The sequence below is a fragment of the Buteo buteo genome, chromosome 13, assembly GCF_964188355.1.
Source record: "Buteo buteo chromosome 13, bButBut1.hap1.1, whole genome shotgun sequence".
NCBI classification, from domain to species: domain Eukaryota; kingdom Metazoa; phylum Chordata; class Aves; order Accipitriformes; family Accipitridae; genus Buteo; species Buteo buteo.
In genome coordinates, this window is record NC_134183.1 from 15,564,322 (window position 1) to 15,635,077 (window position 70,756).

Sequence of the window (70,756 nt, forward strand, 5' to 3'; positions counted from 1 at the left end):
AGCGGCGGGACAGGGGCCGGATCCTGCCCAGGGAAGCGTCCCGGCTTCCTACAGCCTCGCACTCCGCTGTGGCAACCGCTCCGAGACAGACAGACAAGCAGGCACCCCCCCACCCAAAACCTCCCCGCTGCCCGGCCGTGCGTGTGTGTGTGTGTGTGCTGCTGGGGATGGAGACGGGGCCGGGAGGGACTCTCGGCTCGGGGGGGGCCGGGAGCGGGGCCCGGGCGCTGCCGCCTTTATAGGAGGAGCGGCCGGGCGCCGGCGCGGGGCCCTCCCCGTCCCGCAGACGCAAGCGGGGCGGTGGCCCCGGTTAAAGGGGAAACTTGACAGCGCCGCCGCCCGCTCCCGCCGCCCGCTCCGCTCCGCTCCCGCCGCCCGGCGCCCCTCGGCTCCGCCGCGACGTGAGTACGGGCCGGGCAGGGCCGCCAGCCCGGCTGGGGAGGGAGGGGGGCGGTGGGGGGCCGCCGCTGCTGAGCGCTCTCCCGGGGAGAGGAGCGGCCACCCCCAGGGGGAGAGGGGCCGGAGAGACCCTCCGGGGGTCCGCAGGGGAGAGGGATGGGGGGATACCCCCCCCCTCCCGCCACTACCACCGCTCCGGGGGTCCTCTAGGGAGAAGGGGGTCAGGGCAACCCCTCCCTCCTTCTCTGGGAGTCCCGAGGGGAGATGGGCTGGGGAAAGCAGCAGCAACCCCCCCCCCCCCGCCCTCCCCGGGGGAGAGGGTCCAAGAGAGACTTTGCTGGGGGTGCTGAGGGGAGATGGGTCGAGGAGACCCCCGGAGAAAAGGGGCCGAGGTAGCTCTGTCGGGTGAGCTGGGCCGAGTTAGACGCCCCCCACCCCCAATCGGGGGTCGCCAGGGGAGATGGGTCGGGGAAAGCTTCCATGGGGAGAGGGGCCGACAGAGTCATCCCCGGTGGTCCCATGGGTAGGTGGGCAGCGGAACCTCCCTGGCGGCGGAGAGGGGCCGGGGTAGCCCTTTTGGGTGAGATGTGCCGGGATAGACCCCTCCCCCGGGGGTGCCGAGGAGCGCACACTTCCCCCGGGGAGAAGGATCGGACCCCCCCCACCCCCCGGAGGAGACGGGCTGGGGGACCCCCTCGGGGAAGCCCCCCCCGGGGGTCCCCAGCGGAGGGGACCCGGGAGGCCCCCTCGATGAGAGGACTTGGGGGAGCAGGCTCGGGGAAGGGGCTCGGCGGACCCCCCCGGGGGTGTCCGGGAGTGGGTCCGGGCAGAAGGCAGGGACACCCCCCCCCCTCCGCTCCGTCGGTGGGGCCGGAGGGAAAAAGCCCCGGAGCTGGGCGCTGCCCAACCATCGCCCGGAGCCGGGTGCGCTCCTGCCGCCCCCGGAGCGCCTCCTGCTGCCCCCGGGGCTGGGCTTCACACAAGCACAGGCACACTCAGCAGCATCCCTCTCCCCCTCCAGTTTTGCCCTTCACCACCGCCAAGATGCTGCTTTTGCTGCTGGGGATCATCGTGCTCCACGTCACCGTTCTGGTGCTCCTCTTCGTCTCCACCATCGTTAGCGTAAGTACGGACTTTTCTCTGGCACCGGGGTACCGGCGAGGCAGGGAGCGGCCGGTGGTGTGGCATGGCATGACAAGACCAGAAGGTGTTATTTTTATTTGGGTTTTATTTTCCAGCCTAGCTTTTAGCAGGGAACCTTTACTTGCCGTTTGCAGGTCTTGCTAACACCAGGGGTTTGGAGCATTTTGCACAGAAAGCTCTCCCCGTATTTGTGCGGTCAGGTGTAACTGATGGGTCGCCGGGTTGTGTGCCGTAGCGGATGCTCAGGGCATCCCCGTTAGCACAGAGGAGAGCGTTGTTGAAGCCCGTCTCCTCATCGTCCCCATGCTGGTTCACATCAGGGAGCAGCCTCAGAGCACCCAAAACACCCTCCGTGGGGGTGACACTGCGCTCCCCTTTCCTAAAGGAGCTCCACCTGCTAACGGGCTTCAGCCCCCAGGACCAGTACAGCCAGTCTGAGCAAAACCCCTTGAAAAGGGGCTGGTTTGGGCACTGGCTCCTCAGCACCAGCAGTTTTGCTCTCCAGCTCTGCTCCTTTGAGGCTGTGAATTAGGCACAACCTCTGTCTCCTAACCTGGATGGGCAATTTTCAAGGCTTAAGCTTTGCAAGCAGGGGGAAGATTGAGGGCTGGATGCTGCACAGAGGGTTCCCAGCACTGTCCTTGGTCTAGAGCCCAGTTAACACGTCATCTACTTAGGAAGAGGTTTGACTTGGTTTCAAGGCAGCAGTTGTGTGGAGCTGGTGAGTTCCAGGCTTGCTTCACCAGGTTCTTCTTTCCTGTATTTTTTTTCTCTTCTTTTTTTGGCGTGGTAATAGTAGTAGAAGACGTTACAAAAATCTTCCGAGTCGTTAGAAATCACATGGAAGCATTCAAATAGCCCGGCCAGGCACCAGGCGAGGACGGCAGAGGGGAGGGAAGTGCGCGTCCCCCGTGGGACTTGGTCCATGCTTAAAGAGAATAAAGAGCTTCTGTTTTTCTGCCGTTGAGGTGAACGCAGCTAAAAGCAAATACCTGTATTTACTTTCCAAACCACTTTCTAAAGAAAAGCGTGTGCCTGGGAGCACCCGGCCGGGCACACGCGTGCCGGTACACACTGGGGCGTCTCGGTGCCGAATCCCTGGGGGAGGGCGCGCAGCTGCCTGCCATCTCCTGCTAGGGCCCTGCTCACAGGGCTGCGTCTCTTTGCAGCAATGGCTGGTGAACGGCGGGCACACGGCGGACCTCTGGCAGAACTGCACCTCCGGTAGCGTCTTCCACTGCCTGACATCATCCACGAATGGTGAGTGCTCCCCGGGAATCAGGGCTGCTGCTGCCTCATGCTTTTATTCTTCTCCCCAGACTTATCAAATCAAGGGAGATTTGCTTGTACAGGTTATTTGTGGTTCCCTCTTGCTTTTCCCTGCACTGCCCCCAAGTTGTTCCCTTCTACTCTTTCCCCTTGCCTCATCTGCTCCGTCCCCACATGGAGGGGCAGCACTCTGCCGCATTCCCGGTGTCCTGGCGGGGGGACACAGGGCTGGCCCAGCAGCGGGGGGATTCCCTTGGCAGTCCCCGAAGTTGTGATGCAGCTTTGCATGGGTACCAGACCCAATGCCCGTTGCTCTGCCCTGCCGCCCTCGAGCTGCGGGGCAGCTCCCCGTGGCACTGTGGCAGGGGGCTCGGCACACTCAGCTGCAGTGGAGCTGACCGCTTCAAGTGCTTTTTGGCAGTCTCCTGTTATTAGGCCATTTTGATTACACTTGGATGTACAAATGCAGGGCAGCCCTTGGAGCAGGATTTGCTGGGCAGCTGTTGCAGTGCTGGGAGTGGACGGGCCATTTTCAGCACACGTCCCTCTTGCTGTGGTTGTGAGAGTGTTTTAAAGATGCACATGGTGCCCCGAGGTTGGCGTGTCTCTGGAGGACACCCTGTCCCCTGTCTAGAGATCTGCCTTGCTTTTTGCTTCTGTGACAGGCTGAGTTTTTGGGCACACTGCTCGTCCTGTAGTGTGCTGCCGAGCACCGCATGTGGGATGTGCTGAGTGCTCGGGCCCTTCTTTGTCCTACTGCTGAAATGGCCCCCGTGGCACCTGCACATCTGGGGTGGCTGAACATCTACATCTGGACTAAGCTTGGTGAAGGCTGATGTCACACTGGGTGACATCACCCAGTGAGCTGTTTGCTGAGGTCAGCAGGGGAGGAGTGCTTGCTAAGAAGCAGTTACACAGAGTTTCCAGGGCACCTAGTGGGACCAGTAACATGAAATCTGTGCTCAAGGAGTCAGGCAAGCCTGTGCCTCAGTTTCCCCAGAAGATGGGGCTAATGCCAGCAGTGCTGTGTCCAGCGTTTGTTTTCCGTTAGCCTGGTTTTTGCTTTCCCGTGGAAACAGATTCTCCTGGTGTAACCCCCAGTGAAACCAGTTGTGAATCATAGCACAGTCATACTACCCTGGAAATGTGGTCCTGGAGTAGGAGCAAACTGATGCCACGTGGTCTTGGCAAGGCAGGAATGACTGCAGTGGAGAGCACTAAATACTATCAAAGGGTCTCATGGTGATGGGAGACTGTCAGAAGTTTTTGGAGGTTCAGGTCACCCTAGTCCCCAGCCCACTGGGTACAAAAATCTTATCTTGCCTGGGCTGAAATCAGTGGCGTGTTTCCCTGCAGGGGCCCAGGCTCTGGTTTCGGTGGGAGCGAAGCCACCGCTGTGGGTCTCTGCTGACGCCTGGTGGTGTCCGGGCCGGCCAGGAAGCGGTTGGATCCCATCCCAGCCGAGGAGCCTTCTGGAGCCATGTCCTTCATCAGCAGTTGGCCGGTGCTGGCTATCTGCAGCGTAGGCAGGCTGCTTCACGGCCATTCATGCATGCTCCAAAACTGCTGACCTTGCGCTTTGAAATGAAAGGCAGCGATTGCCCCCCCCAGAGTCCTAGAGCTGAGGGCTGTAAAGCCTCCCCAAATCTTTTGCTTTTCAAACCTGCACCGCTTTTTCTCGGTGTTTGCAGGATGCTGTATGTTGGGGAGTTGTCAGTGTCGAGAGGGGCTTGTCCGAAATGCGGCTGGGATGGTTTCCTCCGTGTCTGACTGTCCTGCTGGGTGTTGTGAGTCTATATTGCCCCGTTCCCAGAAGCTGCTCAAAGAGGGGCTTCCCTCTGGATCCCTTCCAGCGATGATTTTTTAACATTAAAGGGGCTGTAGTCAAGATGGCCCTGCTAAAAATGCAGTCGAGCAACTGAGTTTCGTTGATAAGGTGCCCTAGTGGGCTGCTCTTTGAGTAGAGGTGTGTTGTGCTCAAGTCTTAAAGAGCTCTGTGCCAGCTCTTATTTATATGAAGGCCTTGCTCTGGCATCAGGAGAAGAGGGTTTTGCTTGGGCAAAAGCTTCTGCCCCATCCACCCCGTGGCAGGGGTGTGGGAGCAGTGCTGCTGAGGACCAGTCTTCATCTGGTGGGATCCTGGATGCAGGATCCAGAGCTCACCGGTGCTGTAGGAACACAAAATCAAAAGATATTTCCTAGGCTTATGCAAGGCTTTTAAAATCTGTTTGTAAAAACAGAATAAAAATATCACGCAGCATCATTCCCAGTGGATCCTTGCACCCTCCCTCCCTGCTGCCCGTCTCCAAGGCCCTTGGTCCCACTGCCCCTGCGCTGCCAGGGGAGCTGCGGTCGGCCACTATTTGGAGCGATAGCGGGGACATGGGGAAAGGATGCTGTGGCAGGGCCAGCTCCAAGGCTTATGCTCGTCCCCTGCCTGGTCCTTGTTATTCTCCTCAAACTCTCTTTGCTAGGAATATGCTTACTTTCAAAAATATGAAAGATCCTATACCAAATACCACAAACCGTTCTCATTTAAATCTCTCTCAAAACACAGGCTGTGCATGCTACGCTGGGTTGTAGAAAGCCTTAAGAATTTGTTTCTCTGTGCCTGTGCCAAGGACGGTGCTTAACGGTTAATCACAGAGTGCCAAGGTCTGCTCTGGGCTAAGAGCAAGAAATCCTCATTCGGGAATTTTGGCAGAATTCAATCTTTACGTAGAGGCAGTTTTTCTTCTGGCCATCGCAGCAGCCGCTGTAGTGCAGTTATTTTTTCTTCTCTTTTTGAAAAGGAGTGGTACTCAGTACTCGGAATATGTGGAATCAGGTAGGGTTGGGTCTCGTGTTTTCAGCATGGGTGGGGGCTTTGCCATAGCACCAGAGCAGTGGGTTTGTTGTGCTGAGATGCTCCCCTTGGTCTCAGCATGGTGAAAATGGATGAACCTCCTCTTGCCTGCTGTCCTGCCACCCAGGGACCCTTTTGTTTACATGACCCATACGTGGATGCCCAGCAAGAAGCTGAACTTGCTACAACCAGGTGCCAGCAAGATTTGCTTGTGTTTAACGCTAGGGCAGGTTTGGGACCGTGCTCCTAACCTTATAGATTACCCCATGGGGGTGGAATAAGCAGCAAAACAACTCAAGGGTTGACCGCAGGAGGACTGTCGGACCATGGCTCCCTGGAACATTAGCAGACCTCGGGCACAGGATGGAGCTGGCCTCAGTGGAGGCTGAACGCACACCTCCCAAATGCCTCTTGGCACGGCTTGAACCCCTCACACCTCCCAAATGCCTCTTGGCACGGCTTGAACCCCCTGGGTATGTGAGGGCTGAGTGGTCCTGATGGGAGCAAGCGCTGGGAGGGAGGAGGAAACGCCAGGTCGGGGGCAGATGCCCACTTCTTTGCCTTTTACAACTGCCTGCTTGTTGCTTTGATTTCTGCATTTGCTTGTTAGATAATGACTTTTTTTTTTTCAAGAGGTCGACAACTATGGAAAAAATGTTGCAATCTTTGCTTCGTTTGCGCTGTCAGACATTCCTGGAAAAGACTTATCTCAAGAATTTAGCTCTGAATCCCAGAATTGTGTGTCGGCACGGCTGCGCGCCAGCCCCCAGCTGTGCGATCCCACTGCAGACACAGGGCACACGGCCGGACCTGAGCTGCTCAAGTGCTCTTGAGTAGATTCCACCCCAAATTTCCAGACAGCGATATTTTTTTTCCCAAAAAATGGCCTTTTCTCTCCACAACTGATTTTCTTGTGCAGGCAAGCAGATTTTTTTTCCGCTACTTTCTACTGTTCTTCCTCTGATTTTGGTGGGAATGCTGAATTCGGGGAAGCAGTGGGGACCTTCGTGGAGATCCCTACATCCTTCTGTAACGTCAGAAGACATTTTTCCTGTTGTCTTCCTACCGTTTCTCCTGTGGCTGCTCTGTGGCTTTTGCATGACTGGCTTGTTCACAGGCAGGCTGATGTTTTTTGGCTTTTTTAAAGGGAAAAGAAAACCCCAAACCTTGGGAAATGCGCAGGCTGCCAATCCGCATGATTACTAAGTGCCGTGAGCTGTATGATCCTGATGATTTGCTGATCTGGTGGCCACAAGCAAAGCCCAGGTGGGTCGTCCAGAGCAAAGATCTGCCCTGGACTGCCCGGGTGGGCAGGGATGGATCTCCCATCAATGGGGCAGGCACTGCCATGCAGTGGGGGATTGCTCTGCTCTTCTGCACACTGACCTTCCCTCTTCCAGAGCCCCTTTGCTCTGGCAGATGGGACCCTAAGCAGCACTGCTGGTCCTTGAAATGCATTTTCTTTGTGCTGGAGGAGGCAGGAAAAATCTTTGTCCCTGGCGCAAGGCAGGGGCATCTGTGCCCTGACCCATCAGCTGTTCCCAGGAGGAACTGCACTGCTTCTTCTCCACTTTAAAATGTATAACTGAAACATCTGAACCCATTGCTTTTCCTCTGTCAGTCCCCCCCGAGTGGCTTTGCTGCCCTTATTCTTTCAGACTCTTTCTTCCAGCAATGCTGGACTTGCATGACATAGAAAAGGTATGGAGAGATGGAGGTGCCATTTAACTTGCTGTAATCCTTTTTGTGGCTGAAAATCATGTTGCAAGGCTGCATTGAAGCCTTGCACTGAGGAAGATTATTTCTCGATGTCTAATTCCATTATTGATAGTGAGTATAGAGTACCTGAACAAAAAGAGATGGGGGCAAATTCCCCTCCAGCCCACTGGAAGAACCAAGACTGCACCAGTTCGGTCAAGACTTGGAGAATTTGTCACTGGTAAGGGGACACTTCCTAGCGCAGGTCCAGTCACCTCTGCAAATTACAAGTTCAAAGATTTAAAGATTCAAAGATTTAGAACATGGTGTCAGCCTTTTATTGAATGGAAAAGTTACCTTCTGCCCTTATGCTGTGGGTCTTGCTGAGTCTGCGGGCACAGCGCTGTTGCAGCTGTTTGCTTTATTTCTGCTGGGCAGCTGCAAATGAGCAAGAAATTATCCATATTTAAGGATGCTGAATCTGTTATAATGAAGCCACGCAGTAAATAACGCATAGCTTCTTTGTGTGATAGTGCATAGCCTTTGTATTTGAGGTTCTAGCCATCAGCTGGCCCCGTACAGCTTATGGACCACATGTACAGATATCCTGATTTGGGGACATCTCTGGTTTTTCAGGGTCTTTGCAGTTTGCAGCAGAGTAGCAAAGAGCCAGCTTTTAACCTCAGCGGTTTGTGGGTCTGTGGTACCCGCTTTGTCATTAATGACAGATAACATTGGCTTAACTCGGGCAGGGTTGAACCCCTCTCTGCCAGCTTGTGGGTGACTGTAGCTTGCACCTTAGTTGTCTAAAATAAACTGTGGGGTATTCCAGGAGAATATTTTGTATTTCAGATCAGTTTCTGCCATAACCATGTCCCCTGTGATACGAAAGGGATTTCCTCTGCTTAAAACCAGGTTTGTGTTGTTGCTTGTTCTTCTCACAAAGAGCATCTGATAAGGAGAGGTAGGGAACCAGTGCTGTTTTCCCTGCTCTCGGCTGCTCCAGAGCAATTTGGCTCCCCTATTTCTGCCTAAGGGGGGGGTCAGCCAACCTTCCCTGCAGGGTGGGGAGCTTTGGCCCATAGAAGAGGAGCAAAAGGGAGGAAGAATGCAACCCTGTGGGCAAACTATGACTGCAAAACCAGAAGAATGGGTGGGGAAGTCCACTGTAGAGTGCAGTGCTGGAAAACTCTTAATCCAACATTTTTTTTGGCCTTGATGAGACTCTTGGGTGTCCCCGTGGCCACAGGCTGAGTGTACTCCTGCGACATGCCTGCGGGTCAGGGCACCACTGCTCCCCATCCCTGCTCCTGGTGCCTGGACTTGAAATCAGTGGGAGGTGGTACCCAAGCCCTTTGGAGGACCTAAGTCTGAAATATCTCTACCATCTTAGCTCGCTCTGACACACAACCCAAAAGGTCAGAGCCACCATGCCGAGGGTCTTGCAGAGGAGCTGGCTTGGGCATTGTGGAGCTGTTGGAAGGTGTTTTTCATGGTGCCAGCAGCTTTCTGCTGCCTCAGCAGCAGCAGTTGCCTCTGCGTGACGTGAGCTTTGACGGTCTGATGGGACGTCTGAATGTGGCAGCTCTGGAGAGTTACGGACCTCCTGGCCTCAGGGACTTCTTGGATGCAGCTTCGAGGAGAAGGCAGAAGGGAGGACAGATGAGAGGAAAAGAGGACAAGAGGAGAAAAGGGGGCTTTGAGGGTTTCATCTCCTTCCGAAGGGAGCTACGGAAGACGACCAGGAAGTCTCAGGCAGGAATTGCAGCATCGTCTTCATTCACCGCCTCCCCACACCTCAGGTGTTTCCCACCTGCGCATCCCCTGGCCCTTACAAATACCTTGGCAGCTCTTTAAAATCCCCCTTTTCTGGTGGGATTTCCAGGAATACCTCGATCCAGCACCCTACGGCCTCTCCAGGGAGTAGACATAGGAGGACAGGAAAGGAACAACTGTTGGGTGAAAAACCTGCTTTTTCCCAGCTTGAGCATCCAGCAGCCCAGAGCGTGGTCTGGGAAGGTTTGACTTCAGGCTGGTGGGAGGTCTGGGACTGAAGCAGAAGAAAGTTGCAATGTCACGGAGCTCTTCTTTCCTTAGGAGAGCTTAGCGGGTCTGCTGCACGTGGCTGATGAACTGTGAGGCTGTTGTCTTCGACAGGAGATATGTTCACTTTGAGCGGTGGGGCTGTGGGTGGTCGCAGGAGAGGTTGTCTGTGCTGCTCAGGAATAGCTCTGCAGGTAGCTGAGCTTTTTTGCCTTTCTGGGTTGCTAGAGTGAGTTGCCAAGGGGCAGCAGGCTGAAGTTCAGGCCCAGAAGAATGATGCAATTGAGCTAATATTCCTGCATCTTCATTTCACCCTTTTCCAACCCTTTTAAGGGGTGTTTGAATATCAAGGTTTAAAACCATTGCAAGCCCCAGTGCTTGTGATGTGACCTGTCCGCTTCATAGGCGAGGATGCAAGCTGGGTTCAGGTTCTTGGTCAGGCCTTGAAGCCCGAGAGTCTGCTTTGGAAAAACTCTGCTCAGAAAATACATCTTTTCCTGGCAGACCTGGGCTGGTACCTTTCTGCCAGTAGATGCATATGCTGTTCCTGACCCTGCTGATATTTAGTTTGCAGCATTGAAGGAGCAGGTTTTACCATGCAGATGCGGTCATGAATTTCTCCTCCCTTTAGTTTTGTGTATATTATATGCTACAGTTACCTCCTTAGTGGATGTTTTCTTCCCCAGAAGTGGTTGCTTTTTAAGTGTACAGTGCATATGCACTTTGCAAAGGGAAAGCTCTATGCACAAAACATTACCATCAGCTGCAGGTCACAGCACACAGGTGTTTTTAATGCATAGCACTAATTAAGTGATGTCTTGCAGCGAGTGTATAAGCTGATTGCTCAGATAAGTTTCTTTTCAGTTTGCACTTTATTCTTTCTCCTTGGCTGGGTCAAAAGAGGATAGGGTGTCTGCAACAGAGCAGTGAATGAAACCCTGGGGAGCCAATGCCTGTCCTTTAAGGCCCTCTGCTTGTGTCCAAGGACATGTTTGTGCCTGCCCCATCAATCCTGCTCAGCTGCACCCATTGTCTGGGTATAAACCCCCCCTGCAAACAGGGCTGGGGCTTTGCTGGAAGGGGTTGGGTTAGCTACTGTCTTTCAGGGGGGTTGGGGGGGGGGGGTTCAGCTGCAATTCCTGCTCTAGGTTTCAATTTCTGCTCTGGGTTTCTTTCTTTCATGTTATCAGGGCAGTGAAAAGTGGTCTTCACCATCCCAGAGGTGAAGTCTTTTCCCTGTTGTTTTAAGTGGTAGCGTGAGCACATCAGGACTTGCAGAGCTTAGGGAAGTTTTCAAATTTGTTTTGTAAAAACTTCTTACTCTGTTTCTGACTGCCTGAAAGGGCTCTAAAAATGCTCCCAATGTGTCCGCTCCGGAAGCGGTATGCAGGGTGTTATCTGTCCTTTCCACTCTGTTTCCTTTTCTTCCTCCTCCTAAAGAACAAAGATATAAACACGGAGCTGAAGAGATGCAGCAGAAAAATGGAATAACTGACTTGCTGCCCAGGGGAAACCACAAATAACAGTCTGGGAGTAAACAGTGCTGACAGCCCTGCGATACAACTCGTAGGGCCCAGACTTCCCTGTGGGAAACGTGCTTTATTTTTAAAAGCCAGTAGGTAGGACACAGCACTAATAGCAAAGGACCTAAAAGCATATGGGATTGAGGAGGTAGCAATACTATCTGCAGTTATAGTGTGTTTTCAAATGAATTAAAGGCAATTAGGTATCCTAATACAGCTGAAGTCTGTGGGCAGCTGGGCTTGGACTTAATGGGAGTAAAGCAGCTTGCACTTGTGGGTCTCTGAGTCATGAGCTTCGGATCCTGCCCCTTGTTTTTACAAAGGAGGCTGATAAAAGTCAGCAAAGGGCTGGATGTGAGCACGCCCGGAGCTCTGGTCTGCGGGATCATCTCTTGATTTCCCTACTCACAAGTTCGTGCCACTGCTGCTCTCTGGCTGCAGCAGGGCAGTGCGGCTGGCTGCTGAAACCCCTCCGGTCACCGAGGGCTTTCCCCTCTCTCTCACTGCCTGCCTTTATATTCCTCTGACATGGCTTTTTATTACAATGGGATTTTGCAAAGCCTGTATAAATCATTTGGATTCAGAACCAAAAAAGAGGCACGGGGAGGCGGATGCAATTAGAAGCGCAGCTCAGCTCAGCTTTCCGTCTAGACAGCCTTCTCTTAAAATAACTGGCACTTGGAGCATCCACCTCCGAGCAGAAAGGGCTCCTCTCTGGGCCGGATTCCGTGGCCTTTGAAATTGCAAAAGACTTGGCTTCCTGGGTCCTGGACCAAACTGCAGGTCGTGGGGCCAGGCAGGCTTTGGCTCAGCCGGTGCACGGAGCTGGACGTGGCTTTGGGGCTTGGGAAGGCGTGAGCTGAAAGCTCAGCTTCCCAGACCTTTGATGGGAGGGAGCCCTTTGCGTGCTGAAGCATGGAAGGAGATTGCAGTTCAGCAGCTGGACATCTTCTAACCATACTTCTCTGACCCCACCTGAGCCATGATTTATGACTTGATTTTTAGCAGCACTTGAGCTGCCTTATCCCCTCTGTTGCCCGTTGGTCGAGCATGGCCAGAGCTGGAGGGTCAGGTGGGGTCGAGGCAGGGTGGTTTCCCTGCCTGGCTAGCTGAGATGGGTGAAACATAAGGGCGTTTTGTGTGCACATCAGTGTGAAAACCACACTGGGATTTCCTGGAAGTGACAGCAGTGATAGCTGCTCCTTCCTAAGGAACGGCAGCAACTGGTGCACATGGATGTAAACCTGGTGGTGCCGAAATGAGTGAAGCGCAGCAGCTCTTTAGCAGGGTGTGTTAATGCTGCAGAGTAGTTTGGCATGGGAGGCGTGAAAAGGAGGAGAAGGAAAATGCTGTCTGCAATGAGCAGAGGCCTCTCTGGCTGCTTTCAGTCTGCTTTGGTGAGCAGGGCCTGAATTTGCTCCGTTGCGTGAATGTCTGGAGGCAAGATGCAAAGACAAGAGGTAGAATTAACAGTCCGAAGTCAAACGCACCAGACGTTACTGAATTGCACAGGATGTTTTCCGCAGGCATGGATTTGCTGGAAAGGCACAGGCGTGGATCGTCATTGCCATCCTAGGTGAAGGCCGTACCTCACTCTCCGGTTCAAATTCCACTCTCACCTCCATGAGTGCAGCTTGTGAGGATTTGGTGGGGAAGCGTGATCGCTTCTCTGGGAGCAGAGACTACTCTGGGCAGTCCCAAATGGCCTCACTGGCTGCACCAAGTATTGAAGGTTGCTAAGCTGAAGCGTAACTTTATTTGGAAGTTTTGCTATGTTTCAGCTATTTGCTGCAGAAAGCTGTTTCTTGCAGTGTGCAGCCGGGAGAGCGAAGCTGGTGGTGGTAAAACTGCAGCTCGAGCACAGGACTGGGACTGGGACTGAGACTTCGGTGCTGCCCAATTCTTGCCTGTCTGAGGATCCAGCCCAAAGCATGATTTTTCTGCCTTTCACTGAGCGGTTTGTGCCTCGCTTTACCTCTGCTGAGTCCTGCCTGGCTTTCGTGGTGAATTAATTGATGTTGCATCCTTAAAGACCTCTCGAGGAAAGCTGCGAATACTCCTTTTGATCTCAAAATTTACAAGGAAAGGGAAAGGCAGAGGTACTTGTGAGGACAGCCCCTCCCGCTGCTGTGGGCCACTACCTCTTTCTGTCAGGCTCACGGGATGGAGCTGCATTTTGCTTGTTTATTTATATTTTTTTTTAACGCGGGGAATTACACACCCACGAAGCCTGGAAATAGCTGGGCAGTGACTCACGCAGGGGCTGGTTTAACTGGTCTGCTGTGCTCTGGGAGGCAGCTGTGTTTGGCAGCTGAGGAAGGCTCTTTCCAAAAGGTTTGACTCTACAAGGGCAGAGGGTGTTTTCACTAGCTATGTATTTATTTTACCTCTGAGCTTGGCCAGCTCGGTGTCTCATGGCTTGTTGCACATGGCTTTTGTGTTTCCAGTACAGCTGAACTCCCAGGGCCTGACATGAAGCTGGGGGAGAGGCTTTGTCTTGGTTTCTGCAGACTTCAGATTGGGACTGATATTGCTGCTCATATTTTATTAGAAATGCTCCCTGAGAAAGCATGTGGCCCTGCAGTTCGTTTTACCCCAGCATGCTGGTCCATGCACACGTCATCCTAAATCCCGGGCAGCATCGTGCCCGTGCTGAGGACCTCACCTGCTGGATGTGGCCACATCCCCCAGCTGTTAAGAAACTTAATGGGAACCGGGGGTGGGATGGTGGCACGGGGGATGATGCCGAGGCCACAAGCTGTGGTGGGGCCTTGCTGTCTGTGGTGCCCACACTGAGGTTTCTGTCTGTCTGTCTTTCCCCAGAATGGCTGCAGTCTGTCCAAGCGATGATGATCCTTTCCATCATCTTCAGCGTCTTGTCCCTGTTCCTGTTCTTTTGCCAGCTGTTCACGCTCACCAAGGGCGGGCGGTTTTATGTTACTGGAATCTTCCAAATCCTTGCCGGTAAGTGGGGGCTGATTGATGGGGCTGTCACCAGTGGGGAAAGGGCTTTCAAGCAGAGGAGAGGCCAACGGTAGAAACGAGCACACTCTTGGGTACCGAAGCAGGAGGATCATGGAGCTGGCTCCCGCGTGGCTCAGTGAAGGGAAGAGGGGGTGAATAATTTGTGTCTGTTGAGGTCTCGCATGCCCTGGGATGGGATCTGTCTGTCAGGACGTTAGGCATCCAAGCTCTTCTGCCCTTGCGTCATGGAAGGTGCAAGAGGGTTGCTGCCCCGGCAGGGGAGGTGTCGGAGGGGCAGAGTGCCAGACCCATCGGAGGCAGAGCTGTGCCAGCGGTCCGGGGCGGTGGGGCAGGCAGGACACGGGGGCTGCCGGACCGGGGGCTCTGCCCGCTCTTCCCGTGGCTCGGGGTGGAGCGCTGAGGGTCCAGGGTGGCTGCGCTGGCTTTGGGACCCACCTGCGCCGGGCTGGGCGAGGTTTCCGCAACTGCAGGCGGGGTGGGGGAAGTAGTGACGATCCTCTTCTGGCGAAAGAGGATCCGAGGATTATTTATAAACTTGCCATAAGGGGGCCTGGTGCTTTCCACATCAGCAAAGAGCCACTGGTGCGTGCAGGGTGAGCCAGCTGACTTTGAACTGTCAGCTACTATTTTTAACTCTTAAAGAACTCAGCCCTGGAAATGAGCCATGGTTCGTGTCCTACGTTGCATTTCTCCAAATATAGATGCTGTAAAGCCACTGCCTCCATTTACGTTTCCACATATGAAAACAGTGGAGAGGATTTTCAAGCATTTGGACTAGAAAATTTAAATTGTGCAATGAGGTTCTGGCTAAATTATGACAGACTGTCTGGGAAGGAGACTAATTGTTTACTAGAGATTTAGATGTTAAACTAAAAGCCACCCTCAGTCCTGCCACTGAATCCATGGAAAAACTTATCCACTGAATTCAGGCAGAGTTTCTGAGCATCCTCTAAGTGACTGGCCTTCACAAACCTTGGAAAAGTTTAGAGCTAACCTTTCTTAGCAAGTGTGGCATGAAATCTATTGTAAGTGTATTTGCTTGGCCATAATGCAGGTGATGAGTTCAGATCAGTTCACCATCTCTGGAAAGATAGATGTGTAGAAACCCATTATAGCCATGGAGTCAAGGAGGGGAAATGGGCATTAATAATGCAATTCTCTGCCTGAGAGCTTGTCTAATAGATCTGGGAGCAGAAGGTTTCTCTTTCCTGAGTGATTGTTGGTGATTCCTCATTCTCAGAGGAAGAGAAAATGGGATTGCAACCCTCCTGTCCATGCTGTGCTGGGTGTCCTAAGGGGATGGAGGGTCAGGCCATAGACCTACCATCTCTTTCCTTGTTGGGCTTGAGACATGGGTCAAATCCATCCCCCACCAGTATGAAGGACAGGAAAAGTGTGACCTGATCCCCCTGAAGCTTCCTCATGGCCTGGGGAACCCATAGGCAGAGGTCTGAGTCCAGATGGACCATGCAGAGGTGGGCACTGGTGGCCATCCTTGCTGTTGTCCCTGGCCAGGGCTGGAGGAGGGGGCTCAGGGCAGTTGTGGTCTTTGTGACCCTAAATTTCAGGGTTGTTGGTAGGAAACACAACATGGCTGTGCCAGCACTGCCAGGATATCCCACCTGGAGGTATGGATGGCTCTGCTCAAAGGAGCTGAACCTGATGTGGTTTCCTTGCAGCTTGCTGTGGAAGGCCACTGCTGTCTAAAGGCAATGGAAGAAATTCCCGTGGCCTTCAGGCTTTGCAGGTGTTCCTCCACACCTTGCAAAGCCCCGGCACCACAAAGGTCTGCCAGGGATGAGGTCTTACCTGCTCGAGTGCTTTGTTCTTGGCTCCAGCAGAGGTGGAGAGGACCTCCCTCCTTCTGGGAGGGGATGAGAAGGCTCTTCCTGAAGCTCTCCATCACCCTGCACTCCTTCTGGGGTGATGCAGCTTGGCAAAGCTCAGGGTCTCCAGTTTTGGAGCCTGAGCAACAGCAATGCTGGACCTGAACCAGCGGGTGCTAGGGGCAGAACCACTGGGTGCTGTTGGGTGGTAGAGCAGGGCAGCGGTGCCTGAGGAGCAGGGGCTGGTCTCCAGTATGACTTCAGCTGTGGCTCAGGGGAACTGGGGAGCAGAGGTAAGGGCAAGAGGAGATGCATGAGGTCGGTTGGGTCTGTTGGGGAGCAGAGGTAAGGGCAAGAGGAGATGCATGAGGTCGGTTGGGTCTGTTGTGTAGCAGCAGGGCAGGATGCATCCCCAGCACCTTCTCCACACTGCTTGGAAACATGCCCCGAACTCTAGTTGAATTTGCCCTGAGGGGATTTCAGCCATCGCGAAGACATCAAAAGGCCCTCTACAGCTCTGCTCCATCCTTGCTGCGTCCATCACATCCAGGGGTAACTTCTCCTAGCTGCGTAAGCCGAGCATGGGAGAGACGTTGGTTTGGGCCTCTCAGGGTTTGACCCAACTTTTCCATCACTCTCTCCAGCATCAGCATCGCTTTTATCCCACATCTCTCATCCCTCCCACCCTAGACCTGCTGTCCCCATGGGGTGGAGAGGTTGGGCTCAGCCTCAAGGGCTATGCCTTCCACATATCCCGCAGCTATTTGTAAAAACCTGCATTGGAGAGCTAACCTTGAGCATGCACCAGCACCCAGCCTGGTTCATCTGCAGGGCTGGGGCAGCGTGCACAAACCTGCAGGAACAGAGATGAGGTAGCATTTGCCCTCCTGGCCTGTCAAAGCAAGACTAGAGTGTGTTCTTAAAATCAGGCTCTAAAGTGGTGATGCATTACTGCTTACATTGGTGCAAGCAGCTGAATGCAACTGTCCTTCACTTCCCAAGCATGTTCTCTGGGCCAAAACCAGTGCAGATGCTGCAGAAGTGCAGTCGTAACAGTTGCCTCCATTTTGCCAAATTCCTTATGTGGACAATCGCGGCTGTATTTGCTGCTGTCTGTAGGTGACCGGCGTGGCCGCACGCCTGTTCTCTGTCCCACCAGCATCGGCAGACAATTGTTGTGCTCTCGTTGCATGGGCTGGGGCAGTGGGAGTTGGTTCTCTTGCTTAGAGAATGTAAACTGCACCAGCGACGCGTTAATGAAACATATTCCCACTTCTGCACTTTCCCAGAACAAAGGAGCAGTGTCAAGTGGAATTACAGCTCAAATATCACGGTGGTTAAATGTAGGTGGTCCCGAGGTCCGTGCAGGGGATTTGGAACTCGGCTCCGACAACAGCCCCACGACTGTATAATAGAACTGCTGGGATTGACTGAAAGAGCTTGTTTTCAGGCAGAAATAGAGGTGGCTTTGTGTTAGCTCTGGGCAGTCCCCAACGCTGATGGGTTGTTTTTGCAACAAAGCTTAAACGCTGCCTACCGGAGCTGGGCCCGGCCGGACAGCCCTAGGGGACCTGTGCTGGCCCCTGGCAGGCGAGGGTGGATGCCGGGAGCCGGGGAATAGGGACAAGCCCTGGGCACAGCAGGGCTTGCAGAGAGCAGGGTTTGCAGTTGAGCTCCTCGAGCAGCCCAGGAAGAGGATGGGGGATCGTAGGGCACAGACCCTGCCTGGCCAAAGCGTTCGTGGCCCCCGGCTGTGTTTGCCTGGGCAGGTGATAAAGAAACTTTTTTGCTTTAAAAAAAATGGGGTTTTGTGTCTGACCTCTTGCAGCATCTCTGGTAGGGTGGTTCAGGCTACAGTCTGGGTTTTAAATGAACGAGGCTGGTCCGGAGCAGCAGCCCAGAGCTGGGGGATGCCCAATGCTTGCCTGAGGGATGGGTTAGCCCAGGTGATGCTCTGGCTTTGATTGCTCCAGGGGCTCCTGCTTTGCTTGCCCCACGGGCTCTGGCTTTACTTGCTCAGAGCCTGGCAGAGATATCCCCACTCACCTGCAGCCAGGGCAGAGACCACACCACCCCCCAAATCCTACCATAGTTTTCCAGGAGATGGGATACAAGGGGGCAAAAATGAAAAGTTTCCCATGCTGGCATTGGCTATTATCCTCTCTGGCTCTGGGTTTCCAGCAGGGAACTGCTCCGTGCGTGGCATCTCTAACCCCTTCCTATATGCGCTTCCCTGGCAGGGCTCTGCGTGATGAGCGCCGCGGCCATCTTCACAGTGAGGCACACGGACTGGCACCAAGCCTCAGAAGACACCTCCTACGGCTTCGCCTATATCCTGGCATGGCTGGCGTTCCCCCTGGCCCTCGCCAGTGGCATTGTCTACGTCATCCTACGGAAGCGCGAGTGATGCCGCAGGAGGCGGCGTGGCGTGACAAGGGCACTCATGACGTCCACGGAGGAGACGGAGGCGGGGGAAAATAGACGAGAAAACGGAAAAGAAAATTAACCAAAAAAAAAAAAAAAAAAAAGAAAAAAAGGAATAAACCCTCCCAGCAAAACCAAAACCAAACCCAACCGACCCCAAAAGGAAACACTCAAAGGGTTACTTGTTAATTGAAGATGTATATAGTATCTATGGTTTAAAAAACCTATTTATAACACTTTTTACATATATGTACATAGTATTGTTTGCTTTTGTTGACCATACGCTATGTTTTAAAGCCTAAAGCAAGTGCCTAAGGAACTATTACTCCTAACAGTGTAACAAGAGCGCGGTGATTTTTCTCTCATGCAAAATCCTCTTTGAGCTGAACTCTCCTTCCCCATCCCAGCCTGTATCGAACCTTCAGAAAACCCCAGCTCTGACTGGTTTTAGGCTGGCGTAAATTGGAGTTGTGTCTGTTTATGCCAGCTGGAGGGTTGGTCCCCGCTCCTGCCACATGCTGTGATCCTGGTAACCAAAGTGCACGTCCAGATCTGACGGGACATGCTTCCGAAAGGTTTGAAGGATTTCGGAGCAAAGGCTTTTATTGCCCCAAGTGCCTAAATGACTTATGTGCCTAAGTCCCATTGCCTTGCCACCACACCCGCTGGGAATTTGGGCTTTTAAATCACTTAGGTTGACTTGCAATCCAGCAAGGGCTGTCCTCCTTCGCCCGGGTGGGCTCTGGGGGTGCCCTCTGTGCCAGCAGGGCTGGGGTGCGTGCCGTGCCGTGCCGAGCAGCCGGGGCACTGATGCTCCCAACCGTGAAACGTGCTTTTTCCTTGCCGTGGAGCTAAACTACCGATGAGAAAGAAGCAAACCCAGTATATCTATGAAATCAAATACCAGATATATGAAATGGTGCTATCTATTTACCATTCCTTATATTGCTAGCCATTTAACCTTATTCACTGGAAATTCAGTTAACAATCGTGAGGTAAACAACAAAGCTAGAAATGAGAAATAATTCTGTGTAATATAAATGAGCTATAACTGCTTTTGTACTTAGACTTGCTCTTACTATTATTTTTAATAAAGCATTTATAACTGAGGTTCCTTTTTTCCCCCCGTGGTCAAGAGGAACAGAAACAGCTCTGGGTGGAGCCCTGTCGGTCTTTGCTGCCAGAGCGAGATGTCTGTCCTCTGTCTGTGCGTCAGCGATGTGTCTGGCCATGAATTGAATGGGCACCTGCGCAGACCCCAGGCTGCCTTCTGAGGACTCCAGACACTGTGTTGCTGTTGTTGTTTTTGTTTCGTTTTGGGGTTTTTTTTGGTTCTTTTTTTTTTTTGCTTTGCTTTTCTGATTTTATACCGACTGTGTGGACTAAGAAGCAATGAAATAAAAGTCAGAATAACTCAGTTGCTTCTGCTTTTTGGCGTTTTTGCGGGTTAGAGCCAGGCTGCACTCCACCAGCCTGCCTGCACGGCCATCCCACGGAAGGTCTCTGTGATGCCGTGTAGCAGATCTGTGGGCTAATTCATGCTGCTGAGAGAGGCTCCGAGCTTGCTGGGCTGCCTGCGTGGCAGATGTACCTGTGCCGGAGGGGTAAGACTGCACCAGAGTTAGTGCTGGGGCCAGGAACTGAGCTCAGGGCCCATGTCGTCGTGCTGGTGTGTGTTCATCTTTCTGCCTCTGTCCTAAGATGCTCCCGGGGTGTGACCACCAACTCCCCAAAGACAGCAGCCAGGCAGCAGCTTGGCAGGACGGCACTTCTCCACTGCCAGTCTCCTGAGCAGGGACGGTTCAGGTCAGCATCAGCTGCCCCGGGGGGATCCGGCCGGCTCTGCCACCCGGCACAAACAGCAGAAGCCTTTCAGTCCCGTGTGCCGAAACACCCAGAGCCTGGGGGTGCAATTCCAGCCGGGGGGATTAGCACATTGTGCGCAGTATGGGCAGCCTTAATGGCTGGCACGGAAGCGTCCACACTTCCGTTTGCTCATTCATTTGGCTATTAAATATCCGAGCTGATGTAGCAACCGGTGTTGGCAGAAACACAATGGCTCTTGCAAGGTCGCTTGTTGAGGCCAGTTATTAACATCAGGCCAGATCCCAAAGCCCTCAACCCAGCCACATCCCAAAGGAAAGGAGCAGGAGCTGTCTCGCATCATCTCGGCCGCTCAGCACAGAGCCTGGGCAGCGCAGCGTGGGCACCCTGGCACCTCACTTGATGGCTGAGGCTTCTGGTCGTGGTCTTCCAGCCGGGAGTATTTCCCCGTGGGCTCACTTTGCTGAGTTCCAACTAAGCCCAGGAGGGTATCTTGCTTGCTGAAGCAGCATTTGAGCCCCCGTAAGCTGCAGCACTGGGGCACGTGGTTATCCCAGGTCCTGCCAGGCTTGGCACCACGTACCTGGCAAAGGGGACAAATATTTCCCTTCTGAGGAGCAGGTAGGAACGCAGGTGGGTTTTGCCACTCCTGTGGGAAAATTAAAGACGGGTTTTCTCATTTTGGATCGGTATCTCAGAAGGCACCAAAAAAATGCTTCATTTTTGTGTCTCAGCACGGTGCTCTTCGTCTGCTCAAGGCGTAAACAAGTGAGCGGCATCAGTTCGTGTCCACAACTCAGTGTTGCATAGTTGCTTCGTGCTGGGGATGCATTTTGGAAAGCAGCAGAACCAGATGATTTTTGAAGTGGCAACAACGTGAAGGTTTGAATCCCTTTTGGAAAGGGTCCAAAGGGGAACTGCCACCCATGCACACCAGAGTCAATGTCGTCCGTCGCCCCCCCCCCCAAAAACTGTCACATTTGGGTTGACTCCGTTGGATTGGAAGTCACCAGCGCCTCTTACCCCGGCTCTCAGCCATGCCCGTGCTGATCTCGAACGGGGTCTTTTGACCTTTTCTTTTTTTTGCCTTAATTCAGTCAACCTGGGCCTCTCCGGTGCCAGCCGGGGGCGGGGGGGGACCCGCGGCCCCAGCCCCGATCGCGGTGCGCGGTCGCCGCCCGGTGGCTGCCGGCGGCACGGCGGGACACGGCCCCGACTTCTGCAGGGGACCCCCCACCCTGCACCCCGGCAGCGGGGGGGCACCCCGCTCTCCGCTTGGGGCGGGGGAGATTTCTTAAGGCGGACCGTCAGGGTGTCCCACTGGTGACCATGGGGACAGAGCTGAAGGGGTCACCCCCCCCGGGTGGGAGCATCACCTGGTGGGCGATGGGGTGCAGGTCCCAGCCCTTGCCTTAGCAGCACGGAGGGCTGCCCCCGCCCCGGCAGCTCTTACTGCCCACCGGGAACGGCTGATTAAAGCGCAAATAATTAATAATAAAAGTGGAGGGAGCTCCAGAGGTCTCTAGTCCTGGCTCCTGCCTGGGGTGGGACGGTCACCAAGGATAGGCTGGGCTGGGCTTTGTTTAGCCAAGCCTTGAAAACCTCCAGGGGTAGAGAGTCCCTGACACTCCCTTCCTTGTGAAAAAACCTTTCCTAAACACCAGCCTAAACTTCCCAGGCCTTAATCTGCCCTTCATTACATCAAATGGCCACAGTGACCATCCTCTAAACCCCGGCCAAGGAACCCAGCTCCACGAGGGATGTGGGGACCACCAGCACTTGGGCTAGAGGTGCATCACCCACACCGGGTGCTCCATTCCCCACACACCACCCACAAGATGACAGAAGACACTGAGGCCGGACTCAACATTTCTGCCTGATCAGCAGTAAGCACACTCAGAGCTAAATGAGACTCAAAAATTTCAGTGCACCCTGGGGCTACAGCCCAATTAAAATCAAGGCAGCCCATAAAACAGCTAGCTGAACAAAACAGCAGCAGTGTGGTATGAAGTGGCAGAGGGGTGAAAAAAATATTAGGGAAGTTTCTTTAATGTGTGTTGTATCATAAAAGCAATTGTTTAAATGGCTTTTCTAGTGCTCTCAGCAGTAAATACTTCTGAAAAATGCGCTGAGCAAATCTCATCTTCCTCTTTCATTTACTGCCTTGTAAATTGAAAAATTATGGTAGGAATAAAAAAACCCCTCGGTGCCTGGGAGCAGCTGTGTTGGTCGCAGCCCCCGTTCCCCGCTCAGCCCGCTGCGGCTCCCGGCTGCAGCCGGGCGGGGGCAGCTCCGGGCCGAGTTTCCCGGAGCCCTCCCGGGCTCGGGAGGGGAGAGCGGCGGACGGGTGTCCCTCGGAGGTGCAGGGGGAGACGGTCCCTGTGCAGGACCTAGCTCGAAAACCAGTGCGGGCAGGAGCAGCTAAGCCTGGGCGGGAGCGGTTGGCAAAGCAGCCGGGTTTCCCTGCAGCCCTGAGCAGAGGGTGGTGGGACCGGGCTTGGCCACACTGCGGATCCAGGCGGGAATGGCCAGGGTGTCAACCAGTCCCCTTGACCAGGGCGTCAACCGGGTCCCCTTGACCAGGGCGTCAACCGGGTCCCCTTGACCAGGGCGTCAACCGGGTCCCCTTGACCAGGGTGTCAGCCAGGTCTCCTTACAAAGCCTGCGGCAGTGCTCCTCTCCTGGGCATCCCTCCAGGGCACATTAGCCATTGCTGCTTTTGGCCTGCCGTTGTGAAGGCCTCTTTCTTCTGGCACCAACATGGTCTTTGCATGTATAGATAAGGCAGGTGCTAGCATGCCGACCACACCTGGGAAATCCAACTGCTACAGCCATCACTAAGTGCCAGCTAATTAGTTAATTCTGGCTTGACTTCTTTGGTCAATGTTGTGTTAGTTCATGCTGGGAAGGTTTCCTTCAGAGTGTAGTGGCTGACAAGGAGCAAGAGGGATGAACAAGTCAGCTCATTCCAGAGTGACTCAGCCAGGGAGTGCTCAGCTGTAGGCGCAGGAAGATGAACTGAATGGGAGCGAGCATCATTCTTCGCAGAGAGCCAGGCTTTTGGGGGCATCTCAAAATCAGCTCAAGATGCTCCAGTCCCTTCTCATCCTCTTGGCTGGAATCTGTTAATGAACAAGGAAGACACCTGAAGCAAATCCAGCATCTGTGAGTATAAGTCCATGTCAAGAGCCAATACCTTGCAGAAAGCATCAGACATCCTCATGACAAAGTCAAGTCAATTAGCAAAGTGGCAATGTTTGTTAGCAAGATGCAATTAATTATCCTACACAATCTGCATGGAGGAAGTAGTGTGGGCAAGTGACCCTGGCACTGTAAATCGAACAGCCCTGATACAAATCATTGTTTTCATTTTCTTTTCTACCTTGGCTGCTTAGTCTGTTTTTATTAACTAAATAAGATGAACCACATCCACATTCATTTTGTTGCTGCCATTCAGCAAGAACTGAGCTGGGTGGCAATTTTTTTTCTACTGTTTTTATATTTTTAGGTGACGCAAATGATATCAGGTAACCTGTCCTGGATGGGAGGGCTTCAAAGCTGCCCACTTCAGCCCTGTTCAAGACTAGCAGAAGAAGGGACTCAAACCACACTTGATATGAACAGGTTTTATTGCTACTTTGTAATCAGGTTAGTAAAAACAAATGTTATAACACCACCACCACTATGACTGGGCTTTGAGTAAAACCATCCACTCCAGACCTCCCCTGCCAAACTCTCCCACGTACAGGGGTGCTGAGGGCTGGATTTTCCCTGGGTGGGTTGGAGCTGGGGTACAGTTAGGAATGTGTAATTAGATCCATTCAGGACTTGACTGGAGTAGTCTCAGCCTGCTTTCTGAGTCTAGCAACACTTTTTCTTTGCATCCCATTAGCCACCCCCTGAGCCCTCCTGTCCCCCCGCCGTCCTCCTCCTCCAACCTGCCCTCAAAGCTCTCCCTCCCATCTCTGCCCTCCGGCGCTGACCCTGCAGCCCTCCTATTCTCACTTGGTCAACTTTTTCCCCGTAATTATTTAATGTGATTATTGATGCTTCCCTGAACACAACCTTTTTGTGGTGATTTATGGAGTGCTTCCTCTGCCGCAGCTCCCCTCTCCCCTCGCAGGGACAGGCCCAGCAGGGGCTGCGGTCAGGAGGTGCCGTTTTAGCCCACATGCTGAGCACCAAATCAGTGTGTGCAAGCACTGAAGTCCCCTGCCTTAAAGTTAGGAGGTGCCTGAGATGATGCAGAGACACCCAGGAGTGTTTAGCGGGGGGTCTAACCCTGATTTCAGCCAAGGATGAGCTATGCTGGGGCTGAAAGTGTACAACTCTGGGGATGCTCCCGCAGAGTCTGTCCCCGGTGCGGTTTGGTACCCCTTAGCCCTCGCTGGGTCTGGCATTGCCTCCACCCAACGGGGTGCTGACCCTTTCCTGGAACGGGATGGAGAAAGGGCGGCTGCGATTGCCCAAAACTGCAGAAAGATGCTCAGAGCTGGGCTGAGAGCTGGCGGAGCTCCCGGGCTCTGGTCTCTGCCTCGTCCACAGCGTGGGAGGGAACAGATCGGTGGTTGCAGCCCAGGACCTGGTGTTCCCACTTTCTTCCCTGCCTGCCAAGGGGCCATCCTGCTCTGTGCCCTGCAGCCCCATGGCTGTTCACTTGGGTTTACATTCTCCTTAAGCCTCCCAGCATTAACAAGCCACTTATTCCTGGACTGATGAAAGGATAAAAGCACCGAGTTGTCCCTGGTTTATTCGCTTCCTGGGGGATAATTCAACATCTTTAACTTTCCCCAAAGGGTGTGCTTTCCTGGGGGAATCTTTGGCTAGCACTTGCAGGACGGTTTTATTGCCTCTCTGCAGGCACTGGGTGGGGAGAGGCTTTATTTTAAAGTGCTTTAACTGCTTCATTTCAGTCTTTGTCGGTTGTGTTTCCTTTCATACATACTTTTTTGGCTTTCATTTCCCAGGGCTCCCTCTTATCTGCCTTTGGAGAGAGTCCTTGTAAAAAAAAAAAAAATCAAAACCCAAAGCACTCTCCCTGGGATGCTTTCAAGAGAAAGGCCCCTGCCCCCTTTCAAACCTCTTTTGAGAAAAATAGATCCCAACCCTGCGTATGCCACAGCCTACAGGAAAGTCTTTGAAGTAAATTAAACCAAATTAGTGTCTATGATATAGATGAGCAGAGGAGCTCCCCGCTGTGACACTGGCCTGGCCCTTTGCGTAATCTTTAACCCCTCTCCCTTGCTCCACGCTCGCCTCTAATTGACCGTGAAGCACCTGGGGGTGATTTGGAGGCGATCCCATCTGCCCTTGTGCAGGGCAGGATTTCCTACCGCCCACACCAAGGGGATGGGTGGTATTTAGTAGGCCTGGGAGTAAGCTGGGATAATGAATTACGTTCCACCTCCCTTTCCTTGTGTTCAGTATCTAATTTTGTTGGTTTTTTTTTTCTTCTCTCTTATTCCCTCTTAATGAGAGACCCCCTGAGCCCAGGGGCACCCCAGCATTGCCCCGGTGCCCCCGGCTGTGCTGGTGGAGGTGGAGCTGCACCTGACCCCTTTGCAGCTGAGGAGCAGGTGGAGCAGGAGGTTCCCGAGCCCTGACAGTTGTTAAATCTCTGTGGGGTGTGCTTTCCTAATGCCCTGCGCAGCCCTTTGCGTGCCTGACGTGGGAGTCAAGGAACCGGCTGAATTTGGCCGTGAACTGGGATGAGGTATGCTGGTGTTTAACTCGGTCAAAAAAGGTGGTGGGTTTTTTGTGTGTGTGTGAAGGGGAAATGACTGTTGGGGGGATTTGAGCCTCCTTTGGCTCCTGTGTCCTGCTAGCCAGGCAGCATGTGGCCTTGCAGGCTGCAAGCTGGGTAGGCTCACAGCATGGCAATTGAGAGATACCCGTGTCAAGGGATAACTGCATGTGCAAATTATATGCATGCACATGCAAGGAAAGCATTGCATATGCAAATAACCTACCAGTGGCAGGAGGTAACTGTATATTTGATTTATCCTTCAGCAGCTGGAGGCCCATGCTTTGGTGCTTGACCTAGGGGAGTTGTGCTGTGGGCTGGCTCCAGTCACCATGGGGAGCCCTACTTGGCTTCCAGCTGCTGCTCCAAAAATGCACTGCCCTCCTGGAGGTCCTGAGTCACACATCCCAGCCCTGGACGGATCTTGGGCACCAGGATGAGCTTTGAGTCTGCACCGAGCCCTGGGTGTCTGCTGGGCATGGTCTGTTAGCTGCTTCTCCAGGGACATTCGGTGCCCTTTGAAGGATGGCTGCAGGATTGGTCCCTCCCAGGAGAGAGCAGGGAGCAAACACCGGGGCTGACCTCTGCCCGGGTGCTCCTAGGAGGTTTAGCTCACAGCCCTTTGGGCAGGATCTGTGCCAGAGAGGAGTTTGCATTAGATGCTTCCCACACCCGCCCTTAAGGTCTGTTTGAATGCCCCTGAGCCGCTGACACCATTTTGGGGTTCACTAGAGAAACTGCAGCAGGGTCAGCCACCCCTTTTCCTGAGAGGTCTCAGAGCAAACCTCGGGGACCTCCTTGGGACAATTGTTATTGTGCTGAGATGTCTTCATGCAGTGGCAGAAGTCTCCAAAGAGCTTTGAGCTCAGAAGGTGGCAACAGCTGCCTTTCTTCTGGCAGGGAGTGACCAGAAGTGTGTGGACGTGGCCAGTGAAGGGATGGGAACACAAGCGTGACACTTTCTGTTAATGCCAAAGGGCTGCATGACTGAATGTCCTGGTCTAGGAGAGTATGCTCTGCAGTCTTGCAGCAGCCTGGGAGCATTACCACTGGGGCTGTTCTTGCCTGGCAGCGTACGTGGCAATTATTTCGGTGCCTGCAAGCATTCGTGTGGACAGAGGTTTCAGAAAGGGCCGCATATTTTATAAGCGTGGCTATAAATAAATCACGCCCAAATTAAATCACGAAGCAAAAATAAAACCCCATGAAGCTGACAGGCAAACAAACAAAATCCCCCATCTCTGCAGGAGGGGGCGGTAGGTTCCTACAGCACTTGCAGCAGGCTGCTGAGTTCAGGGTCCTAGGGAGCTCCTGTCCTGAGAGAGCTCATCTCGGAGTGGAGCTGAGCATCCACGCGGTCTTGTGGATCCATTTGACAAAGTCAATCTAAAAACAGTGCTGTGCAATGCATTTCTGTGGTGCTGCCTCTGTTTCCTCACTTGCAAAGCACAGGTAGGAGCAGTGTGTACCTGCCAGCCTGTGTTGCGTGGTGGGAGCCTGGGCTTGTCCCCCAGAATCCCTGCGTGGGGGAGGCAAAGGGTGTCAGGAGGCTGACCCAGGCTCTGGCGGGATGCAGAGGCACCAAGGTATGAGCCACCCATTGCACTGAGCCATCGCTGTACCAAACAAGCACCCATAGCATCCTCCTTCTCTGGGCTGGCTGAATAGAGCCAAACCCAAGCATTTGGTTTTGCTTATTATGTGTAAGGATTCACAGGCAGGACCAATTTTACTTTAAAGCGTCAACTTTCTGGCTCTAGGCTGTGGAGTCATTTCAACACAGACCAGCTCAGACTGGTGCTTAGCAGTGGTCAGCACAGTGTGTGGGATCACTTTTTGGGGTGAATTGGTCCATTTTCAGAGTGGATGCACGCTCTCCCGAAGCCTGGTTCTCAGCCCTTGCTGGGACTCTGGGGGGGACTTGCACAGACGATTTCCTCCAGTCCTGGGCTTCTCTGACGAAAGGCTGGAAAAATCAAATGGTCCCACAATGGGGTTTAATTCAGGCCAAAAGGAAGAGCCAATAAATCTCTATGAATGTAAACGATGTCATCTTTAAATGAGGCTGTGTAGTGGGTGAAGCTATTATGGGGAGGGCAGGCGGCTTCACGCTGTAAGGTCAGACTGGGTTATCTGATGCCCTCCGGGGCTGGGGAGCAGTCTGAGCAAGTTAATATCCCTTGAACTTTCCCACCAGGCTTGTAACATCAAGCATGGCGCGAGACCTCCCCTGCATGGAAAACCTGAGTTTGTACCTAGGAAAATGCAAGGAGAGGCTTTTTAGCTGTGAAAATGAAAAGGAAATTCTCATTGCTGAGGGTAGTAGGAGGAATTATTTGCTGTTGTGTTTTAAGTGGTCTTACTGAATGCTTCAAGTGCTCAGCGGAAAAAGAGATGAGGGGAGAAAGCAAAGGACAAGAATAAGAAAGACTGGCATTTTCACATGGCTTTGCAGGGTTTCCTGATGTGCCAGGGTGACCAGTTCTTCATGCCATGTTTTCAAGCTTCATGTGCTCATGACCAGTGCTGTTGGTGGCTGAGCATTCCACTTGTTTTTCCAAAGCGCTCCCTGTGCTTCCCACACTTCCTTGATCCATCTCTTCCAGCCCAAAGCAGTCTCAAGCCTACCTTTTACCACCAAGACAAATAGATTCAACTCTCTCAGTCTATCAATAACTGTGAGGAGCAACCAGGGCCCACCTGGCACAGGTCCAGGCATTCAGCCAGAGCTTCATCCCACCAGGACAGCAAGATTCCTCTATCTGTTGCATCCTGAATGGGGGTCTCATATATGCATTTACCTGAATTCACACAACCATGGCTGTTCTCTGAAAAAAAGGAGCACACATTCAATATTTCCTCCCTTTCTGAGAGGCCAAAATCTGGGATTACTCAATTGCCAGAGGCTGTGCCTGCAGCAAATGGAGTTGGACTGGCCTGAGGGCAGTGCTGTATGAAGCTCTGCCCTCCTCTCCCATGCAGTGCAGGTGTGCTGGGATTTGGAGACTCAGGTGCTGTTGCAGGGATGGCAGGGCATGCACTGCCCCTGGACCAGCAAAAGCTTAAGGTATGGCTCTCATTGCAAAAAGCAGAGTGACAGCAATTGCAGCAGAGCTGCTCTTACTCAAGGCTGTCCATGCATTTGGATCCTGGATGCTGCCCTCTCCTAACAGCCTCCAGGTGCTCTGCCTTTAGCCCTGAAGCTGTTGTACCACCCAGGTGAGCAGTGTAGGAGGGCACTGCAACTGTGGGTGGGGATTTAGGAGGTCCAGGCTGGGATCTTAGCCTCCTGACTGCTATACCGTGTGATGCCACCTTGGTTTCCCCAGCAGGCAGAGCTGTGTCTGGCTGTGCACGGTCCCATGGAAACGCTGCAGCTCCAGCCAGGGATCTGGTGGCAGGACAGAGCATCTGGCAAGCAGGTACTACAGTGTGGCACTTCACACCCTTGGAAATCAGGTGAAAAAGCATGTTGGTGATGATGGCAAACTGCAGCAGAGCAGGGAATTCAGTGGATCGACCCTCTCCTTCATGCTTTGTTTGTTGTGCTACAGTCTTATTATAAAAAATAGATGGGGTGGGCAGGGGGTGAAGCAAGAGGGTAAGTGACTTGCCCAGGATGGCGCTGGTTCCCCGTTAAAGAGCTGTTTGGAGCACCCCAGTGCCCTCAGTCAACATCCCAGGGACTGGGGTGACACATCCCAGGGACCGGGGTGATGCATCCCCCGCTGCCTCCTGGGGATGGCTGGATCCCAGCAACATCCTCCAAAACCCAGAAAGGGAAGCTGAGGCAGTGGGGAGAAAGGTTGAGGAAGGGTAGGGAACCCCTAGCACTTAAATATTCTAATGACTCTATCTTCTGGGAGATAATACTTTTAATTTTCGTCACACAAAGAATATGTCCTGAACCAGAAGGGGTTTGCTTAATTCATCATGCTTGCTTTCCACACAATACCAGGGCTGACAAGCATAACATTTTAAAATGAGAGAAGTGGACATAATTAATGCTCATGAATTGCAAACGCTTCTTTATTAAAGGGCTTTTGCTTGCCCCTGGACCATCTGCTTCATATCACTGGGCCGGGGTCCTGAGGCTATAATAACTTGCAGCTTTAATAATTTTACCTCTTAATTAAAGCTCATCTCAAAGTGCAGGAGCACAGACATGTTCCCAGCCCAGATTTGATTTTTAACAGAGGAAACCTTGAGGGATGGGTAATAGAATTTGCATCCTTACTTTGAAGCATCCCTCCAACAAGGCAGAGTGAACCTGCTGCCCAGAGAGGACCATGGGGCCAGTGTCCTCTAAGCTGTGGGCTTTCTAGGGACTGGAGGTCTGAGCTCCGGACCTCTGCTCCTCCCATGATGGCCATGGACCCAGTGCATGGGGCGCAGAGCAAAAGGGTGGCTGCTGCTCACCCAGCCCTCAAGGGATGTGAAGCCCTGGGTGGTGGGACTGGCGTGGAGTGGGAGACCCCCGAAGAGTAGCCCATGCCTGGATCCTGCAGGGCTCTGGAGAGGCCAGGCTAAAGCATTAGGCAAGCCTCTGCCTAAGCCATAGGAGGGCTGATGGCATTTTTACCCTGCAAGAGGGTCCCAAGCCCATATGCCCTGGTGTTCAGATAAATAAAGCCCAGGGCTGTGCAGGGGAGATGATCACAGGCTTTGCCTGGTGCCACCGGAGCCTTGGGGCACCCCATGCAGCAGACCCCAAAGCTTTTCAAGGGCTGCAGTAAAGCTGACACCATCCGCATCTGCTCTCCCCACAGATTCAGGTGACCTTCCAGGGGGCTGAACTCCATTTAGATGGGATGAGTTGACAGCGCGTGAAATACGGTGGATTAATTCACACTTCATTGTTGCTAGACATGAGGCCGAAGGTCGAGGTCCATTAAGAAAACTAGGTATGAATTAATGCCCTGCTATTCACAACTGCAGGCCTTCTTATGGACAGAACATTTTATTCTAAAATGTTGTTTTAATTATTTATGTGTTAATTGATTGCTATCCAACTTGATTCAGCAAAGGTGCATTAATAAGGATGAGTTTGGTTTTGAATGACACTTCGTTTGTCCACATTGAAAAATCAATACATAACCTAAGATCCAGAGAGACATCTTGATTATTTTTTTTTTTAAATTTATTTTCTTTTCCTAGTAGCTGAAATGGTCCAAGTAAGCCAGAGACAAGTCTATCAGAGTGATCTGCTTAACAACATCTGCCTTGGAAAGACAAAGCCGTGCTCAAGGTGGGGGACATGGAAGCACTGGTCCAGGTAGCTAAGGAAACACAAAGTGATTGCAAACGGCTATTGCAAAGCCTCTTCCCCAATGTGTCCCCACTAGCTGTGCCTGACCACAGCCGGGCTTGGGGCTCCAAGGGTCCCTTCTGCACCCAGCAGCAATGCAAAATTTCCCCATGCACATAGCTCTGGGTGACTGCTTAGAAGGGCTTCAGGTCTAATACCTGCACAAGCCAATTACTGTCCAGTCGGGGGTTTAGTCCTTGAAAGCCTGGGCACAGGAATTTTTTATTTTTTTTTGCTAGCAGAGAGCTGTTATCCTGTCCTGCTGAGACTGTGGCACCCCCGGAGTAGGAAGGGGTTGTGGAGGTCTGTGATGCTGCAGGCAGCAAATACTCATCATCTGCAGCAGCGTCAAGTGACTCAAAAACTGACTACAATCGAGTCATGTCTTTTCTTCATATTCTTGGAAGTTCAGAGAAAAACATTTATTTTAGTTGTTGCAACAGTTTCCTTTTGTTTTTGCTTTACTGACCAAAGCAGCTGGTTTTCAAAAACTTTTTCAAGACCAATCTTCTGGTTTTGGTTACAGAAAACAAAACAAACAGCTGCTTTTCTGTAACCAGCATTTACTTTAAGGAAAATTCTTGCTTTTAATGAAAAATTGGAACAAATGATTAATCATAGTTTTTCCTTTCTTATTTTTTTTCCCTGTGAAAATTTTAATTTCCAGTAACATGTCTCCAGCCAAATTTCCATTTCGATGGTGAGTGCACAGCCAGCTCTGCCTCTGAGTTTCTGCCCGCCTGGGCTCACCCAGGAAATTAGGTGATGTCTGGGTTCGATCTGCGACACTGCAGGTTGCTTGGCTCAGCAGGGTGCAAGCAATTACACAAGGAACGGCCTGTGCCTGGTTGCTCCAACTAAAAATATCTGGCCGTACAGCACAGCGTGTTCAAGCCGAGCGTGTGGGAGCATGGCTCGCTGGGGAAAGCACACATGGACAAGTAAGTGTAGCACAATACTGAACCAGGCTGCTGTTAGAAATCCATTTATTTATTATAATTATTTTTTCCCTTCAGATGGAATCCCCCTTGAAAGGGAATGGACAAAAGACTTGTTTCCTTCCTGTCCTTGGATCATTTGCTTCCTTTGCCAGCGGCACAGGAACAGGGATTCGCAGCAGCTGCCTTCTGGGTTCCTTGTGGGCTTTTGAAGCCTCGTCCATTACGGATGGAGCTGGGTGGGAAGAGCTGTGTGTGTTGTGTCCCTCCCAAGCTGTTAATAAGCCCTGACGTGGACTTGTATCTGTGGATTGTGTGGGACCTTTTGATTGCTGCTGGGCAGAAACCCTCATGAAATAGCGGGGTGTCAGTCCTCCCCCTTCCCTCACAGGAGCAAAAGGGAGATGTGTCACCGGGGAAGGGCGGTGGGACAGAGGGACAAGTGCCTTGCAGGGAATCGGGTGGAGGGCTTTGGACCTGATATTTTGAGTCTTCCCTCTGCTCTGCCCCTGTGACCTTGGGCATGTCCTGCTGTCCCAGAGCTGGGAACACTGCAGCAAGCCCAGGAGTTGCAGGGAGGGCTGGCCCCGTCACCTCTGCCCAGGCAAATGGCAGTTATCCAAGTGATGTTTGGGAGCTGCCTTTTGGGTTGTGTTTCCCAATAACTACGAGGGCTAAAAATGAGTTTTGTGTGTTTCTGGAAAGCTGAGGCTCTTAAGGAGTTACCCTGTTTCTGGAAGCTGAAGAAAGCACTTATTAGGAGGCCTGTGATAAGCCCACAGCATTGGCTTTAGAAGTGGGAGATGGTTGGGAAAGGGCTGAAGGCTCCGTAGGGATGAGCAACCTCCCGGGGATTAGGAGGAAAGGAGTAGATGTGAATATGCATTGGAAGGCTTCTTTCCAAAACAGAATCAAACCCTGAATTCTACAGAAATGAAGCACCCCCAGTCCTTCAGGTAAAACACACCCCATTCAGCAACTCTCCCAAAAGACCATACAGCCCGAACGAGCTATTCCCAGGAGCTGCAGGAAGACTTTCCTAATTTTGCAAAGGGTCTCGGGGCCACAGGAACACAGGGAAGGATGAGCATGACGGATGCAGCAGGTCTGTCCCACGCTGGTGCCTTTCCTCATTTGCAGGTGTAGCATCAAGGAGACACCAAAGCCGGTACAAAAGCAGAGCCTGGGCTCTTTGAAAGTGAAAGTGCTGCCACGAGAGGGTGCGTGTGTCCTTGTAGTTGAGCTTGCAGGGTGCAGAAAGAGCATCCAAAGGAATTAGTGCAAGGTCCTCGGAAATGCTGTGCAGCCAAGGTCTGTGTGTCCTGAGGAGCTGGGAGGAAATTCAAGACCCCAACCAGCTCAGTTGCCTCTTAGTGCTCTGCAGAGTCAGTCAGTTAATGCGGGGGGGGGGGGGGGGGGGGAAATCACTGCCAAGCACCAGTTAACCTACCAAGCTGTAGCGAAACAAAGGAGAAATCCTCTGACCCTGGTGCCTGCACTTGAGTGGTTTGTACCGAGCAGTTCAGGGGGGTCCCAGTGTGGATATTTTATTCCAAAAGAAAAGTGTGTGTTAACAGGGTGACTGCTAAATGATGCAAACACTGAACAAACAGGAATGCTGGAGCAGAAATCTGGAGGGACTGTTTCCTCTGTCCTGCATAGCTGTGAGGTTGGTGCACTGATGCATGAGACCGGCCAAGCACGGCAAACTTGCAGCATGCACCGGTGCTTGGAAGAGTTTGGCTTCTCTGTGTAGACCTTGGTCATCACCAAAGGACTTTGCAAACAGTCCTGTGCCTGCTTCTGCTACATCCCAGCTCTTCATTGTGGCCCAAAAAATAGCCTTTGCTGATTCTAGCAGCCCTGTGCTGTGGAGGAGGCACCGGCTTGTGTGATACCTGCTCGCTCTGATGGCTCCCGAGTCAAGCCCTGGGTGTGCTGCAACTGGCCCAGCATCTGCTGACCCTGAATTTTGTAGGCTGGTAAAAGCTAGGGGATAATCTACAGCTCAGGTGAAATCTTAGTAATTCAGGGGGCAATTGGCTTTTCGTAACAGCTCTGCTTAAATGTAGAGAGAAGGGACCTTTTCTGCAACGGGTGGGCTGCTGTGATCCTGGAAGATGCCCTGTGCGCAGTCACAAGCTGCAAGTGTTCTGCTGAGCAGCAAGCAGCACTTTTTCCTGACCATTCAACTTTTCCTTTAAAATATAGCCTGGAAAGCAAGGGAAATTTAGGAAGAAGAAAGAAAAGAAGCATTTAGCTTTTAAAAAAATTCACAGCGTTTCCCCTGAGAAGTGGTTTGCATTTTTTCCGTTACACAGACTCCAAGGGCCTCCTCCTGCACAGCCTTGCCAGCTTGAAGATGTCTGGGAGCAGACACGACCGCGCTGCGTTCCTGATCACGAGCTGATGAGAGATGCCTCCTACAGACTCAGTAGCCTGATTTGCCTGCCGAGTTGCCTTGTTTGTTCTTAGAGCAGCAGGCAAATGGACTCTCGCCCCTCTACGAAAGAAAAGGTAAAGAAGTGATGCTGGGAGGATGTGGGAGACTCTGCGAATGGACTCCAGCCCAAGCGGCCTCACATATGAGATGATAATGAGCAGGAGGGGAGTGTGTGTGTGTCCCCCAAGCTAGACACTCCTTTGGGCTTTCAGCTGCCCAAGAAACGCGAGCTGGTGCCCAGGGAAGCAAAGTTCATGCCAGGGGCTCAGACAGATCTCACCCCCAGCTCTCAGGAAATTAGGGGTTTCAGGGTAAAGGCTGAGGGTTTTGGTGGGGTCTGTACTGTTGTTGCAGTGCCAGAGGGTATGGAACAAGGTTGAATGGGGTCTGTGCAGGACAGACAGCACAGATAGGAGGTACTTTGTACAAAAATGGGGCGGGAAAGAGGGAAATGTTTCACCATCAGACATTTTCTAGAGAAAACTTCCAGATTAAAACCAAAATCCCATCATATTGTCAAAAAAAAGGGGTATTGCCCATAGACAAGGATGTCATAAAGGGTGGAAAAAGGCCCCTATCAAAGGAGCTTTTAAGTGAAAAACCTTTGCCCAGCCCACACTCACACCCCATGGTTCTCCCGCGGGAGGACACCTTGGCAAGGGGGTTTATTTATCCAGCTGGAATGCAGATCCTAAACCTTTATGTCTAGGCCAGGTTGCTTAGCTCGAGTGTTTTTGGGTGACTGGAGTTTTATTCCATGCATGGTATTGCCCTCAAAGAGATGAAAAAAACAAATGCTTTGGGCATGATCTTGGGTTTAATACTGGCAATGTTGTTTCTATTATTTTGTTGGGACCCCGTTCAGGCATTAAGAGATGGGAGCTGGAAGGACATCGAACAGAAGATGGGAAGCACAGAGGAATTACAGAAGGTAAATGAATCTTCCCATTTTTTTCCAAATGAGTTATTAATCATCTCTCATTTACATATTCATTAACCATAATACACACCATATTTTTATTAATGTGGCAAAGAAACAATTATAGGTGAAAAATGGGTTGTCTGTTTATTTTATACATGGATCTTGTTCCTCATTTGCATGATTTAAAAAATGATGTTTTTTCTTGCCACACAAAAAAGAAACTGGCTGCTCAGGACATGTTCCAGCCTGAGACTATGGAAAGGCCTGTTTGGCTGAATAGCTGGGAAACACGAAGTTGCACATACCCACCAGCAACTGGCATTGGGGGATTTTTTTTTTATTTTTTTTTTTTATTTTTTTGCCAGGAATGGGTTATACTAAGTCCTGGGCTGCAACAAGGGAGAACAGACTGGTTCAGGTATTTTCAGTCGGGTGGTCCCTGGCTACCTCTCGGTCGTAGGGTTTCAGAAGGTGCTTTGTGAAGGGACAGCAAATCAACACAGAAGTCCTCTCTATGCATTTCCATTCAAGCAAGTGAAATGTGGGGAGCAGAAATAACAAATGAATATTCAAAGCCTAATACCGAATTAATTATAAAGAGGAGCCATCAAATGGTCAATAGCTTCTTTTATTCTCATGGAAGTGACATGAACCTTTGGTTTAAAATATTTGAGGGACGATATCCCCAAGTTCCTTCCCACTTCCTTCCCTACAGTTTTGTGATGAATATTACTGGATTGCAATATGCTTTTTGGTAAGCCAGGTGTGAGCCGCTCATTCAAAGAGGAAGCTTTTCTTTTCTCACTTCCATTTTTGGTCAAGAAGATTAAGCTGAAGTTATGCAAAATGATGTTGCAGAGAAAAGAATACATTGTCAATTAAAACCTCATATTGTGAGTTCCTGTGCGTGGGCAGTGCAGTTGGGAGTGTTGTTTGGCTGCTTGCTGAAACCAGACATCAAATCTGGCTTTGGGAAGGGTCCTTCCCATTCCCATCTCCCCAGTCACATTGGCAAGTGAGATAAGAGCTGTTTGCCTCTTCCTGTAGTAAGGGGAGCAACCCAGTTTCTAGGGTTCTTCCTATGCAGGGGCTGAGGCTCAGAGACAGCCTCCAGCTCCACAAATTCCCATCCTGGTGACAACTGCAAGTCCAGGGCTGTCCAGGAGAGGCAGGGCTGTATCCTTGGTTTGCTTCCTATAAACCTTTCCTAGGTGCAGGCATTGGGCACTGATGGACACTGCATACAGGGCGGGATGGGCCCTGGGTGCACATGAGGTGTCTTATCTGCCCTGCATGCTATATTCTCATCATTTGGGAAAAAATAAGGTCTTTGAAACTGTCTCTTCTCTGGGAAATGCTGTTTGCAGATAAAGAGCATTTTACCACAACGTCTGAAGTTGTTGCAGACATTGGGAACCAAGGGAGCACGCCTTGCAGTTCCAGGAGGGATACTTAAAACTGTCAGAGTTTTGTTTGTGAGACCAAAGACCTTCCTGCAAAAATTTCTCCCTATTTCAGGAGAAAATCATGTTTCAAGCCTGCCTGGGGAAAGGGAAAGGGCATCCAGGCAGTCGGTTGGTCGACAGACATCTATTTCTGTCTGTCCTCATGCACCTTCTCGTGCTCAAATGCCCTGCCTGATTTCAACTGAATTTGACAGGAAGGTAAATATCTAAATAACAAATCTGTGTACCTACATGGAAAACTGGCTGCTAAGGAGGAAGAAAACCCAAACCCTGCTGAGGTTTGGACAGCCTCAATTTTGCTCTAATCGCTTTGGCCCGATTCCCACAGCCGAGCACAGCAGCTGACGTGTCACAGCCAACTTGTCCTGCGAGGGGAGTTGCAAAAAGAACAAGAGAGGAATTTTATAGGCATGGGCAGAGATGACAGAAATCTTAGCCTAATTCAGTTATGAAATCACTCGAAGGAGAGTCACATATCTGTAGGAAAACAGAGTATGTTCGCTTTGCTGTTCATAGGACTGCTGGTCTCCTTTCTACAGGTGGGAGCTCAAAATACCTTTTTGTTCTCAACAAGAAAGCTGTATTTATTTCTTATTTGATTTTTTTTTTTTAAACGCCCCTGATTGGGAAGGGGAAGTTTCTTTCAGAGACCATCTGCAAAGTGGGTGAAGTTTGGTCTATTCTGATAGAAGTCCTTGTCGGCGCAGGAAGAAATGGCAAAATTTAACAATGAATGAGAAATTATAAACATTTGTTGAAAGCACCTGGCTCTGGGCATAAGCCTTCTTTCACTGCAGCCCAGTGGTTTCACGCTGCCCTGCTCTCCTTGATGGCATGTAGCAATTCATGACACCTTCCATTTTTTGCAAGCAGGCAAAGTGCCTCTCAGTGTCTGTGGTTTTCCATTTGAAAGAGTCTGTTTAGTGTATTTGTTCTCCTTTATTAATGATATTTTTGATAGACTTCTGTTTCTCCATTTTCTGGCTGGCATTTCTCTTCTTTTTATTTAACAATTATTACTGCTTAGGAATGCTTTCCTGCCTTTGGTATTAATGTGTCCTGGAACTGCGTTAGAAGTATGCTGCACAGCCCCAATTTCTCTTCCCCAGTGTCACACAACGTATGAAAACCAGATGATCAGAGGTTTTTAAAAAAACTTCTATAATAAGTAAATCAAAAGAAATCACACCGAGGGTGCTCGGTTTAAAACACTAGGAGTGCTGGATATGGAAAGCATCACATGGCTCACTCGAAGTTCCCCTGTGCTGTTGAGAGCTCCTGGAAGATCAGCAGGGCTATATTATGTGAACATCAATTCCTCTTTCAAGAGAGAATGCGTGTATCTTCTATAGCTATATCAAAGCTATACTTAATTTTGCTTTAATTACAGCATAGCTGTTTTCCTGCAGTTTGAACCAGCATATACCAATATTGTGCTAACGATAAAAACACATGAATATGGCACAGTGCTTTTTGGTATCTGCTAAAAATTGGTGAGTATTGCTATCTTCATTTTCTAAATGGGAAACTGAGGCATGGGAAAGACTTTGCATGCCTCCAAGTCACCTGGGAGGGTAAGTGTTCTCTCCCACCTTGTTTCTGTCTTGATGGCATAAATTAGCTGGGGCAGGATGGGTCCCGGTGTGTCTGCACAGGACCTAGCACAGCTGCGCCTTACCTTAGCTGAACCAAACTAGTCTCATCATAAACAAGGTGGTTAGTGTGACTGTAACCCTGAGGAGTTTTCAGGACTTGCTTATTCTGCTTTTATTCTGGTCAATCCATCAATACTGTGAGAGGGAATGATTTTATCTTCTTTACAAAGTTTGAGCAGCTGCTGCCATTGGTCTTAGCACCACCTGACCTCCAGACCTGCCCCTGAGCCTCCCACCCTTGTCTTCTTTTCACTTTAACATACCACCTCTGGCTCTGTACCAGAAAACACTCATCTGCAACCCCTGTGGGGGTAGTCACAGGGTCACAGCTCAGTACAGGAATCTGTTTTGGCAGGATCAAGCCCCATCTTCACGGAGCCTTCAGAGTGCACTTTGTAGAAGCAATGCCTTTAAAACAAAGCTATAAGGAACGTGCCTCTGTCAGATTTGCTGCCTGCGTCATTCATAGTGAAGCACAGAGATTTATCAGCAGTGAAGTCAGGGAGCTGGTTTTCAGCAACTCTGTTTCTGCATCGTAATCAGCCCTATTAAAACCAAGTCATCTCCCCTAGACCATTGCATTCAAGCATTTCTTCCCTCCTTTGTTTCCACCAGTGCTTTTCTTCTTGTCCAAGCCCTTAAACAACCTTGACTGCAACGAGTTGGCGATCAGCAGAAAACCCCATCCGTTCAAAGTGAAAATATTGATGCTTCTGCATCATTTCATAGCACATCTGGGGTCCCATGGGTCCACATACCATCACTGCCCAGCACACCAAGCCAAGAAAAGCATGAGGAAGAAAAATAAATGTGATGACAGTTGGGCTCTTGCAAATGAGTCTTGGTCTGAAATAAGCCAGAAAAGAATAAGCATCTTGCACCAACTCACATACGGAGTGGAGCAAGTGATGGGGAAAGAGGGAAAGTGCAATGTTCACACCATCAGGGCAAAGGTCTGCAACATGAGCTGGCATCACTAATGTAGGCAGATTTCCTGCCTAATAACTCTAAAGGAAATATCTGGGCATTTGCTGATCAGCCGTGTTACAGTTCCTGTGTGTGAACCAAAAGGATGGAGACTGGGCTGCTAGGGGTGGCAAGGGGCTGCTGCAGCAGAAGCTCCTCCAGCCCAGGTTTTCCAGCCATAGCTCTTGCTCATGCATGTGTTTGAGCTTTGGCAACACTACAGGTGTACCTTAGGTCTCCCTTGTTTTTTAGGCAACATCCTTCAGCTTGAACAGTCTTGGCATAAAATCCCTTCTGGCCAGGTACACAGATATGTGCTTCGAGTCTGTGCTTGGGTCCAGTTTGCTGCTTCTAGGGTCACTAGAGTTTGCTACTTGCAGAAGCTTAAATTCACCATTCAGGGGCTCAGGGTTAAAGGACAGACTCCTCTTGAAGGCAGGAGAAGTTTGACTCCATCTTCTTTGCAATGAAGAGTTAACTTGACTCTGAACAGCACATTTTGGGTTTTATTGTCCTCCAATGCCACCAGGCAATTCCTTGGGCTGCTTTTTCCAGCCTTTTTAGCTATTTGCTTTCCTATCCCTTCCTGCACACCACGAGTCTCTGGGTGGTTTATGCACACTTGGCTGCTACTCAGTTCCCTGTGGTCCCCTCCATTCCTTAGCCCTGGGGCTCCAGCATACGCACTGGGTTCTGGTTAACTTCTGCTCCACCAGCAACCTGGAAAACTTCTCCAGCAATGTCAGAAATCTCCAGCAGTTGATATTTATTAAGGTTTTTGCTGCCTGCATGAAACGTGAAAGCCAATCCAAGTGATTGATAGGCCTGATCTGCGTTGCTCCGTGTTTTCTTAGCCAGGTTGAGATTTGGCTTGAATGAATGAAATCTGGAATTCTCTTCTGAGCAGCAGCACAGCCAACCACAGCTTCTGGCTGGGTTGATAGCAGAGACAAAATAAAGGCATAGCAGCACTAGGCTTGTGAGAGCCAGGTAGACATCTGCCATCTGAGTCTGTGCCTGTCTCGCTCGCACAGCAGTGACCTCCAGGGACTGCTGGCCCTTCCCTTCCCAATGTCAGTCAGCTAAAGCCATGGTCAGCAACAGCAATGAGTTATTTAGGCTTGAGTTCTGGCACCATCTGCATCTAGAGATACATTTGCCCCTGCTTGTTTGGGAACAAGCCATAACTCATGCCTTCAAAGCAAAACCAAACTGCCAAGTTTCAGTGCAGTTCCTCATGTCCATTAAATCTGGAGAAGGTTCTGCAACTGCTACTATACCCCCTCCAAATCCTTTTGATCACAGCTGCCCTTCCCACAAATCTGCCACAGCAAACAAACGACTTCAGCCAAAACGTGTGCCCTGCATTAATCCATAAAAGGCATTTTGTGAGATGTGTCAGAAAGTTCCCTGCAGCTCAGGACTTGCAGGGATGCATTGCCAAGGAGGTATCTTTCAAGCAAAAAAAGCCCGACACATTTCTACTGCACACAAACAGCCTGGGGTGGGGTGAAATATGGGAGCAGAAGGCAACTTTCCATGACAGCAAACAGCGATGCTGAATCACAGGGCATCCCCTTTCAGTGCTGGGGAGGGGTGGGGAATTGCAGAGGTTTTGCTAGGTAGATGGCAAACTATTGGCACACTGCAAAGTCTCGACATGCTGGATTGTCTGGGCAGAAACCCTAGGTGGAAAACAAAGCTGCAGAACCACTGGTTTCAAAGTGACTTGGAGTCATGTAATTGAGAAGAAAAATGGTCCAACCGCGTTTGCAAGACTAAAACTGGGTAGCCTAGTAATTTGTAAATGTTCATTTACCCAGCTGTTGTTTGGCCTATTGTTCCCATGCTCTCTCCTTAGGTAAATATATTTCCTTGCCTTTTTCTGCCTCAAATCAGATCTTCTCAGATATGATTCTCCTGTTTGTATGACAGTTTATAGAAAGGATGCAGGCATTGACACTGACGGTGACTCATTAATATTCCTCTGCTGCTCCAGGGCTGCAAGCTGGTGTTTGTGGGACAGCAGATCCCAGATTTTATACTGTGTAACTCAAGAGTGAGTTTCAGGTGACATCTCCACGTGTCTGCAGAAACAGACTTGGAACAGGCAGTGACAACCGGTCGCACCTGTAAATAACAGTATTGAGGCATTATGCAGAGCAAGGCTGCAAAGTCTTTGTGGAGAAGCTTCTATTGCAACCAGTGGGGAAAATCAGGGTTGGGTTAGGAAGCTCCTTGCTATAAATCACAGCAAACCCAGATGAAGGTCTTTGTCTCTCTGTCCACCAGACCATACTACTTCCTTGGTAGTCATCAGGGGTGGTTTTGGCTCCTGGGGAAGACTGAGAACTGTGACTTTAAAAATGAAGAGCAGAGGGAAACTCTTACATTTTCCCACACGCTGAAGCCAAGGAGCTGTTAAGCCGTGAGGTCATGCTTGAAAGGGGATGGTTGTCCCATGAGCTCACACTCGGCCGGGTTGGCGAGGCTCACGGGGAGCAGGTGGCTCTGTTCGACAGCGGTGGTGTGGATGGGCTGCAGGCTGTGCTCCTCGCCAGCCCCAGCTGAATCCTTCCCTTGCAAAAGATGCCAGAGACCCAAGGAGGAGAACATCGAAGGTAGTTGGAAATTTTTCACTAAAGTAATATTTTATTTTTTTTAAATAAGAAATTAATTATCAGCTAAGTGGGAAGCTTACGGTTGAAAATGGTTTGGGTTTTTTTCCAAAAAAATTTCAAAATGGAAAATGGGAGCGTTTAAACAAACACCTAAAAGCAAGACATAACTTGGAAGCAGTGTTTAGCTGAAATTAAACAAACATAATCATACTGGTCCATTACTTTTTGACAAGAGAGATAAATAGTTCCTGAACATCTCAGTCGCAATGGGCCTGTTGAGCAGAGGCTGAACTCTATAACAATTTGCTCAAAACGATGAGATCATGTATCTGTCAGCACGGTCTCCGTGTCCAACTTCCGTACGCATGTGTGCATGCTGACAGCGCCATCCCATACCTGGAGCCGTTTGGAGACACATCTCCTGAGAGGCCATGCAGAATTGCACATTGCAGGTAGATTTTGCTCTCAGACTACGTGAGCAGTCATTGCTCGCATGGTTGGAGCCTGTATGTACAGATCTGGGAACGGGGTTTGGACTGTTTTCAAGGTTTTCTACTGCTTAGTCCTAAATTTCAGGGTTTGTGCTTGCCTTGCAAGATTTCCTGAGGAATATTGTCACCTAAACAGCACTCATTTTTGTTTGCACCAAAACCAAGGCAACTGGCAGCATCTATTGCATGCTGTGAATTATATGTACAGGGAAAACTGTAGATTGTGCCGTCTCATGGCATGTACCTGAATATCAGTGGTGAAAACAAAAGAAATAAAAGAAATAAAAGCCAACCCATCCTAATAATACACAAATTTCTACAGGGGCTTGGTACTGCAATGTGTAATTTAAACAAAAGGACCTTCCTTTCTTGCCTCAACAGCTGATCAAAACGTGATAGTCTGATGTTTTCCTTTAGTGTCATGAGCAGACAATAAGAGCAAAATGCAAGGGTGCACCCAGCTGGGTTGGCAGTTTCTTTACATGATGGGTGCTGTGATGCCCTGGGATTATTTCTGCAGGCTCCAGACGATCAAGTGGAGATGTGTCAGATCGCTTTTCTCAACCTGCCCTGAGGGCATGGCTCAGGCCAGCTTCAGGCTTCCATTAAACCTTAGGATAAATAGCTTTTCTCTGGAATATGAGAAAAGCTCATATTCCATTCAGCTGGAATATGGCTGGGAGTAGGGCTGCGATGCAGGGTGTGGGCTTGGCTCCCCGCAGCTGGCTGCTGGTCATCCCTGGGGACAGCAGTGTGTTGCAGTGATTTCTGGTAGGCAAGTGTAGCATCTCGGGATCTGTTGAACAGAAGAATTTTAATTTGCATTATTAAAATGTTTTGCATGACATCTAATGCTGGCGATGTAATTTGGTAAACAGCCTTGTAATTTATGCCCAAATATTACTTGGCACATTGGCTCCTCCGTGACAAACGGAACTGATAGAGATACAATGCCATACCTTCTTCTTGCTCCTCCCACCATCTGCTTGCAATATTCATGCCTGAGCACATAAAAAACATTGATGTCCATAAGAACTGGCCCATCTCATCAAGCTAAATATGAACAATGTCAGAACGATTACGGGAGAACTGGACAAAAAATGCTTAAACATATAGCACTCATTATTAATAGCTTGTTATTGGCACTACTGATGTGTATTACTATCACATACTACACTGATCCAGTACATAAATGTTTTCTTTAGCATATTTTTAATGTTGCTAATTTATCTGTTACTGTCACACTGGGGCTGTTAGCTTTGAACAAATGGCTGTTATTAATCACTGGAGAGCTATTAGACACCACAGCCGTGGTGTTAAATCAACTCAGGAGTGGCACTTGTAGGAATATTCAAACAGAAATTTAAAATTGCCTGGGTACTGGTTGTGTGGTTAACGCCTCTGGGATCAGAGCCATCGAGTGCCTGCAAATACTGCTCCTGTGTGTCGAACTCGCCCAGTGGAAATTCCTTTCTCTAAAGAGCAATTTCAGTTTAAGACCTCATTTATTATGAAGTTGCTTTGGGAAAAAAAAAAGAAAAAAAAATTGCAACTGTTGGAGTTCAGCAGTGTGGTGTTTACACCCTGAGCATGCTTTCCCCTCAGTAGATTTGGGGCTCTCTGAGCAGCAATGGGTTTGCTTTCCCTGTATTACCCCGCTAATCTGCTGATTCTGGGGGGAGGTCAAGAGCCACAAGATCGCCTGTCGCAGGGATGAGGAGAGGGTTAATTCTTCATGCTAAGCACCACTTTCTTGGGAGGCTGAGCCAGTCTCCGCATCCCTCCTGGGCACAGATGATACCTCAGATGTTTGTGGGACCTGAAGAGCAAAGATCTTCAGTGCAGTTTAGGCTGCGGGAGAATTTGGCTGAAGTTTTTCCTGTTTTCAACTTTATTTTCATCAGGGAAAACTGAGCTACAGTAAGATCAACATTTTAAACAGCATCAAGCTAGTATCAAACCCAGATGTGTCCCTTTCAGTCCCCTGCTCTTACCGGTATCCCACATGAGTGGGACACCCCTGTTTGTCCAGCCTTTTGTAGGACAGGTTCTCCTTGGGATGATGGCAAAAAATAATAACAATTTAGGTTAGACCTACCCAGTCAATAGCCTGGGAAGCATCACTCTAGTTCAGGCACTTCCCAGGGCTGAAGGGAGATGAAAGAAAGGTGGAGCTGAATGGAAGGAAAGAAACCTCAATGAGAGCTCTTTCAAAGGGGAGATGTTTTAGACAAAACATTTGGGGGCTTAATGAACTTGTGTTTTCCAACAAGAGGCTGATTCATGAGACCCCTTTGATTCATGAGACCCCTTTGATTCATGAGACCTGCTGGACTCAGATCCATTAAATGTACGGACTTGCTGGCTGCTGTCACGGAGCTGCCAAAAAGCAGCTGTGAGGGGGAGATCTCTGGTGGTCACCTACAATGCTCCACAACTGTTTCTTCAAATGAAAACAAATGTAATTTGGAACAATTTTATTGCTGTTCTGGAAGGGCGGCTGTAATTTGTATTTTCTTTATCATTTATGTAAGCTAAGTCACCACACATTTGAAAGTACAAATCTCGGTAGCCCAGCGGTCTCTTTATTAGCCTTGTGGTAGACTTCAAAGGGAAAAGTTTGCAAGGTTTTTGGATCCCGTGAAAACTTATTATCTCAGATCTGGCGGATTGTCAGTACAAATCCACTGTAACTTTACAGCTTTCTGTGGCTTCCTCTAACGATGGCTATTTACATGTACCTTCTCAGAGCATAGCAAGGGAGTCACCCAGAGAAATACCACAAAGGCCTCATAATTAATGGCAGTTACATGTTTATAACTGCACCACAGTGCACCAATCACAAGGGCCTGCCGCTGAACTGACTGTGAAAAAGGGACTTTTCTGTCCTTTTTGCGCTTCCTACAGTCTTTTTCCATACCTTCAAAGGCCTGGGCAAACATGTGAGTTTGAGAAGGCGTGCAGCCAGCTGAAAGGCACTTCCTTTCAAAATGGTCAGATACTCTTACTGGCATATTGTTAATGTCGAGTAGCCAATTGAACAGAAGTGTAGGCCATGGCTTTACATTGCCACTAACTTCTACGTATTTACCTTGTGTTTTTGTCACTGATTGCAGACCTTACAGCTGGGTTCTCACATTTGGAATAAACCTAACCTGATGCCTTTTGCAAAAACCCACCGTGCAAGGCCAGCATGGACCCTGGGGATGATCCAGTCTGACTTTCTGCATAATTCAGGTCTGAGATTCCCACAAATTATTTCTGTGTTAAGGTGCTTATGCAGGATTGAACACGGGTGTAGAGACAGCTAGCTAAGATTTCTGAATTTGCACTTATTTCTGGACAGTTTTGTTTAACTTTTCATTGACAGCCATTAAACCTTGCTGCATCTTTGCCTCTTGGTTTCAGAGCCTTCTCTGGAGGTTTTGTGATCAAGTCACTTCTCTGATCTTTTCTTGAATAAGCTCAGTAAATAGAGCATCCGAAACCTCTTGCTGTTGGTCCTTTGCTGTCATCTCTGTTTCACATCACAAAGCTTCCCACACTGGACAGCTGCCTACCAAATCCTCATCTAACCATGCAATTAGTGGAAGGTGGCAGAGGGGGTTGTTTTCTTCCTTAATACACAGTACCAATTTCTCCCCTTGAGAAATTAATTCTGTGTTGGTTCCAAATGGGTGGCCCCAAAGACTACAGCCCTCCATTAAACAAGGTCCCCTGGGGTTCCCCAGCCATCAAATTCTTTTTCCAGGCTGCTCGACCAGCATGCTGCAGCCTTGGTCTTACAGCAGAAAAGGCACAGGGACAGTGTCCCTCTGTGGCCAGGCTATTCCCTGGCAGGTTTGCTGCCAGTACTAACCTTGACTGGGCATCAGAAGAGGAGAGTGATGTACCTGTTCTTCAAAAAAGCCTCACTGAATTGGGTATCATCTGCTGAATTCACACTGAGATATTCCCCCCCAAAAAAAGTGTGTGTGGAGGAAGACATCAGCTGAGCTCACAGCCTCTGTGCACTCTTCTGGGACCAGCTGCTCCCCAGCACCTTTGTATTTGGGACCAGCATCAATGTAAGTGAGTTTTGCTAGTGGGGGCTTCAATTCCTTCTCTCTTTAGGACCACATTTCTGGCAACTTGTACTGAAGATCCCAAAGCGATCTTTTCTGGCTGATGAGATGTGAAGTTGCAGGCAGGTAAAATACAGACAAAACATTAGCTGCCTCATTCCTTTACGCCCAAGCTCTTTCCTGACTTGTAATGGAAACCTAAAGCCTGCCTTTCTTTTAACTCAGATCTAAACAGTAGCTGCTATAAAGCATTAGGTTGGAATATGAAATCTGTATGAAACATGAAGGGGGAATGATGTATTTTAGAAAAGATCTTAGTGGGTCCTAACTTGAAAGCATCAGTATAAATTCATTGCAAGTAATACGCTCTTAATTATTCATTTTCCTTGGCACCGGCTAAAGAGCCAAGTAACGGCTTCTGTCTCCTTATATTTAGTCTATTATTGTTTGAAAAAGGCCAGGGGGAGGCCAGCACTGTGCAGAAATGATATTCCCCCTTATATATACACATACATATTACCAGCAGCCATAGTAAAGGGGAATATAATCACCAGCAGCTGAGAGACAATGACATTTTTATAGACCTCCTGGCAAATCTGCAGCGGGAGAGAGCCTGACAACTCTTTGGCTTTCGACCACATTCCTCCGCAAGCTCTGTGCAGGGAGCTCGGGTGAGCTCCGAGTCGCTCCCCTCCCCAGGAACCAGCTTGCATCGGCCAAACAGCAGCTGCCTCATTAGGCTGAACCGTCCCTCCTTCTTCTGGAGAAGGCCAGAGTGAAAGACCAGGGCAGCTTCAGAAGCAGAAGAGGGTCTTGCTGCTGAGACAAGATGCTCGCACGACCGAATTTTAGAGAGCTGGTTCAGCCAAAGTGGAAGCATTGCGGGGGGGCTGGCCATTGCAGAGCTTGTTTGGAGGAGGCAAGAAATCACTGTCTGCCTTTTTACAGCAAACCACTTCAAGAGCTTCCATGGTGAGCAATCTGGCCTTGATGGTCTCTATTAGCCCAACGTGGTCCTGTCCTTCAGCAGGTGAAGGCTCCTGCTGACTCCGAAAGACCTGGGCGCAAAAGCATGGAAAAGTGTTTTGTTAAAAAGGCCCAGGATGGAGATTGTGAGCTTGCTTTTTAACCGGAGCAGAAACAGTAATGGGAATTTAGCTGGTCTTGAAAAACGAAAAGATTTTTCAAGCTCTTTTGCTTGAATAGCAGAAGAGACCTCCCTGGGGCTGAACACATGGGGCACCTTGTGGGATCTGAGGAGGTAAACTCAGCTCTGTCCTTTGTTTGCTTTGATCTCTAGGCTTGATCCTGAGTGTCCCAACACCGAGTCAGTGCTGCAAATGCTTGCCCCTATTTCTTACTTTCTGGTGATGTTTCATGTGATGTTGATAATTTGATTTTATTTGGGCCAGACAGCAGCAGGGTAAGTAGTTTCATCTTTGTGCTGAAAATCAGCAAACCATCCTTATATGTTCAACCATCCTACCCAGGTTTCTAAGCAATTTTTGTGTCCCAATTTCCTGGACACAACCTCCCTAAGCATATGTCCATGGCTGATGTCCTGTCAATGCCATTCACCTGAAAAACTCACTTTTATCCTGCTTTTTGCTACGAACGGGGTCATGTTGCACATACATTTCTGTCTCCTCAGGAGGCCCAGTTTGTGTGGGAAGGATCTGCTCTGTGCTAGCTGTTGTCCTCTGCAAATAATAAATATTAAAGCCTTTGCAGTCTCCAGCAGATGCAGTCACCCCAACTCAATTCAGAATGAACGAGATTAAGACAATTTCTGGGGGACAAAAAGTTGATCAATTGTAGATAAAATTAGTTGAGTTTTGTCTAAATGCTAGACACCAAATATTCCTGGGTTTTGTCAGCTGACAAGTTAAATATTTCAAGCAGCTCTTTGGCAATTCAAATAGAAGAGGATTAGCTGCATGGTCAAAATAGATGGGATTTACTGAGTTTTTCCTTTGATTGATAGGCATATTTCATTTTTCTGCTGTCAAAGTCCTGAAAAATTTGTACTTTGATAGAAAACCCTCAGAATATCATCAGGATGAGCAGTTCCATTGGGTCAAATGAGTCTGGTTTAAAAATGCCTTGAATTGAAAGTTTTGACCAGCTCCAGCCGACAGACCAGGTGCTGGGTTTCATAGAATCATAGAATGGTTTGGGTTGGAAGGGACCTTAGAGATCATCTAGTTCCAACCCCCCTGCCATGGGCAGGGACACCTTCCACTAGAGCAGGTTGCTCAAAGCCCCATCCAACCTGGCCTTGAACACTGCCAGGGACGGGGCAGCCACCACTTCTCCGGGCAACCTGTTCTAGTGCCTCACCACCCTCACAGTGAAGAATTTCTTCCTTACATCTAATCTAAATCTACCTTCTTTCAGTTTAAAGCCATTACCCCTTGTTGTGTCACTACACGCCCTTCTAAAAAGTCCCTCTTCATCTTTCCTGTAGGCCCCCTTTAGGTACTGGATGGCTGCTATAAAATTTCCCCAGAGCCTTCTCTTCTCCAGGCTAAACATCATTGTTGCTTGAAATCCAGACTTCTCTCAGGTTTACTCAATCCCATGCCTTTTTCCTGAGAACAGCTTGTGTACCTCAGGCAGCTGAGGTTGTGTTTAAATCTCCCCTGAAAACAGGCAAGTTTTGCCAGTTTCAAGGGTGGGTTTTTTGGGGTTGTTTTTTTTTTTTTTTCTGAAGACTCAAATGCAGCCCTCAGAGGCAGTGCCAAACAATTTAACACTGGCATTATTTTTTCCAGCCAGCGCATGGGAAGTCTGGGGCACTTAATATTCACACTTAATATTTAGTGTGAATAGAGTCCTGGTGTCTGACAGCTCTCTTTACCTGCTGCAAAATTCAAGGGAAGGTGTGAGAGCAACAGCTTTGGACCACTGCACTATGGTGCTTTGCAGAAAGACACCCAGGTATGGACAAGGTTGAGGAGCCCCCGGCCTTGCAGAGATGCCAGCACAAAAAGGCTGGTCTCAGTTTCCTGCTGAATACACTAATTAAAGAAATGAATTTTCCCAGGATGCTGAGCCCAAAGACTTGCTCGCACTTCATGCCCTCCCCATCTACCTCCATGCATGCCAGCCTCTGACCCCCCAGCATCCTCCCACCCCTTCCTCCACGCTGGTCCCTCATCTTCCTTATGACTTCAGACTTTTGTCCTCTCCACGCCAGAGGCTCTTGGCATCCTCCTCTTCCCCACCATGCCATTATTTCCTGCTTCACTCCATCATGCTTAGGGCCATGCTTCATCCTAGGGCTCCCACAGACTTATGTCCCCTTCCCATGGCATGGCAGCATGTCTGATTAGCTGAAGAAGGGGGAGAAGGTATCTCGGGGGGCCTCTTTCCCCTTCCCTAGGTGTGGAATCCCCCAATTGTCTCCCACCAACTCCATGCAGTCCTTACCTTTGGTGACTTCTTATCCTGAACTATCCCTTTTTTACCCACTATTTTGAATTTTTGTCAGCATCCTTTCTTCTCTATTTGTATTTGCCCTGAAATGGTCAGGCTGTTGGACTAGATGATAGTTGTAGTTTCCCTTCTAACCAAAACCTATTCTACTCTATTCATCACGTGTGTGCAGGCTGCCTGCAGGGGGTCCGGCCTACGGCAAAGGAACAGAGTGCCCTCAGTACGTGATGGTTATGGTTTTACTGAGCAGAGGTCCAGGAACACCTCTGGCCTCTGTTTGCTTAAATTTCCCCCCAGTTTTCATCAAAATCAGTGAGCACCTGTCCAAGGAGGTCTAAACGATTCTTTGAAATATCATAATATTAGGAATATATTTCCCCTCCTTTGGATAGAAATATTTGATGAATGCAAGAGTAGTTTTTAATTCATCAAAGACACATTTCTGCTGGAATTAGGTCTTTTTGAAAATCATAATAATTATTATTATTACAATTTCTTCTATATTATTTCCAGCTTTGATAACTTCATACTAGTTGGAATGAGATTCCTTTAGCACAGTGAAATGCAAAGCAAAATTAACTGAGTCCTCCCCTCTGGGAACTGCTTTCCCCCTGCGCTGCCCACCAGTGCTTTAGCATCAGAAGTCTGAGGAGCTGTAGCTTCACTGAAATGAGTATGAGAACTTTTTCTTATTTAGGGTTTTGCTTATGAGCTAATTTTTATTTATAATTTGTTTTATTCCTGCTCTAACCATGGGCCAAACAGAAGGAATCACTTTTTAATTCTCCAATTTGTACACAATTAATTTAGGGATTTGACTCTTGCTGACACATTTTGATTTGCTGCTAGGAAACTCAAACTTAAGTATTTCAGTTTGAATCATTCTGACATTAAATTTTGTCTAGCTGGTGTGCCGTGGTGCATCGCAGTAATTGTTGTAGTGCTGCACAGGGAGTTCATGTAGTTCGAGAGCACGGGGTGTGTGCATTGCCTGGCTGGCACACAAACCCCATAACAGCCCGCTCTTGCTCTGGCAAAGCCAAACAGTGTATTAAAAGAGGTATAAGAGGGGAATATGATGAGGAAACTGGCATTTTCAAGACTGGCACATTTCTCCCTAGAAGTCACCATTCGGACTGCTGTATTTCCTATTACACTTAGCTGAGTTTTGATCTGGCTGTTAGGAAACTCCTATAACAGATATCTGGAAAGATAGACCAAAAAACTAGAATCCTTTTTACCTCCTCATATCCCCAAAGTCCTCCTAAGTTTTCCCCCTGGAAAAGGTGGGTGAGAGTCACTGTGAGGAGAAAAGTGATGATCATGGCTCTGAAACGTAAGGTTGGATGAAATCAAGTAAATTATCCTGATGCAACTCAACTTTCACCAAGCCAGGCTTCAGCTGGCGCATGTCAGCATAGTTAAGCTGAAGGCAGAGGGAATCTGAACAAAAAGGTGATAGCAGTGTAACAGGAAAAACACTCAGATCCAGAGGTAACGACAGGGACTGTCTGAGTGGGGAAAACTCGGTACTCCCAGAGATGTGTTTTGTATTGCAAAAGTGGGATGGATTCCCAAAGGTAACAGTGCAATAAAACCAGACTGGGATGAAAGGAATAGAGGCCAGCTGAAATGAGCATAATACAGATCTGTAGAAATGAGCCTACCTATATATAATTTATAGGGAATAAATTCCTTTCTGTATCTGCATGGTTTCTGAACACTATTTTATAGATTTCTCTAGCAGGTATGAAATTCTCCCCCCCCCATTCTTTAGGATGTCCTAATCCTTGGGCTGGTGATTATTCCCTACAAGTACTTTTTCAAAGAAGTTAGAAAATTTCTTTGGGGCCTTTTTAATAAAGTACCATTGGCATTTCATAACTCACAGTGTTTCATAAGGTACGAAATGAAAGCATTTAAGAAATTCACCATTAGTAAGGCCAGTAGGAAAATGAAATTTTATTTTAAATCCATTTGTAAATCCTCTATATTTATCATTTATTTCTGGCTCTGGAATGCACTAAGGCCAATGTCCTGCTTTTCCCTGTCCACAGTGCCCCTTTTATGCAGGAGTGACAGAGCTCTGGTCTGCCTGGTTGGGTGGATAATGGCCATATTCACCGGTGCATTTTTCCAGCAGATCTGACAGCTAATCTAAAGAATGACGTTGCAGTAGGACACTTCAGATAAATGGAAAGAAAGAAAGAAAGAAAGAAAAAGAGAACGGGAAATCTCATCAAGCCCAGGGGAACCTCCACTGCCTGGTTTTCTTCAGGAGGCACAGGGCAGATCATGGCATTAGTCATGAACACCAGCACGTTAGGAAGGAGCAGACAAAGCCTTAATTTTATACGGTGCATGACGCCTGGTTACACCAGGTTGTTTTCTTTTTAATCATTGTAGCTGCAAGGGTTGGAGAGCTTGGTGTCCGTCATTAAGAGTTCAGTGGTTTGGAGGCAACCTATCTAAGAGATGCCGGTGCACATGGGGTTGGGATGGAGCATCGCCAGGATGTAGCCTCATCCCCGGGAGACCTCTGCAGTTATGGTGGAGCTGCCTGGTGGGAGATCCGTAGTCTCCACTTTTCACCCAAGTGCTCAGTGCAAGACTAACTGCCCAGACACGACCTGTGTGGGCATTTAATAAGACAAAACAGAGCCTACCCTGACACAGGAGCCTGGAAGGAGGCTGAGTGAGGAAGCTGCACGGAGCAGATGCGAGTCACTCTTCTGAACTGATGGCCGGGAGGTGTTCAGCCATCCCCGGCAGTGCGGGTGAGAACCCGTGTCATGCGTAGGCACGATTCAACGCTGGAGAGGAGTAAGATCTTACTATAGGCTCTCCACAACAGAAGGCAGCACCTGCAGCTTTGTGTCTATGTGCAGGCCTGATCCGCGAGATGCCAAGTCCTTCATGTGAGTTCTTGAGTCCGCTCAGCCCCTGGTTGAGATGCTCCTTCCTCCGTCCCTCCCTCCTCTGCTGGGTGCACAGCAAGGAGTGGAGCTTCCGAAACATGAGCCAGAGAAACCAGTTATATGAGGAGTATCTCAACATGGCAGCTCCTGGTGCTTCCCAGGGTGTGAGGGAAAGGATCTTCAGAGGGAGCAGAGGGAATTCATGATGTCAGCACATAAATCTCCTGTCTCTTTTCCATCTTCAGTTGAATGCAGAGAATCAGTTTCCGATAACATCTCCAAATTGCTGGGAGCAATTTTGCAGCTTGTGTTAATTGCAATCTTCTGTTGAATGCCTCTGAGCTCTTAATAACTTTGTAATTAAAGTACAATTAACAAATTAACTTGTATATATCAAATGGAATGCTAATGTTGTTGTTAATGAGGAGATAATTAGCTGGTGTCATGGAGAGACTCATGGGGCATCTTCAAGATTCAGAACCCTTTTGGCTCATGTAGGAGGTTAATGGAGTTTGTGGTGAATGAATGAATGAATGAATGAATGAATTGTCCTTCGATGACATGCAGTGGAGCAGTCAAAGATAGCCAGGTAACCGATGACTCCACAGCCAGAAAACAGAGGTTTCTCATTCAGTCATTTTCTAGGCAGCTGGCCAGAGTTTTACAAAGGTTTTCTATAGCACAACTGGAACGCTCATTAAAATACATGACTGGGCTTTGAGAAGGGCTTAACGGGTGATGAAACCGCTCAGCACCATCCAGGCCTGGAGGCAACATTCCCACTCCAAAAAAGCCCTGTACAGCTTGTGCGTGTTTCACTCCAACATCACTGGATGAAATGCAAACCCTGGGACACCTCTGCCTGCCCCATCTCTGCAGGACACAGGTTCCCTCTCCAGATGCTGTCATGCTTTGCGCTGTACCATGGCAGTCTGGCAAAAGTGTCTCTATTTGTTAAAATTGACTCCGGGAGTCAATCCCAAATGGAAATTAGGTGCGGGCTGTTCCCTCATACACCTGAGAAAGCACAAACAAGCTTTGGCAGAAAAGGGTGTGAAGTCAGAGGAAGGACAGAAATGCTCCATCAGGGTCCCTGACTCACAAGCAAGAAATTTTGCCTGCTGTGATAGTGGACATCTAGTGAAGGGAACAGCAAGGGAACTGTGGGACAATAGCTGAGGGGGATACAAGAGAAGTCAGTGGATAATGTGATAGGGCCTGAAGCTGCCCTTATAGTGCATATGCCTGCCTGTGTGTAGCATGCTGCTTTTACAGCTTCTGATCTGCGATCTCAAATTTGCTTTTAGTTGCTGAATCCTGAGGGTCGGACCCATCAGGTCTAAACATCTTCTCCATGGTTACAGGTGAGGATGGAGGTCCAGACTGCAGGATGTGGGTGGCTCCTCCCAGTCAGATGGTCCTAGAAGTACTGGTAAAGAGAAGTGAGGCTCTATAACTGGTTTGCTAGCATTTCTGCATCTCCTTTTGGGTTACTTTCCATTCAGACAGACCACTGATCTTCCCCAGCCCTCACACAGCACCAACATAAGCTGCAAAATGCTCTGTTGATGGGCTTTCTTGAAAAAGTGCCGAGTTCTCCTGGCCTCTGGTTTGCAGACATGAACTGGGACTCAAGGGAGCTGCCAGTAAAATAACAGGGTCCCATTGATACAGCTTATCCTGGGGTGCTGCACGCAGTGCTGTGCTCAGCCAGCTCTGGGCTTGTGCAGGGTCCCTGCTGACTTTCCACATTAGAAGCCCACAGTGCATGTGAGGCTGTGGGTGCTGTGCTGGGACGGGTGTGCTTGGCACTGGGGTGCACTGAAATGCCCTCCCTGCAGTTCAGCTGTCCCGGTCTGGCTTTCCAGCCTGGATGTGGTCTGGGAACGGGAGACTTCATTCTTGAGGAATTTGCTCCTGTTATTTGGCCTTAATTTTCCTTTGCTCAATTTCATCTCATTACCCACAGTTACACCCTGCCGGGCCATGTGGCAGCACTCTAACAGGTATTTAAAATGTTACAGCGTGAGCCAATTGCTGCGTTTAAAATCCATTCCATACCGTGACATAATATATTTTCAGTATGCTCAAATTTGTTAAGATACATTGGGACTGAAAAGAGCCTGGCCAATTGCATGGGAATTTTCTTTTTGCTTGTGGTCGGACGGAGGCTGTGCCCCTACCCCACACTCCCCGCATGTGTGCTGGGGCTGCAGGGCTGACTGGTCTCCTGCACACTCTGCCAGTGCCCATTGGGCCAGAGCCACGGCTCAGGGAGCTCCTCCAGCCATCACCCATCTCTGCCAAAACACGTGAAGCTGGGTCTGCAACTACTGCAACCATCTGATTTCGAGCTCTTGTTTGCACAGTTGCTGATGCTGGGATGTATTGGGATAAATGCTTTTGATTTCACCCGTGTTAGGACTAAATGTCATTTCAGCTTGATAGTACTGCAAGCGCTGTCTTTTTCTATTTCCTATTTTCTTTTTCTATTTATTTATGTGGCAACAACTCTGTGTTTGGAACTATCAGGAGGAAAAATCACAGATGACAAACATAAGGAGAAACAGCAAGAGGAGGAGAGTAGCCAAAACTAGACCTCTTTCCCACAAAGCTGGACAAGGACCCACTGCCACCTGAAGAGGGGAGCAGAGGGTGTAGGTGAAGCTGGAGGACAGGGACTGCTGTTCCTACTGAAGCAGAGGCTGCAATTTCGGCTCTTGCAGCAGGCTCCAGCCCAGCAGAAGCATCACCCAGCCCTTGCCCTGCTCAGCCTGGCCCCCCAGGGACCCCACCAGCACCATGTCTGGGCACACCTCCCTTCCTCCACCTCCCCAGGCCCTTCTTGCGTGTGATGAAATCTGCCCTGTACACAGTCAAACTGCTTTCCTGTTTCACTGCAGATCAGAATTCCCTTCCCCATGCCTAAAGAGATGTGACCTGACTGAGAAAACCCCACTGTTGCTGTAGGCAGAAGGTCCAGGAGGGAAGTTGTGTCAGTGCAATGATGCTGTCCCCAAAATCATGCTCATAGCAGGGTGACTTTCAGACATCTTTACATCACTTTCGTGTAAAAAATGTCACACAGACAAATAAGCAATTGCTGGAGAAGAAAGAAACTGCTTGTGGTCTGAAGCCTCAGTTCAATCTCAATGACTTTAAATTAATTATGTGCCCCACGCTTTCCTGAATAGCGATGCTTTCCTGAAACATGGTCTTAGGTCAGCCATAATATCCTGCAGATAAACATTTTCCCCCCTCCTTGGATCTACAAAGAGAGGTAGCTTTGGACTACATATTTATGGACAGACGCTGAGCTATAAATTGGACATTTCTGCCGCACACATTCCCTTAAGGGCCAATAAGACTACACACATCAGCTAAGTAATATTTTACTGGGATTTTCTTTAATGACTTCAAGAGTGCTTATTCTTTCCCTCAACCAGCATTGCATGAGTAACGTAATTCTACAATTAATCCTGAATTACTCATACAGTGGACTCCATTTTCCTTTGCATTCAGAACAAGTTTTTAAAAGTTATTGCTTTCCCCCTCCTTTCTCTTTTTTTTAAAGACTTCTTTAATCAGACCAAATGGGGCTTAAAAGTACTGGAAATGTCTGGTTTTCTTTCATTCTCAGCCTGTTCAAAATCAAACTAACGACAAAGGACAAGAAAAGCTCTTTGCATTCACAAGCTGAGAAAAGGGACATGAGGGAGAGGGATTCCTTCGCACGTTGCTGATGCTCACTTCTGGACAGGGATTTTTGAGCAACTGCGTCAGATCACTGTGGAGGGACAGAGGTGGTTTCTTTACATGTTAGACCTATGTTTAGTGATTGGTCGCCACAAGACTGATCATTTTAGGGCAAGTTTAAAATGCATTGAAAGCTGAGTGGATGCTTGAGGCAAGTCCTGAAAAGAGAATGAGATGGACTTGAGGAAATACAGTGACCCCAAACCAGCCAGGCGCTAACAAATGCCAGTTCCCCCAGGACACTCAGCAAACATAAAGCCAGGCAGGGACAGCCCAAAGCTGGAGCTCCACCATTTCCAGATGTTCCTAGGGCTTTTTGGCCCCTCTCTGTAGTCTGGTATTAAATGTTTGATCTGCTAATTGCCAGCAAAGATGGGGAACACCTGAAATCTCCTAATATTGTCAGCTGCCAGCATTTCTTGCAGACAACTTCGCACTCTCTTCATCACGATACTAAGTGAAAACACCCGGATGGGGGTAGGCTGCTGGGAAGCAGTTGCAGGCTATCTACCACCACGTGTGGTCACCTGTGGACCATGGAAACTCAGGGAAGAGATCCTATTTTAGGGAGTCCTAGGGAGTGTTGGGGTTTGGCTGGCAGGAGGGGAACAGCAGTTGGTTCAATCTGCTAGGGTGGTGAGAACTGATCTTTGTTTCCTACTGAGTAAGGTAACTCCTTTGCTTTCTTTTTTTTTTTTTTTTTTTTTTTAATGAGAATTTGAAGGATTCACCTTTAGCAGCAAGTGCTTGGTCCATGAATCTACCTGGCTAGGGGGGTGGTTATGAAATAAAGAGGTTTTTTATATCACTATTGAATTTGCTAAATACCTTTTTAAAGGCAAGAAGAGTAGATATGGCAACAAAAAGCTGATAGACTAAAAAAATCAAAATGCTTTATTTTGAAAGTGCTGAAAAAAGGTTCTTTTTTATTTATGGGATGCTGGGGAGGGGTGGTGGCAGCACTGAAACAATTTGATACAAAACCCCATCATCCAGGTTTATAGGCAGTTGCCCCATGAGCTGTGCAATGGTGACTGCCTTTCCCTGCCTGGGTGATGGGATGAGGGTGCACCCCCGTGCACAGAGGTGTTCACAGCATCTATGAAAGCAAGCCTGTGATCTCAGGAATATGCTCAAACACCATCCCGTGGGGAGTGTCTGGGCTGGGAAGCTGGCAGTGCTCTCTCTCCACATCAACGCTTTGCTGGCTGACACCAGTTGTTCGCGCTACACTCCATATATCTGCATTAGCTCAAACTTACCCACTGTAGAGTCAGTTAATCCTTTGGGAAGTGTGTAGGGCTAAACTCCTCCGTGTTTTTTTCTGTTTAGTCTAGACTATTAGACTTAGTGGCGCGGCGACTTCATGGATTGGTGATAGATTTACTGGAGTTGGGATATGGCAAACAGTGGGTATTTATGCACGTGTGCTGACGCACCCGCAGCCCCCAGTGAGCGTATTTCAGGCATGGCTGCTGAGCCCTGTGCAAACTGCTGTCTTACCTTTATTGCCTCTCTCCCTGCAAAGATGTGAAATGGCTTTTTTGGGAGCCTGAGGCATGGGACCTTTTTAGAGCAAATCTATTCTCCACCCTTTGGGAGCTGGTGAGAAGCAGAGGAAGCTTTCTGGGCGTCCTTTCCATGGCCCCTGGGCTGTGCAGCAGTGGACTTGGAGAGGCCAAGGGCACCATCTAGTCCCTTCCACTGCTAAAGTGCCTGTCTTTCTGCCTTCTCCAGGAAATATTTACTGCTCCTTGAAGACCTGAGCTGTGGGCTCTGTTTCTCAGCTGACATGCTACAATGCCAAAGAAATGGTACTTGCACCATCTTGTTTTTTTGTTTCAAACCGTGTCACCTGCTAAGACACTTAAGAGCCTAATCGCATTGCCAGGGACAAATGGGACACATCCAGCTGTGTTCTCATTCCTCAGCAGAAAGTTCCAAGGAAGGTAATATTGGGTGGCTTTCAGCTGACTAAGAAAGATACCTCAGGCATCAGGCTCCACTTGAGGCATCTCAAGGAGGTCCCTAAATATCAAGGTGATATGGGAACTCCAACCTGAACATTACTCTTGTAGCTCTTCTGAGCCACTCGGATCTTCTCTCCCTCTTGGTTTTCTTTGCCTCTCACTTGGCACCTTGCGCACAAGTTGGCCTTGGCCATAGCTGGGCTTTCCTGTGTGAGACCGATCTTCCCTTTCTCCCGTGCCAGTGCCCAAGTCCCGCAGGTCAGTCGTGTGATGTGTGCTTCCTCCCCTGGGATCCAGGATGCCTTGCTCAGAGTTGTATGTCAACATCAGCCCTTGGAGCCAGTCATGGTGCCATTGGGGTGGTACTGCTGTCCCTCTACAGCAATGAAATGGATGCTCACCACCATATTTCATGTTGGCCTAGAAACTGTCTGGTCTGTTTGCCAGAATCAAATCACAATCAATAACATGGAGGGAAGAGATGATGTCTCTTATTACCAGGGCCCCAAAACTTCCAGTGACCTGGGGGATAAAGTTTATAACATACAGTACTTATCTGAGTGTTTGCCTCTCTGTAGAAAGGCCAATATGTCCCCACGCACACTGTCACCAACCCATTCATTTAATTACAGCATTGTTGGTTGAAATGTACATAAAGGGAATAAATTCAGATCTTGACAAGAATAACACATGGCATCCGCTGCTCTTCCTGAACTACGTTCAGATTGCCCAGTGAGCATTTAGATGGACCAGTAATTATTCCTGCCTTGACTTAAAATAAATTTGTCCATTTCCATAAATGACTTAGCAATGTAAACATCTCCCCTCCCTAAGGTATTAGGGTTTCTTTGTCTTTATTTTTTTTCCACATCCAGTCCCTTCTCTGCTGAGTTTCAGATTTAGCGTGTTATGTTCTGCAGCCACTTTATTTTTTGCAGCCTTTGTTGTTCCCTGTTCTTCCTCCAGGCAATCCCCTGCTTTATTTACAGGGCATCTCCTGTACATTACACACCCACACTGCTTCCTGCTTGCAGGCGTGCTCTACAGAGGGACCTTCTAAAGCACTGCAATTATTCTGTCATGCATAGCTCCCCTTTTGCCACTCTGAAGCTGTTACAGTCCCAACAAAAAAGAAAAAAAACATCAAACAAAAAACCACCCAACAAAAAAACCTGCAACAAAATCAATAGTAACTAGAAAGGAAAAGTCTGGGGTGTGTATATAAAAAGAAAAAAATCATCATAGGAGATAAATGTGGAAACACATAGTCCTCCTTTTTCCCCCTCTGTAACGGGAGAAGGAGAGGAAAGGACTAATCCAGAAACATCCTGGCAAGAAAGGGTAGCACAATCTATTTTCTAAGTCTCCTTCTTCATTGGCTTGAAGGTGAAGATACTCCTGAATTACCCCTCTGTAAGTAAGAGGAGGATCAGGCCTTTTAGCTGTTATTTTCAGGCAGGTGGGAAGCCCAGGAAGGTGCCATGGGAAAGGACAGAACAAGGGTCTGTCCTTGTTGTACCCACTGGATCTAGAGTCATCTCATCCCAGGCTGCCTTTTGCTGTTCCACATCCAGTACCTGTGTCTAGCCAGGCTCCTTTTACATCTCTGCACCAATGCAGATTCCAATGGTGCTTTCCTGATCTATGGTGGTACAAGAGGCTGGCTTGAATTTTTAAGCAAAGCCATTTAATATGGTGCAACCATAGCCTTAAGCCTGCCTCCTGTGTTCCCTTGCAAATCCACTGATATTTCTGAATGTATTTTGATTCAGATAACGCAAGAGCCTCTACGGGTTCAGGCCGTTGCAGACACAAGCTGCCCCTTGCTTTATGGCTTTCTACCCATTGCAGGAATTTGGAGACCACCTTCTCACACATCAGTTATGAGCACCCAGCCTGTGCTCCCACCTGGGATCAAGCAGGTGAAGCAGTAGTGTGGTTGGGCTCCAGTGCTGTACCCAGACCCACTCTCTGAGGTTTTTACCTGTGGTGCTCTTCTCTGCCAAACCTGCTGCAGGTGCCCAGAAAGCACCAAGAGCACCCAGCCACCCAGTGTGCGTCCCACCCGGCGACATTGGGGTGGTGAGGATGGGAATGGTCCAGAGGTGGGACTTGCTGGTGCAGACAGGGCTGGATGCCCCAAGACTCCTGAAAAGCAACTGGCAGTCTTCAAGAAAGAATGCAGCCAGGTACCTGCAGAAGCCATCTCGCAGCAGCCTGGAAAACATATGGTTGATCCTCATGTTGAATCGTTGGGTTTTTTCAGTTTGCCTGGAAGATCACTAAATCTTGGTTGAATTCAGCCCTTGTAGCACTTCCCTTTATGTGGACAAACTTTGGCACAGGAATGGCAACAGAGAGTAGAACTAAGTGGCAAAAACTAGTCCCTTCATAGTGGATGCACACTTCTTTTATTTTTTAAAGGAACCTCAAAATTATGTCTTTGCAAACATGTTCAGCTGAGTCCTAATTTAAGAACAATGGAACAATGTCCTATCAAACCCCCTGATTTTAGAAAAGATCTTGGGGAAAGCTGTGACCTGTGCTGTTAGGTGCTGGGCTCCTTGAGATGGAGGTCTTTTGGTTGCTTGCCTGAGTTCACCCATCTCACGCACATCAATGTGTTTAAAGTCCTGTATCACTATTAAATGATAATCATAGTTTAGGATAAGGAACACTTTGGGCATCAGCAGGCCAGCTGGGATTAGTTAAACACCGTCCTTTTGTGCCTATTTGAGTTCATGAGGGCAGACAGCCCTTGCAGGCTGTCTTGTCTCCTACCTACCGAATTTTGGTTTTGTGTAGGTTTTCAGGACCAGCCCTTTGTCCTCCAGCAAAAGCAGCACCCAGACCCACTGGTTCCCTCCCCAGCACCTTTGCAGCAGGTTCATACCGCGTGTCTCCTGAAGTTCCTCACTGCCCCCCCCTGCCCCCAGCTCCAGTTCTCACATCCTGAGTTCATCAGTTTAAATCACATCTCAGTGTAAATTGATTTCATTCCAGCCTCTGCTTCCACCTCTGTCTTGCCTTTAAATTGTATCTAGTCTTAAATCAATCTTATTCCAGCCCTCAGCTGCTGTGCTCTTAATTCTTCCACTTCAATTGCAACTGTTCTTAAAGGGCCTGGCTCAGAGAGATGTTTTTCTCTCCCAGCCTCTGCTGCTTTCTTGTTTCATTCAAAGCACCTCCAATATTAAGCAGGGACATCTTCCCCTCCTCTCAGCCCTCACTCCCTGTTTAGCCAGTTAATATTTCCCCTTTGCAGCTCATCTGGTTTTAAACCAATTGGGGTTTTTTTCATCTCCATCATAATCTAAATTATTCTTTATTTTGGGCCTCTTCTGAACTTCTTCCTTCTTCCTCCATGTTTCAGTCCATGGTGGCAGTAGTAAGCAATGGTTTCAGAAACATAATGTGACAGTTGCTGGTTCTCAGTTTGCAGGGCAGGAGGACAAACCCTGTCTGTCCCACCAGAGCTGACAGGGGGAAAGAAATGCCCTGGGACTGTGGGAGAGGAGAAAGGAAGAACCTCTTCCTATGTTCTCAGTCTCATTATAAAGTGACTTAAGTAGCTGCAAACAGATTTAGGAGGCCGATGATGCAAACAGAGCCTTTTGGGATTTGCAAGAGTTTGACTTGAAAATGGCCTTAGGGTTTTCAACAGCTGTCTCACCAAAGCTGGCTATGAAGGGACAGAGCTTTGCTGATGTTCAGAGAGCTGGAAGCAAAAAGGTACCACACTCGTGTTTGTTTTTTGGTGAAGCCTGAGATGACAGAAAAGCCATGTGTTTTAAAGCAGGTCTCTGCAGGCTACTAAGCAGGAAGCATTCATGGACACTAGAGATGGCAATGTGCCCAAATCCCATAGCTTTTCTGTAGCAATCAGGTGTCTACATGGTACAGTTGCCTCTGGAAACTGTCTTTGTTTTGAAATAACATTCAGGAACCTAAAGTTGCCCAAGGAGCTTCCTTAAAACTGACAAGGACCTAAATCAGAGTGGGATCAGTATTTATCAACAGCCCTGACAGACCCTGACTTCATTTTTTTGTGGGTGTATACAGACATATTTTTAGGAAAGAAGGAAGTAAAATACCACTTTGTCCTTTTGTGTTCAGTGTCCATGAAGGTGACACCTGGACACAGCCATTCTCCAGGTCCCCAGTGGCAAGGCCTGTTTGCTAACATTGGAGCACTTGGTGAGAATGGGCTGGTGTCCACCACCAGAGCCATCCTTGAACATGGTCACCAGCGCACCTATGACCTAGAGAGGGGTCACCATTCACCCCATGCATGGAGATGGCTCCTGGTAATGGCATTCAGCAGTTCCTGGCCCAAGGCTTTGAAAGGTGACCTGGAGGGTCAAAGGTTTGGTGTCCTGTGTCCCGGAGGAGACATTGACTCTTCTCCATGACATAATTTATTCTTTTCCCTTAAGAAGAGCCCATTGTGTTTTGAGGTTGCCCCTTCCACTGCCTGTGGTGACTGAGTGGTGCTTTGAGCCGTTACTGTCCTCTGACCCCTCCATCACAGCACAGAAGACACAAGCAAGGTGATGCCCTCATTTGCTGCCGATGGAAGAAAGCTGCCAGTCTCAGAGTAATGGATGAAGTTTAGAAGTAGAAGCTTTATGAATCAGATGTGTTTAGGGAAGCTGTTTGGGTGATGTGAGAGGTTATGCCCTGATTCACATGTTGGTTGGTTGTAAAGTGCCTGAAACTTTTTTTGTGATGGAAAGTTCTGATTAAGAGACTAAGGTTTTTCCTGGAAATTGAGTGGGGTTTAGGCTTTTTTCTTTCTTACCCCCCACCCCCCTTGCAAAAGATGACTGGAAGCAAATAAGCCAATAAGCAAAATAAGTGTTTGGCTGAAATGTTTTAGACCTAGTTTTCAGTAAACTTGGGCCAATGTTTTTGCCTTGATTTTGACTGTCAAAAATGAAAACACATCTTTTGTGATAGGCCAGATCTTTTAATTCTGAAGGATGTCTCTGTTCCTGCCAGCAATAAGTAGCGGTGCTGTCCAGTGGGACACGCGCACGAGAGCTCTGCAGATGGATGGCACAGTGAAGCTAACACAGGGAAACTGTGGAAAACCATTCCAGCTTCTTCATTAGCATTAGACTGCAATTAATTTGGGCCTTTCTTGGTAGATCCTGTTTGTTGGTCACTTTTTTAGCAGGAATAACATTGCTGGTTTAGCTTTGATCCTACCAGGCACTTCTGAAGAATATGGACTGTATTCCAGGTCCTCAGGTGCCTGCGTAGGTATCCTGGGCTTTATGGCTATCAGGAAAACTTGTAGAGCCTCTGGATAGTTCAGTCAATGCCAGCTCACTTTGGAAAGGAAAGACTCCAAAGATACAGGAAAAGGAAGGGCCAGACCATGTCTTTCCATCTTCAAGCCACAGACAGTTCATGCAAGACGAGGTTAATGTGGACTGTTGCCTTGGGACCTCGTGTCAATCCCTTGAGGTCTCCAGAAAAATTCTCATTTCCTTCAATGTGCTTTGGATCAGGTGCTCGCTGACCCACTCAGAGGAGCTGCCTAACTCAAATGCTCCAGGGTGAATGCAATTGGTTAGGATGTCTCTGTTCCCTGTGCTTTCTCCCTTAGGAAGGTAAAAGGTGCAGTTGCTGTGTTAACAAGCAGAACTGGTGAATTTTTTGGCATGAACAAGACAATTAGAGTAGTCTGTGGCAGATCAGCAGTAAGTATTCCCAGACCCACAGCGGTGCTCTAATTGAATCTTCAGTGAGTCCCTACATCCCAAAAGGCCTGGATGTGGTAACACTGCACAGTGGGTCCCTCCCTAAACCATATCATTATTTAATAGAAAAATAATGCCCATCAGACATCTGGTGGAGAAGTTTTGGCCTCTTTATCTGTGCCTAAAATCAATGTACGCATGATGATATTGATGGATTCAGAAGCCAGGAAGACCTGATGGTAAATGCCTTTCATTTATGCTAATAAAATCCCACCCTGGTAATTAAGGTTACCAGATAAGAATGTAGCATTGCTCTGTAGTGATTTATACTGTACGCGCTGATTTACACCAACTGAAGGCTGGGCCCAGTTTGGGTTTTTTTGCACTCATTGATTCATAAATGTTGTAGATACCCAGCAGTGACTGGAGAAAGAAACACCTGACTTCCTAACTTGGCCAGCATGTCACTGGTGCAATGAGGCAGCTTGGCTGGTCCTGGCCGTGAGCAGGGTTGTGCCTAGAGCTACCAGTGTTGCTGTGGGTCATGCAGAAAGGCGGCATCACTGTCCATGTAGGAGAAGGTTAGCTATTAAGTGCTATATCCATCAGACTATAATGTCACTGGAGATGTTTGACCGTTCCCAGAAATATGTAACACCAGGTGCAAACCTGACAAGGCTGTGCTCTTTGGAAGGGCAGCATTCTTCCCATTGGTACCCTCTGTATCACTGTGAGTGTTGTCCCCTCTTGAGTGGCATGGTGCACCTTAGAGCTAAAAGCAGAAATTAAAGATGTTGGGAAGATGTACTGTTACAGCTCAGAACTTCTGTGGTTTGGTACCAGGAAGGCTAGCAATCTGCCCACAGCAGTAAGGTGCACTGGTATCTCCGGTCCTCCATCTGGAAGTTGTGTTGTGCTGGGAGGTCATTTTTATCATTCGTAGTTTATGGCTAGAATGTGATTTTTTTTCTTAGACTCAAGCTGCGCAGAGAGGGACATCACCATTTCTGGCAGGGACCGTGTGGCTCCCATGGGGACTCCACAGAGTCCAAGCTCTGACGGAGAGGTGCTGGACAGGCATTCACTCTGCTTTCCCCCTTTCAGGTAATTTGGTCCATGGGGAAAAACACGAGCCAAGTACAAAGAAGTCATAGCCAACCTGGCCAAGGTTTAGGATCAAATTAACATTATAGACTGTAAGAAATGCATTTCTCATAATTCTTGGTTTACATTTTAAACAAGCACGTCCCCGTGAATCCCTTATCCCACAAGGAATTGACACTTCTAAAGCGGGGCAAAGCAGGAGGGAGGAACACATGAGACAAGGTAGGTGGGATTTTAGTGAAAGAAAATGCAGCCCAAAGGCAGGCTTTAAGCCAGTCACCCAAGCCGTCAGGCCAAGCTGCAAAACCAAAACAAAGGAACAAAGAAGAATTCAGCGTTCAGAGAAGCAAGTTATAGCAAATAGGTTATTGTCATAGGCATTTTTGCTGGGTTTTACACATGTGGTTAGCATCAGCTGGCTAGACAGCCTCATACCACAGAGTGCTCTCTCACTCGGGCTTTGATCTTGCAGTCAATTGTATGCACCACCACCTCCCCCCCATGACCCCCCCTGCTGCAGCGAGGGGCAAGTCCTGTGCTGGGGTAGGGGATGCCAGGTCCAGCAAAGACCTAGTGATGTCTAGGGCTGAAGATCTGGGCATATCTCTTTAAAAATTAGCAAGACATAAGAAAGAGTCACTGAGGACTTTCTATGAGTTATTTTTCTTCTCTGGGAATTTCAGGAAACTGGCTCCATTAGAGGTTGTCTGCACTCAGTTTTCTCCTGTGTTGGGGTAGGACACCGTGGTATATCGGCTCCCATGGCATTCATGCAGGGCTGAGCCATCCTTGTGTGAAGCAGGAGTCCAATATTCAGGATGCTTTTCTCCTTCTGTGGCTATATGGAGTAGCTGGGAATGGGAGAAGCTGCAAAGGGAGCTTGTACCCATCACAGTGATTTTTGGTACCTCTGGCTCTGCCATACCAGTCTGGAGATGATTTCCTTTCCCTCCCTCTATTGATGCTCCATTAGGAGCAGGCATCTCCTATAATCCTCTTCCTCAAACCCTCCACTTCAGGCTCAGAGAAGTGATTTCTCCATGCTCTGTCCTGCCCTGCAAGGGATGGGAGTAGAAAAAAGCATGGGAAGGAATGAGAGGGAATGTTGTGTGAGTGTGGGAAGTGGTGCCAACTAGAGCATTCAATGTCCGTATATTCAAAAAGTATGGTTAGCTGTAGCTGGACAAGGCTGCAAAATTTGTCTTGTGCTCATTGATTTTTGCTTCTTTTCTGAAAATCTAACAGGATCCTTGCCCAAGGAGTTGGACAGCCCTGATCTAGAGTCTGCCCTGTTGGATAGAAGCCCTTTCTGTGTGTTTTTCAGCAAGTTTTTCTGTGTCCTAGCCAAATCCTGGGCCATAGATTGAAAAAGACAGCAGAATACAAGTCTTCTGTATCCCCCATGTCTTAGATGCAGGAAGACTGATCTGCTACACTACCTTTCCTATGTTTCTATCTTTTTTTTTTTCCTTTGGGTTTTTTTTTTGGGGGGGGGTTTGGGGTGAAGGGGAGCATGGCAGCACCCCAGGGATTTCAGACAGAAAGCACTATCCTTTTCCCCAGGATTTTTGGAAGCCATTGGCAATGGTAATCTCCCTTGTAACATATGTCAGAGAGGTGGGAGGCCCCGAGATGCAGAGTTTCTGTTGTGTGAGAATAAGCAGGTAGACAGAAAAGAGACACTAGCAACGGCCCTACTAGGAGAAAACCAGCAGAGGCTCCGTCTTTAATTAGTAGACACCAGAAACTTCACAGGGAAACTCATCCTTGGGGACACAAGTCAGGTTTAACTGGTTTCTTCGCTTGGGGAGCTGTTCCTTTATATCACATACATAATTACATTGATTCTGACAGGGAAAAATGTCTCTGAGATGAATTACTCTGTTGCAGCAATGCTCAGGGCTGTTGTTACCCTGAACCCAGACCATTTTCCAGTCAATCTCCCACTCAATGGGAACCGTTTCACTAGCACAGAGCGAGCTCTGCATTTAAAGGGCAGCCCTGGGCCTCGGAGAAACGAATTGCCCAGAAATTTGAAGAAGTGCTGGGCTCTTGCAGGTTAGAGAGGGACCATCTGGGTTGTACATAGTGAGGTGCTTTGGAAGCCTGTCTTGTAGCTATGCCTTGGTTTCTCCATCCTGATGATGTGTGAAAAACAGATTAGCTCTGCAGAACTTCGGGACAGTCAGTAGCACAAATGCTTTCAAAATCCTTTAGTGAAACAGAGAATAGAAGTTTCACGACATTGTGCTGCTGCATTACAGACACATCAATGTTCAGGCAGCCCACAGAAAGCATATGGAAGCCCTGGCTCAGATTTAGGCTAGCGGATCAGGTCCCTGCTGACACCTGAAAGGGCAGAGTGCTGTGTGCTTAGGTGGTTTTGGGGTGCCACAGCTGTGCAGCCAGCCACTGCTCCTCTGCAGAGCAACCCCAAAACTCCCAACAGCCTCCTGCCTGCAGCCACCGTGACATGGAGTGCCAGAGTTATTCATGTCTTCATGATGGATGGATGTGCTATTTCTGTCCGGATAACCCCCTCCAATCACCATTTCCTTGTTCTCCTGGATGCTGCTTTATTTTTTCCAGCATGAAAGGTGATCAGATAGAGAACGTGAATGTTGTGCTGGGCAAGGAGAGATGATGAATGGGACGTGTAGCTGAAGGGTAGTCAGACCTTGACCTTCTTATGGAGCAGCAACTGCTTTTTCCTTTTTTCTTGAGTTTCTGCTGGGATATATAGGAATTTCTTGGTCTTGTGATGCAGTGAGATCTGACTGCTGGAATAAATGATGGGTAGAAAAGTGATGGTGGAGGGGTGGCACAGTTTATCCAGCTTGCTGCTTGCATCTCTGAGACCAAGCTGGGTTTTCCTTCAGCTTTGCAGATGCAGCTATGAAAGCAATGTGACTACTTTTGTATTGCGGTGAAATAAGGATAACGATAAATACTATCCCTGTTGAAATTCTTAGAAAATTTACCAGTGACTGCATAGGGGCCGAGATGTAAAATGAAATGCCTCCCTGAATAGCTACATCTGCCTCTGTGCATTGCATTCAGTCAATGCAGTAATTATTGAGTGAGACTAAAACTTGCAGAAAGGGGTAATGTAATCTTGTGCTGTTAATTTTTTTTAGCATTTAATGAACGCTTGTTTTCTATGGCTGCTTGGTTATCCATAGGGATAGGGCAGAGGGTGGATTAGCACTGATATAAGGGGTTTCCTGCATTCTGGGCAATGCCTCTTTATGTAGACGGGGTTTTTTGCTATGAAATGCCTGTTTTGTACAGTAATCCTTCTAAAGCAAGAACCTTTTAGAGGTACAGTATGGAGAAAAGGATTTTACATAGCAAATGATATCATGGTTACCAGCCGCACAGATAAATTACCGAGTTTTGTCCTGTTGGTGCAGGCGGGCTGTCTGAAAATGTGTTTGAAGGCAGCCTGGATCTGATTTATAATCAGGCTTCCTAGAGAACAAATAAAAGCTAAATGGCAACGATGGAAATTACTCAAGGGAGAATCCAAGCTGGATAATCGGCTTTCACACTCCCTCTCCACCACCCTCGAAGACAAACTCACTAACATCTTTCAATCACTTCAGGGCTGAACAACATTGTCCCACTGGTTCTTTTTATACAAATAATTACCCATGACCCATCTAGAGCTGCATGAATCCAGGGATACCAGACCGTTTTGCAAATATTGATGAATGAAGTGCAATTGTTCCCTGATCCCCAAGCAGTGGGTAGCCATTCCACCAGTTCCATGGTCATTTTGAAATCCCTCCTTGTTGCTGTTAGGGTTGAGGGGGACATGGCTTCCCCCTCCACACACACATGAATTTCCAGGATTTTGAAAAAGACTCCAATTCCAAATGGGCCCATAGAACTCATATCCTGAAACATGAAAAATAACTCATCAAAATAAACCTTTTAAGCCTATTTTTTTCATAGCCATTTGCTGTAGAAATACCTGAGATGTCTGAGACTAAGTTGTGTTGAGTGAAGCAATTTGAAAATGTCACAACAGTCCTTTTCTTAAACATTGCCTGGCTTGTTGCAACTGGCCCAGTTTAGCAAAATTTGCACTTTTGACAAATGAGCATTTTGGGGATGGGGAAAAAGGTGCAACTCAGGTCATCAGAAAGTGTTTCATCAGCTCTAGTTTGCTCCATCAGAGCCGTTGGCTTTGCAGAATGGCAAAGTGACAGAGATGTCCCAGCTCCTCCTGCCCTGAAAAACAAGAAGAGCAACAATCCTGGGCTGTATTCTCCGCCTGCTCAAGTAAAACATCTCTTTGCTGTTGAAGGTGCAATTGGCTGAAGTACACACCACTGACCTGAGTATTTACCTGCTGTGGGAGCAACGTCAGGCCAATACAGACAACTGGAAAATCCCATGTGCTGGCAGGCGGCTGGGCTGCCAGGCTTATGCCTGGACATAGAAAATGGTAAATGCATGCCAGTGTAGGGGTGCCTTGTCCTCATCCAGCATGGTCCCTGTGCCATGTGGGAGCATGTTGTTATTTAATGATATGGTGCTTCTTGACAGAAAAGCAAAATTGATTGCTCTTCTGTGCATAATTGGGAGGGTGCTGAGAGCATGTAAGTGGGTGCTTTAACCGTATTAGATTAATTACCAGCCCAGCATCCTAGTAAAATTGAGCTTGGTTTGTCCCCATCTGCATCTGCCCTCCAGGTTGGAGACAGCCTAGAGCCTGTGCTGAAGAAGCTCTTGCCCAGGAGCCAGATGTGTTTCAGAGAAAAGAACAGTGGCTGTAGCTTTTTCTGGAGGAAAGAGGGATGTCCATTGCCTCTAGGATAAATCCACGCTTTTTCATGCTGGGAATCCAGAGTAGAAGTCCAGAAGTCCTCAGGCAATGGTCAAGCCCATCAGTAGGGACTGCTCAGCCTGAGGAGGAGGAAGACTGAGACCCATAACCACCTCCTCACCAATGGGAGTCCCTTACCACTCCATCTCTCATTCCACATCCCTTTGACCCCAGTGTGGTTACAGGACAAAAGACCTTTCTTCAACATCTGGGAGCAATTAGAAAAAAATCCATGCCTTTCCCCATGTCAATAAATGCAGTGGGGAAAAGGGACAGTAAGAAATGGAGCAAGGAAAAGTAGATCACAGGTAAGGACTCTACCTTCCAGCAAACGCGGAACAGGTAATCTAAATGAAACTATTTTATAATACGGCATAACGTATTTGATTCAAAATCACAATACTCCTGCTTTTTGGACAGCTGTTTCTCTTG

The 70,756-nt window shown here is 49.0% G+C and overlaps 1 protein-coding gene across 1 annotated transcript; it reads left to right on the forward strand.

Moving 5' to 3' along the window:
* The first annotated feature begins 276 nt into the window (after positions 1 to 276).
* PMP22 (peripheral myelin protein 22) lies at positions 277 to 19,572 on the forward strand. Its single transcript, XM_075044869.1, has 5 exons — positions 277 to 401; positions 1,421 to 1,521; positions 2,712 to 2,802; positions 13,744 to 13,884; positions 17,972 to 19,572. Exons 2-5 carry the CDS (start codon positions 1,444 to 1,446, stop codon positions 18,136 to 18,138), a joined length of 477 nt encoding a protein of 158 aa, XP_074900970.1. The 5' UTR covers positions 277 to 401; positions 1,421 to 1,443; the 3' UTR covers positions 18,139 to 19,572.
* Positions 19,573 to 70,756: the final 51,184 nt, after the last annotated feature.

Bases quoted from the DNA above. Each gene is read 5' to 3' on its own strand.
- PMP22 (XM_075044869.1), top strand. From the start codon at position 1,444: ATGCTGCTTTTGCTGCTGGGGATCATCGTGCTCCACGTCACCGTTCTG. The intron at 2,803-13,743 runs GTGAGTGCTCCC...GTCTTTCCCCAG, and splicing joins CCTGACATCATCCACGAATG to AATGGCTGCAGTCTGTCCAA. The intron at 13,885-17,971 runs GTAAGTGGGGGC...CTTCCCTGGCAG, and splicing joins AATCTTCCAAATCCTTGCCG to GGCTCTGCGTGATGAGCGCC.